Below are 70,926 nucleotides of genomic sequence, written 5' to 3' on the forward strand. Positions count from 1 at the left end.
TGGATTAGATTGAACTAGGCAAATTTCCTAGAAAAACAACTGATTATTTTTGCTGTAGAGTGTCATTGTTTTTATTTTTTCCTAGGTTGAGTTCCTAGTTTCAAATGACAAAGTATCGTGAACAACTCTTTTTTTTCATTTTAAAAAAATCTTACCTTTTAAAACTTTTGATATACGGTTTTTATATTGAAATTTTTTGAAACATAACTTATGACAATATAAAAATATCATTTTGTCTTTTCTTTTATCAGATTTATCATCACTCACAGCCCACCCACGAGGGTTGCTTCCATTGATTTCATCGGTCCAATTGCTACATGTCTAATGTGCGACCCTTGCATATAACAATAAAGATGTATACCTCTCTCATCTTTCCTTGTTATTGACAACGAGGGCATGCAGGCCATTTCATCTCTTTTCTCGCTTATGATCGACAATGTAAGGGGGCTTACGAGCGACAATAAAGCCCACCCCCCCCAATTCCCCCTTTACAATTGACGATAAGGGGTTGCAAGTGAGGGAAGAGGGTGAATTTACAAGCAGTGGTAGCTAGGGCTATGAGTAACAAGCCCTCGCACAAGGGATGCAAGTGACTATTCATGGTAAAGGTGGCATCCAACAGGGTGGAGGGCAATCATCAATAGGGGTAAAAGGGTCATTTGAAAAAAAGCTAATTTTGAATTTCTTTAATAAGTGCTTTGCGAGAAATTTTAAAAATTATACGATTTTTTCGAGAATTTGCCATTCTTCTTTCTTCCTTTTTCAAACATATTATATTGAACAAACCAAAATTTTAAACCAATCTATAAATAATAAAATAGCTCATAAAATAAATAATATTAATATATGTATATTATTAATAAAAATAAAAAAATTTAATCTATATTAATATATATTTTTGTACTAATATATATTTTATAAAAAATAAAATAATGATAACTTAATGACATAATTATAACCTTATAATTTTAACTTAAATTTATAAAAAATAAAAATAAAAAATTTAAGAGTTGAATTAATCGAAAAATAGGCCTTTAATTTCTTAAAAATAAAATTTATTAATCAATTAGGGCTTCACAAGATATTTTCATTTTTCGTAAGAATTTTCATTTTTTTATAATAATAACCGTGAGTTATAATGTTTTTGTATAGGACCAAAATTAACTTATCTCTTATCTTTTTCAAAAATTCTTATTTTTTTAAATAAAAAAATAACTTAAAAATTATTAAATGTTCTTTTTCAATTTTCAAGCTATTAAAATACGTATATTTAATTTATTTCAGACCTTTAAAATTATAAAATAATTAACTTATCATTTTATCTAATTTAAGGTGAATTTACCACAACTTGATTATTATTATAAAAGGTTTTATGAGGTTTTAATGGCACAAAAAAAGTTTTTAAAAACTTAAGTTACACTATTTTTTGGCTCAATACAAAAACAGTGTAACACATATCTCATATTTTTCAAAAATTCTCATTTTTTCTTAAAATCTTGTAAATAACTTACGAATGCCTAAATGACTATTTTTTAATTTTTAATCCATTAAATCAGGTATTTATTTTTTAATCATTTCAGCAATTTAAAATTTTGAAGTTTATGTATTTCTTATTTTACTCTATTTAAGGTGAATTTATTATAACTTTGGGACAAAAACTACTTGATTAATATTATAGAAGGTTTTATGAGATTTTAATGATACAGAAAGTTTTTGAAGACTTAATTTATATTGTTTTTGAATGGGGCATATTGGTTTTGGTTCTTATACAAAAAACAGTATAACTCAATCTAACATATTCCAAAAATTCTTAAATTTTCAGAAAATCTTAGAAACAACTTTTTATTTTTAATCCATTAAAATATATATTCTAAAATTATTTAAGCCTCTTAAAAATGTGAAATTATTACTTGCTATTTTTTAAATGAAATAAGTTATCAAGATGTTACGTCACACTCCATATTTAGTCTTGCGTGGAAGATCAATCATGTTAGTTGTGATTAGAGCATATCTATTATCATCAACTAATGGTAGTTTAAATTTATCGAATTAATGCATTAATTATCACATTGGTTGAAGATCCATTCAAAATCTTCCTACATCGGTTTTTCCTTTCCAGGAATTCTAATAATTTGTAGGGAGTTAATAGCTAATACCATTATACCAATTATTCCGTGAAAACGCAAAGGTGTCTCATAAATACTTGCCATTATAGACTCGCAATTCGATTCAAAGTCTACCACTCGGAGATAGGTCAAACACCTTCTTGTTTTAGCTGACATTGATTTAGGTTTCAAGGATCGATCTCAAACACTATCTTGTTCGATGTAGCCCTACAATCAGGCATGCCCTGATTGGATGGGTCAGATGCGTGCATGGCGGCCATATCCAGAGTTCGTCATCCGTGAAGAATACGCTTCTGAGGTGTATTGGATTCTAAATCCCGTCAATCTTTCCCAGAATATATACGAGGTTGCGCTGAAATCTCTCTCGTAAACAAACCGTGTTTCTCTCTCTGGTTTTCGTCCTCCTCCCATGCACCGTACCCATATCTTTCTCTCTCTCTATCCACCATCGTTTTTCTTCTCTTTCGTCTCCTTCGCTTCTGCCCCCGGTTTCTTCCAGGTCCGCCCTCTCTCTCTCTCTCTTCTCATATCTGTAATGTCGTCTTTCTGTGTTATAGATAATAGGGTAGTCTCTTTTATTCAAGTCTTCTTGGTTGCTAGAACATTTTCTCTTTGTTTGATCGTCGTAGCGTTTTAGATTCTGAATCGTTCTTGCATGGGCACCATGCATATGATTTGGTTTTCTCGTCTGCAAACTACTTTTATGATCGTTTGTTTGCTGCCGTATTTTGTTTCTTGTGATATGTCATGCATAGGCCTCAATGACAACTAAAACAAGAACGATGTTTCTTCATTTTTTCCTTGGTTTAGGTAGCTATCCCGTTTGAAGTGTCAAAGCCTTTTGATTCCTCAAGTCTCTGTTTCTTTCCTTTTTTCCTTGCTTTTCTGTTCTGGAGGATGTATATTGTCTCTTCGTAATTAATTGAGTGGCCATCTATATAACTTGTCTGGTTAAAAGAAATCCAACATCAATCTCTGTCGAAAGTAGAATATGACGAGATACCAAATTAAGAATCATGCGACTCCGACAGACCATGCACAAAAACGACACGGCTAATTATCCGTACATCAACAGGAGGCAGAGGTGATTTCTCAAAGAAGGGATCTTAGCAGATTTCTGTCCGGTTGAGGAGTACTGAGAGAGTGGTGGAGCTGCAACTAAGCACATTATATACGTCACACTCGCATCCGATTGCAGTGACAGTGGTGGAAGAAGATGGGGTTTTGGTCACTGTTCCTGGTGGCATCCGAGCCAAACCTGCAGTTCCTGCTCATCGGCACGCTGGGGGCTTATCTTGCGTCTAGCTACAGCAATGTACTCCTTGCCGGTGCTCGCCGAGACATGAACAAGGTAAACAAACAGACGCACACACGCATCATTCTAATTCGTTTGCATTCATCTTCGTGACGACCTAACCCATCTGTTCCTGTTTCGATAAATAGGTTGTGTTCGCGGTCTTCACCCCATCTCTAATGTTTGCTAGTCTAGCAAAGACCGTCACGTTTGAGCAAATCATATCTTGGTGGGTTGAAGTTGCTTTCCTTTCTGCAAAGCCTATGCTTGCAGTAATTTGACCTCATCATATTTTACCAAGCATTTGAGAACATAATTTGTCTGTCTTCTCAAGGTGGTTTATGCCTGTTAATATCGGGATTACGTTCCTCGTCGGTGGAATCCTGGGATGGATAGTAGTGAAGATCTTAAGGCCACCAAAGCATCTTGAGGGCCTTGTGATAGCTTCGACTTCTGCGGGTAATACTCCATATCAAGGATTTGCATATATTCATGTGCATCCTCCTGAGCTGGTCTGACGCATTGTCTCAACTCAAAATGCAGGTAACCTCGGCAATCTGCTGCTGATAATTATCCCGGCGATCTGCGAAGAGAATGGCAACCCCTTCGGAGACAAAAATATTTGCAACTCTCGTGGACTCTCCTATGTTTCTTTCTCCATGGCGGTAAACACTACAGCAGACTTGAGTTGTGTGAGGACTTCTAGCGATCTATCTGCTTCTTTGGAAACTTAGTGTTGCGAGTGTACCTTCATGCAGCTTGGGGGATTCTACATTTGGACAATAGCCTACGGTCTCATGAAGAACGCTGGTAAAGTATATCATGGGAGCCAATTAGGGAGCAATCTTGTCAAGGAAGATGGTGGTGGAGTCTCTACAGGTCAGGAGAGCATGCTTTCAGTATCAGTGCAACCAGTGGAAGAAGTTGGACAAAACCAAATTGTAAGTTCCAATCATAATGTCTGATAAGAAGAAGAGATATCTCACATAAGAAAGCATCTTAATTTTCTTTCTTTTGTTGAGGAAGAAAAGGATGACACAGTAAAGCTAATTTTCTTGTATGCAGGAAGTTCCACTGCTACATGATAAGGGAGTGAAGTTATGGGAGAAACTGACCGGAATTCTCCACGGTATTGTCGAGGAGTTGATGGCTCCACCAACTGTTGCAGCCGTATGATCCCATGAACAATATTTTTTGCAACTCCAGTAAAAAAATTGGACTGAAAGAGCAACTCTCACGCATCATATCTCTTAATTTGTATCAGATTATAGGATTCGCGGTTGGTGCAATTCCATGGCTGAAGTCGCTATTCATAGGAGCAAGTGCACCTCTCAGGGTTGTTCAAGGCTCCATCAAACTATTAGGGTGACTCCTATTTTGTTGCATCCGCTACTGTTCAAATACGAATCCTCTCTATGAACAGAAGTTACTGATACGATGACCTGACTGTTGCAGTGATGGCACAGTACCCTGCATTACTCTCATTCTCGGTGGAAACTTGACGCAGGGTAAAGTTCTACTTAGCTTTTGTGGTGTCTGTATCTTAATCACTTAGCTAAACATTTTGAAACATGTTCAGGATTTCACAAGTCGCGCATCAAGCGTAAGGTGATCTTAGCAATCGTTTGCGTTCGGTACATGATCCTTCCTGCGTTCGGGATCGGCGTGGTGAAAGCAGCATATGAATTAGGGTTCGTGCCGTACGATCCACTTTACCGATACGTGCTAATGATACAATTTACTGTTCCACCTGCCATGAATATAGGTAAGTTTTCTTCTCCTTCTCACCTAACTTGATCAAACACAGAGAATTGGAGCCGGGGAGTTCCCTGCTTCGGATCATTTTGAGTTCCTACTGGTAAACAAAGTGTTGTTCTTGAACAAATTTGATGTCTCATTTGGGTTCCGATGCAGCTACCATGGCTCAGTTGTTTGATGTTGGCCAAGACGAGTGCTCTGTCATCTTCCTGTGGACTTATGTGATCGCCACCGTCGCACTCACCGTTTGGTCAACAATCTTCATGTGGATCTTATCTTAGAAATTATCACCAAATTTATCTCACTCCAAGGCAGCGGAGGCAAATTCTATGCTCTCTGTTCCTCGAGAGAAACGAATTCAGGAAAATTCGAAGGTCCCATTCCTTTGCTGCATAGATAATTATAGGTTTCATGAGTTTTAGCCAGAAGGCTTTAGTTAGCAGAGGATGATGTCTACAAAGTGTTTGTTATCACTTTTTCTGTGTTAAAGCTTCATCCCATTATTATAGATTATTAGAGTTTTAGATCTTTTCACAGAATGATCGTTGAACATACGGGAGGCACCACATGATTACTATATGTTCTTTTATGTTTGCTTGTTAGTTCCTGCAAGCAACGCAGATCTTTAAGGTGAAGTGTTCTGTAATCAACCTGAGTTCAAGATGTATTATTATTATTCATGAATTTGGTTACACGGACCATAAAGAAGTGTGCTACTGTGACACCAAAATCCATTTTCTAAAATGTGTATAATAAATATTATACAAATATAGGTATTTTAAAAAGAGTATATAAGGATTGGGCAGAATATTTAAAAAGAGCAGCCTTAGAAAAAGATGCTTTCGAATACTATCAGGTATTTTACTTAGAAAATCCTTTAGGAATGCTTTCAAATACAATGGGGTATTTTACTTATAAAATCCTTTAGGATTCAACTTTTATCAAAGTTGCTCTCCTAATTTATTTTTAAGCTCCTTTTTTATCAACTTTATATGAAAATGCCCCTCTACCTTCCAACACCAAGTATCGTCGCCTTCGACGTCTATGTCACCCTCGATCGTCGTTGCCTTCGCCCATGATTGTCGTCGCCTGCCCCTTGTTCCTATCATGAGCGATGTTCAGCCTCCACCCTTCCCTTCGCCCTTCTCCTCCTCCATCGTCTTTGTACAGCATCGCTCGTGGGTGACAACCTTGGTCGAGGAGACGATTGTCGCTTCGCTAGCACCCTCGACCACCTTTGCTCTACCTACTAGCGAGAGCACCAATGACAAAGGCAATGGAGATATGATCACCTCCTCCTCGATGAAGAATATCATATCACTTACGAGCAACGCTACACAGAGGTGACCAAAGAGGAGGAGACGACGAAAAGAACATAAAAGGAGAACGAAAGAGGTAGGTCACCGCTCGCTCTCGATGGGTGCAAGGGACAACGATAACAATCATGGATTGAGACAATCATAATCGAGATCGACAACGACGAAGGAGATGAGATAAAGGCAAGAAAACAACTCAAATATAGAAGAAAAAAGGAGAAAAAAACCTTATTCATATCTACCAAGAGCTTGATGAACCAATCACGATGAAAAAGGCTTTTTTTATTAAGTTGAAAAAGGACCTCGTTAAGTTAAAAACTAATTAGGGGGAACCATTTAGCAAAAGTCCAATACCAAGGGCTTTTTATGTTAAATGCCAATACAATCTACAATCAGTTTTGGGTTTTCCTGGACTGCTCAACAATATAAAGGTATTCTTCTACAAAGACTGAACAAAAAAGGACTCGCAATCTAAGCATTTTAACTGCATCGAAGCCACTTTGTGCAAGCACTTCAGATTCATTTCAAGTGGTGGAGAAAACACGAAAGGTCATCACGACTGTGTCAGACGTGATATGTGAATGATCTTTGTACATCTACTGGTTTCCGTGATTACATAAACCATAATATGGAATAAACAAGATGCATATACCCCACAAATGGAAAAACATCATCAATTTTCCTTAACAGTGGAACACACAAACCTAAATAGGACTTTCAAGTTTCAACTTTCTACTAATCCAAAGACCCAATAATGCAGATAACCAACAGAGGACCATCTCACTATCAAGAATATAACTCATTCACGTACAAGCACCACCAGATCTACCAAATCCTAAAGACATAATCTGCTAAATTGTATTGAATGAATGGATATCTTCATGCTACTAGAGAAAATCATTCTTATCAAGTCTCACGATGCATGGATTTTTTACACTTTACAGAGCAAGCATTCAAGAAACTGATTGCTTAATCCACCTTTCCATTAAAATTGGCTTGCAACATCGGTCAACACCTTTCGGGCTAGGCGATATCAATAACTGGAGCAACTAGATGAATCTTCAGATATCAAAGTGCGTGTGCCTCCAAACTGATCCATTAAATATATTTAACTCAATTAGCCAGTGATAGCATTGTCCAGCTGAGTCCTGCTAACAAGGATGCCTTCTTCCCATATCTCAGTCCACCTATAAAGGGCAAACATCATAAAAGGTTAGCCCACTAAAAACCGTGAGACTAGGAAAGTGAAGATGACAAAAACAGGGATTCTCAAAATTTTAAGAGAAGCAAATTTTGTAACAGGAATTGCTTCTTATAAAATTTTCTGTAGGTAATGTGTCATTGCAGATTCAAGATCCAAAGAGATTCATATGACGTGAGATATTAGAAAAAATTTCCCATAAATATAGCTCTTTTTATATCATGATAAACAATGCATAGTTCACTTTGAATGTCCCATCTCTGATATTTCGCCAGACAAATTTTTAGCTTGTTTGGCGAAACTTTGAATACTCAGACCACTTTTACTCAACAGTATGGTTGTGGGATTCAACATTTTCAATCTCTTCCCAAAAACCAGTTATCATTTAGATGTGTTATAAAGAAATACTATTAAAGTAGGATGATGATTTGAAAGAGAAACCACAAAATGATACCATCACATGAAGTATGCTTCAAGTTTAAATGAGATCACGATATTTTTATCTTAAAAAAAAGATATACCATCCCAAAACTACATCTTACCTCTGAGTATGACAATGCAGATTTGTAGCTTAGACTTGCAACAGGTCTAAAGTCAATTGCATCTAGGAGAAAAGACTGTAATTACACATAATATTTTTATCATGAACCAGATAACCAAGTGAAGGGAACAAGTTATGGGTCCATAAGTTTGCATATGCAGTAACACTGCATAGGTCTTGCGTGATGCAGACATATGAACGTGGTCACATAAACTAATTTTTTAAACCATTATACTTCAATCTGGCATAAAATGCCATTCACTAGGAAGGATTAAATCTCAATGCTAAGGTCAAACAAGGATGCATTCCAACTTCAGTTGTACCAATTATTAAATGCCACAAAGATGGAGGCAAAAGAGTTCCACTCTGCCTGAATTTTCTTAACATTGTTTTTCCTCACTATGTCATATGGATAAACTTCAGTCCATGTCCAACATGTTTAAATGTGATAACCACAAAAATCATACAGTTTATATTAAGGAATTATAGTTTTCTGCGTATTGAAGTGAAGATTTCAATAATAGCTCAAGATATAGTTAGATCTGCAGGTTATGTAACATCTGAAAAAATAGCAGGGAAAAAGATATAAAACAAGCACAATTTTTTGACAGAAAATATAGGAATTACGATCAATTATACACACAGAAAAGCTTGCCCATCAGTTTTTATTGACCAATGAAACATAATAAATAAATAGGAGGTATGTACCTTAATCCATCAATATCAATGCACAGGCCTTGGTCATGGCGCCAACCATTTTTAAAATTGCCAAAATATATACTGCCACTCTTAGAATAAAATCTCCCTTCTCCGTTGGCCTTTCCCTTCCAAAAGTTCGCAAACCAACGGTCCCCACTATGAAAATAGAGCCAACCCTGCACGAGTATATAAAATTTTTCATGGAGGAAAACTATAGAGTCAATAATTTTCTATGTACTGAAAAAAAGAAACATTCCATAAAGGTACTATATTAAGACAGCAAAAAGTATCATATACAATTTGACCTGAAGAAGGTAGTTCTCTGATTGAGGTTTCCAACATTTTCATTGGATGTTTACTTAACATCATTTCGCTGTTTAATTTTACTTTCCGTTAACCCCTTAAAACAAAGCCTGTTTTTTTTTCCTTGTTTGATTTGAAAGCTGTAGCTGTCTTTTCCTTTGGTTTTTAATTTCTCTCTCGCACGCTCACACTCAATCTCAAATCAAGAGAAAGTCCCTATCCCATTCGCCTCCATCCACTGCTCACTACCGCTACCACCTACTCCTCTTCCTCCTCTCCTCATCCTCTTTAACTTCACCTCCTCCCTCTCCTTCATGCTTCTTGATATCAACGTATGCCGGCATACCATGTGCCGGTACCACTAGTACCTTACAAACCCATACCAGTGGACATCTGAAATATTAAACCATGCCTAGACGATCACTCTCATCAACCATGTTAGATGGATTCCAAGAATATTAGTCAATATAGAAGCACCCCTTTTCTTGATGTGCTAACAAAGTTTACAAAACCTTGTAAGCCATCACATTTCCTGACAGCAGTTGTGCTTAACAGTTTTATGCTGCAGACCTTTTGTTGCACACAATGTATCTTGAGTACTAGTGTAATAATCTATCTCTGTTTATGCATGTTTCTTTGATTAAATTTTTTATAACCTCTTAAAGCATAGTTGACTTTAATGTATCACAAAAGATAAAGAGTAAAAAAGTAGGCTACTGCATTTGCATGGTAGCTGCATATACATAATGTAGCATGTGAAGATTTTCATTGACCTAAATTGTCAAAGAAAAATGTTATGCAACCAGAACCAAAAATACTCGCGGACACCACTACAGTAAGTTAGATATGATCCCAACATGAGAGCATGCAAGCTCTTGACTCTGAAACACCAAAATTGTATTAAAAAAAACAAACTATAAGTCACTGGTTTAGGAAGGAGGCCACTTATTTGATAACCAATGGCTTGAAGAGCAACAATATGGTAAAGCAGAGAGGGATGAATTGTAAACTTCAGTTGCATCTGCCCTTGATCCAGTTCTTATAAGTTACAGCTATGAACGATAATGTTGTAAGCTCTGATGTTAAAAGTAACTCAAATACTTGATCAGTTAACATAAATGAAAGATAGGTTAATGTGCATGCAGCCTTTTGTTAGAAGAAACAAATACATTATACAACCATAATACATTTACAAGAATTACATACTTACAGTATTCTTCAGTTTCTTTACCATTGAGTCTAGACAAGACTCTTTCTTAGTATTAAATCAGTTTATAAGTTAAAAGCAAGGAACTAGTGGCTTTTTAGCATATGCAGAATATCTGTTAGCAAACATATAGTTTAAGAAGTGTCACAGAGTGGAAGATTCGCATTTAATAAAATGGTAATTTGATTACATGGATGCAATGTTCTTAATATTGCATGTGAAAATTAATTGAGCCTAAAGCAGGAGTTACCTAGAACTGAGAGGATAAGTGTATATACATTTTAGCAAGAAAGTGAACTTCTGCTTAAGTCAGTGAAATTATAGGAATCTTCTAGCAAGAAGTGTGATTATGTTCTCTTCGAGTAAGATAATCAAGGCATATATATGTTAAAACAAAACTCACTACATCTACAAGCACTTAGGGTAAACTGAGGATTTGGTGGATATTATCTGCAAGACAAATGGAACAAAAGATGAAACCTGTACCAAAATTTCATACCTTTCCATGCATAAGATCATCCCTCCATGATCCTTGGAACACATCTCCATTACTGTAATACAATGTACCTAGACCACACCTCTTTCCATTACGCCACATGCCATCGTAAAAGCTTCCATCTTTGAATGTTAGACGGCCCTAAATTATAAAGTTGACATGATAAATCAAATAATTCTGATTTAACACCACAAGCACAGAAACTCTACTTCACATAACTTGACAGGGCACACTTTAGCTCCTTAAGTTAAGTTACATTTTTCTATTCTTATCTAGAAGTATACCTTTCCTTCAGGAAGACCTCCCTGGCATCTTCCTCTGTAACTTCCTCCTTTATATTGAATTTCTATGACACGGGTCCAACTTTTTTCTGATTCTCTTTCTGCTTCCTGCAAAAGTTGCAAGTATAGATGTATTTAACAATAGTCAACACAGCTAAAAGGATCATGCTTTCAGCAAAAAGTCCACGAGCTCATGACAGAATCTCCATAATGTAATTGCTTATCTCAGACCAGAAATACTTATAAGCAGTTTGGTTCAAAAAAAATTATAAAAGTTATTCAATGATAACTTGCCAAACAACTATATTTTATATAAGATACATACTGATCAAGTGGTTAGACTTATCTGATTGAAGACTGTATCTAACAGAATAACCTCTTCAAATAAAATGGTAAAAAAATGATTAATTCCATTCTCTTGGTTATCACGTTGATGGTTAAAATTGAATTCTTTTATTCAGAAACCAAACAGGTTACTGTTTTCCACTTAATTATGGGTTAACTGCATTTCTTTCCTTGATGCTTGAATTGAATAGCCCCTCAAAGAACTCCTGAACTTCAGATATTTGCTAAAAATAAGGATCCAAAGGTCCATGAAATGTTTTCATATGTAATGTTGGTCATGATACAAACATTGGTTCAGGATCATTATAGAAATTAGCATAACAAAGATCATTATGGAAAAGTAAAACAACATTTACACTACACCAACCTGCAGGTACAAAGCTAAAAGACCAAATAGTAAAACAAACTATCATAAACTTAAAAAACATACCTTAAAGTGGCTGGAGTGAAATTTAGCCATGCACACAATGCAGCTCGGCAAGCGAATTATAATGTATAGCTACTCTAATGATGGAAAGAATGTGACCAACAACCAGAAACCAAGTGATGTGTTAAGACTGTTAGTTTCCCGACCTGATTGCTTCTTAAGAGTTTCATTCTTTCCAAATTTTTCTTAGCATCAAAAGGACTAATCACTTTGCGAAGCCAGGCAATCACCTAAAGCAAAGTTATAGGAAGATGGTGACCCAAATAAAGAATGTTCAGATGAACTGCCGTGATACTCAATCTTGCTCAGATGCATTGCATCTAAATTAGTTTCTAACACTTGTCCCTTTATTCTAACAAACCAACGGGTTTAAACCAAATTCTCAAGCAAGAATTGGACCAAAAATAGATATTACAATTTTTTTTTAACTAGATATTACAATAACTCAATGTAGTTGGCACAACTCGTTTTCACCGAGGGTGAGGCCTCATGCCCCTAGACACTCATGTAAGGTGTGTTGCAGTGCCTATACTTCCTGTACCCCCAGGAGATGAAATAATGGTGGGTGCATGCCTTAACGGCTTACGCACTATGCATCATGCATGCCTCACTATATTCGCTTCAATGGGCATATTTCCAAACCAAAAACCAATAGCACGCCACCCATAGTCTATAGCTCTTTCTCAACATCTCAGTTCTGTGTCATCCATCACCCTTACATCATCTTCTAAACAAATAGGTGAGCAAAGGTGACAACTCCCACATTGACTGAGAAGACAGGATCCTGGGAAACTGATGACATCAGCCAACTGAAAGCAAGCAAGTGCTTTTACCTTCTCTATATGGTCATTGTTAAGGTCAACTAGAAACCACATGGCTTGATGTGGCTGGTGGCATGGCATTAGTGTTATCCCATATCAAGGCCAGAATCTGCAGCTACACAGTGTGGCAACCTTGATTATCCTAAAGAGATAACTTAAGACACTCAACTGCCAAATATTGTCAAACTTGTCTTGAGGGTCAGATGTCAACCTTCTTTTAACAAATATACTGAAGTTCAAACAGATCCATGTAACAAAAATTTTCATTCAATATCACCAAAGCTTGACAACTCGTATTTTTACCTAATTTTCATTGCAGATGTTGAAGAACTACATGCTCCATATTGCAAACGCTTGATGGTAACCATGGACCTACATCACTTACAACTTTCACTGTAGATCTAGAAAGTCTAAATTGTATATATGAAAAAAAATATCCCAGAAATGGAGGATATCAAGCATAGGAATTACATAGGCAATAACTAATTTGGTCGATAATACTATTTTTTATCAGCTTATTCTATGCTATACAAGAAAATTGCATTTTACCAGCATTGATGCAGCACGGGCAGAAAGCAATCCGCCATTACGACATTCAATTGAATTTCCACCCTTTATCATTGTCACTGCTGAATTATAGATTCCTAGCACAGCCTCCAAACCTGTATCCATCACTGCACCTCTAGAAGCAACAGTTTGGCTATTCAAGGATTCTTTATTGCCGTCACAGTCATCCAAATTGTCTGGGATCCTTGGGTCATTATAATGATCAGGAAAAATCTCAGTTTGTTTTATACCAACAGGAAGACAAAAAGTTTCCATTTCATTTGCCTTGTTAGTTACATGTAAAGCACACTCTTTAGCCCATAGCTGTGCAATGTCGAATCCAGGACCAATATTCTGAATACTAGGATGGTCATCCTGAATACCTGGCTGTTCTGCATAGCACAATAAATCTAGTTCAATATTGTAAGCTTGTTAAAAGTTTAACAAAAAGATTCAACATTAATTGGAGAATTGTCTGAAGGAAAATATCTTTAATGAATCTGACATACCATTTTTAGTTTCATTACTGTTTTCGTGGACAAGTTCATGACTCCACTCTGAAGATTTAGCTTCACTTTCGACTTCAGAACTTGTTATTCTACAATAAGAAGACAACAAAAAAATATATATCTCCTCATTTTCCAGTACAATAGTATGAAAATGAATGAACAAAGAAATTCGATGAATTTGGAGTGTCACATACCCCGTAGATACATCATTTTGTATTTCTTGAGGGCACTGATTAAGATAATCAATAGCACACTTGGCTGAATCCAAATTTGAGATGGTCCCATTATCTGAGGGGCTCGAGGCATCCACCATGGGTTTAGAAGCACAAACTGCTACATCATTTTGTGGCTGGGAAAAGCCCCTCCCAATGAGTGACGAGAGAAACGGAAAATGCAGAGCCAGACTTGTCAAAAGGCCCTTCTTATGAGAAACAACATTCTGACTACTTCTGAGAAGAAAGGAAAAAGTATATATCTTAGAAAGGCATACGCAATGTCATTTTCAAACAACATTCTGACTACTTCTGAGAAGAAAGGAAAAAGTATATATCTTAGAAAGGCATACACAATGTCATTTTCAAACATGGATGATTTGCATAGAACTAATTGTGATGCCATCAGTAAATGAAACATGCAACAGATATTAAGTGAATCATGTTGATTGAGTACATCCAGAACCATTAACAAGATTCAAAATTTCAAACAAGCTTTTCTCATTTGCTCCTCTTCTGTTTTCTCAGTTTTGTAATAATCTAACAAATAAACTTCTCCGATGACTTGGTTTGGCTTTGAAAAATATCCATTAAATACTACCGATTACTCTAATGATGGTACCTGCTTCATTTTCTATGATTTTCTATAAATACATAAATAGTTGGAATTGCTGAGTGAAGATGTCTACAATGGGTTTGCATAAACCACAGAGTATACAACTAAAATTAAGTGAACGGGTTTGACAGGGAAACCCAACCTCTGGACTACACTTACATCTTGGTCATGGCAAACTGATGTCCTGCCAACCATATTGAGAAGTTCAAAACATTTCCTAATTACATCTGGAGCTGTGGGCACCCGAAGAAGAAGCCTGTCGAGAAGTTCAAACTATTTTCTAGTTACTTCTGGGGCTGTAAGCATCCAAAGATGATGCCCACCCACATTAGAAGTAAAATGACCTCGATGACTACTTTGTCTAACATTAGTAAATACAGCAAATCCTGACACACATACATGACCTTAGTAAATACAGCAAATCCTGACTGACATAGTATATCAACATTAGAAAGTCCTAATTGTCAAAGGCCTGCCTTAAACACATTATTGCATAAGGTTACTCGAGGCTAAGATTTAGATCCTTGCCCCAGGAGAAGCAATGATTCACTGAGGCACACCTCAGTTTTCCAATAGGTTGATGCCTAAAAACTTGATTTTTCTCAAGATGTAAATTGGAGATAAGATATTCCAGAAGGCCGTAAGCTTAAAATCTCCTAGGATATAAAAAAGAAAGTAACATATGGCAGATCTTGAATTTCCTAGGATATAAAAAAACAAGCATCTCCTCTTGACAAAAACACTTCTGACATAAATCAAAGATGTCGATGTCTACAAGGACTGATTGAAAAGATGCATAAACTTTCAAAACAACATCTATATGGAAATTTGGGAAACAAACGTCGACATTGTCAATTAACTTGAACAGACATGGATGCAGAATCATGTATATCTATATATAAATATTTGTGAATATCTGTATGTATAACTGTACACATATATGTACATCTTTTGGACTAAATAGTACTCTTTAAGTTGTATCAGACAGTTCCACTTCTAAACCTGAGTAAGTCTTTAAAAACAAGTGAAAGAAGTCACAGTTTCCATGATCACTTACCCAACAATCAAAAGCGTAGTAAGGACTAAATTTGATTCCAGATGAGGTTCTTGAACTGTAGAAATTATGATTTCACTTTTGGATTCTGCAATTTGACGGAAGGTAATAATAGAAGAACGTACATCACTTTCATTTACACCAGATGCACTTGCAAAGGTGAATATAATCGGGCCATTAAAATCCTGTCCATCAGCAAAACATGAAATGTCAATATTTAAGTTTCACCAGAATAGCATGCAGATATATAAGTATCATTACATGTATGGTGAGACAAACTCATGATGCAAACTCAATAAAATTAGAACTGACAACACTCCATTGTTCCTCTCCTTACAGGCTTACAGTTACTTGACAGTACTACATGGTAAGTTTCAAAGGTAGTTTCTATTGTTTGCAGCCAACACACAGGATAACCTATAAAAAAGTATATTTCATTAACTCCATTTTGACAGAATGGTCAACTAAAAAGTTATTATGTTGTATAACTTCTCACATAATACAATTCTTTGGTTCCATGTATATTAAAATAAGTTGCCACAAATTACTAAATCAGTGATCATATATGTCACTGTCTTCATCTTCGTCAAAGGGAAAATAGTTGCTAAAACATGATGCAACTCTTGAGAGATATGTCGTTTATAATGGCTTGTGCATAGAGCTAGCTTGAACCTGGATAAATTGAAACTGGTTGAACTGCTGCGTCTCTATAAGCATCAAATTTGCCATGGAGGGGAGGGGAGGAGGAGAAGTGACAACACAAGAGAGGAGGGAATGAAACGATGGAGGACGAGGGAAGGAGGAGAGGATATGATGCAGAAGGAGAGGAGGGAAGGAAGCAGCGACACAGGAGAAAAGGGAAGTAGGCAGCAGAGGAGAATGAGGACAAGAAGAAATCCAATGAGGGCTCTCAACGACAGCCACAAGCTGCGAGTGAGAGGCAGAGGATGCGGATGTAAGGAAGAGTGCATGATAGGATAAGTTAGGCTTTTATTTTTATTTTCAAAAGAAAAAAGAAACTAGCTGGACCTAGTCACCCGATATGCATAAAGATCAAGGTGCTTAATCAAATTACCATACACAAAAATCAGAGCCTGAGCTATACCTCATGAGAATATATTTAGCCTCACTAGAAATTGGAAAATCCCAATATGCAAGTACCAAAGATAATGAAAACAAAAGGTGCACAACAAGAATGAAAAAGAGAATGATAGAAGCAACAATAGACTATGGACATAGAAACTAACAGAATAAATCCAAAATAAGTTTGATGACAAGTGCTCCATATAAGCAATGATGATTACAATCACAAATGCAAAGCATGGTCATTATCCAAATATGATTTTGCTCATGCCAAAAATTCGAAAACAAATTCAAAATATCATTGGTCTTCACAAATTTCAGTTCAGGTTTGTGAGGAATTCTCATAGGATAAGAATGCTTTTGGGAGGGAACTATGGGTCATAACATTATCCTTTTGTGAGGCCAATGAAGCTTGACAACTCAACCATTGAACTGCCCTGTTCAAAGATCTTATGAATCTACATAATTAAATGATAACAAGAAGAATGATATTTCTATATGGAGAATTAAGGGTCAACCTAAGCTGGACAAGCCTATAACTTCCAATCTCTGCCTTTCCATTTAAAACTTTTAATTGTTGCCTTCTTATACACAATTACTACTGTGTTATATGTTTCAAAAAACAATTAAGAATTTGAAAGGAAACTTGTTCCATCTTTACATTTCAAATGACAACAAGGTATACATGATTGTGTTGAAAACAAATTTGATGAGTTATAAAGCTAATACATTTATTGGACCAAGTTGTACCGAAAGTTCTTGAATAGAAAAACTAGGATAAAGTTTATAACATTAGTTAGCCGATCTGACCCAGAGAAAATCGTAGTACCTTATTTACTTTCATGATTCCACTTATAAACTAGAAATAATCTCCTCTGGGTGCATTCAAATTAACTCTGCACAAAGTAGCAGGAAATAGCTTGGATCTTTGCCATCCGGAAGAGGATGTCAACCCCCAAATGAGGACAAATATAAGTGATAAACAGCAAGTTGTAAGGAAAATTATGATTCAAATAAGAATATACAAATAATGAACAGTCACAACTCACAAGTAAATCTAGTACCTTTATACTGCCACCAAGAAAAGGACAATGGACAATAGCCTGTTTAATTGATGATTTAATGTCATAGCCAGCTCCAAAACCAACTTTAGCTTCTCCATAGCTTTGTAAAATCTGTTAATAAGTGCTAAATAAAAATCATGGTATAAAAGTCATAAATATGAATAGATATGATAGATCACCAGATATCCTACTTTTTCTATTTCCATTGGTCCAAGTTCTTTCATCTGTCCATCTGGTGAATTCTGAAACTTCAGATGAGTCTCCTGGCAATAAAAAATGATAAGTAGTCTGGCGAAAAGATGCTAGAATTTGAGGATATGATTGCATGGAAGACAAAGAACTTACAGATATCATAATAGAAATTGTGCTTAAAGCCAAGAAGACAGCATTATTTGCAGTTTCCAGAGCTTCAGCAAGTGTTTCTACTTCTCTTTTCAGTAAAGAATCTGCTTCAACCACTGCAGTCGAGAAAAACAGAAGATATTACAAGCAACCACGTAGAGAGTAGCAAGGTGCTAGTGGAAATCACACAATCCCAGAACATTTGGTGCTAAAATAAGACAACACTTATTGCAATGTAGATTACATGTAAACTGAACAAAACATTCAATGGATAATAAATCAAGGTAATTTTTAATAAAGTCTTTTAAGTAGTAACCTAGAGAGCAAAAGAAGTTAAATTTACAACACAATGATCCATGCATACTCCATACTCAAAGACCAAATTCTATATATTTAAAATGTTTTGAATTTGATTCATGAATGATCTAATAATGGCACAATGTGGGAATGTCATATCTCCGACATTGTCAGCTGTCTATTTCTCATGCTATTCCGAACAAAGCTATCTTGATAACACTGCAACCTACCATTTATCGCAGCAAGTTAGCTTTCAAAAGAGATGCATTATACAATGCAGATCTTGAACAGTATAAACTATAAAGTATAAACCACGTTACATCACCTTATTTGTTGAATGCAAATTGCAAAATGATTATAGAGTGTCAATTTATTTCCTTGTTTAGCTACACATGAAGAACCCAAGCATCACCTGGAATTGATCAGAATCGACAACAATGGTGAGGTCCCTGCTTATTCTTGAGTCCCAGTATAACCCCGACCCAAAAAATCAGGCTCTTTGGAATTGGCCGTCAATCCTCTACCAGCCAATCTAATCTAGATCAGTAATACTTGAAAAGATAATCAAGCCAACATATATTTATCACTATCAAGTTGGCACTTTGCAACTATCAGATAAAAAAAGATCTGAAAGTTTCATCGCGTATGCCAATAGGCAAAATGCTTTTGAATACCTTCCTCATAAATAGTATAGTCAGCAAATATTTTAATGACAAACGATAAGCACAATTGGAACATTTTGACACAGCATTACCGCATATAACATGGCTTTGAAAGCTTAAAGGCCAAACATATTGGGAGTTTAAACAGAACAAGTTGACACCTGTTGATGACTGCCAAATAGGTCTAAATTTGTCTTTCCACTAATTCTGTATATTGGAACAATTAAAAAATGAACCCACTTATGACACAGCTAGCAAAGATATAGTCTACAATCACAAGTTTTAGCGAAAGGAAACAGTTCCATCATCTAAAACATCCAAGAGATCATTTAAGAAATATCTGAAGCCAAGTAAAACAATAACCTTACCAATATGAAAGTGCGAGCAATCTTTAAGTTGGATTTCCAATTTTTTTACCTGCACATCCATCCAGCATTAGGAATTAACAATGAAATGCAACTAGCTCATCAAAATTGCAAGGCTGAAACTGGTATATTATAATTTCACAAGCAAAAACAATAGAAAACTCGAGAATCTGACTATAAAAGTAGCAGCTCACAAGTTCTAAAAAATTTATTAACAAGACAAAAATTTTGATATGCAATAATGCACAGTTCTACACATCTAGAGATGTTTACCACTCTTAGTTTCACTAACAGTGATTCCAAAAAAGAGGTTGACAATGGACTGAACTAAATATAACCAACAACAACATTTAAAATCACTATTACATGATCTTAAGAGATGGTTGGACAATGTTATTCTTCTCGGATGAAATACGAGAATGCTGTAGTCCAACCTTCAAGTATCAGCATAATGCACTTTAAGCTAGTAATGTTGAAGTTCATATACATGATTGGTAATGGTTCTTATGTATGATTGTCATTTAATGGTTCATCATGCATTTTGCATTAATAGATTCACCTTCCAGAATGTTTCTAACAAATCTAGCTCTGTCTTTTTTGCATGTGTGGCAGAAACTAACGCCTGTAGATATTCATTATTTTTCATATTCTTGTTTCAATGTGACAATTTTTTAGAATGTATGGTGATTTTTTTTTTATATATTTCGATACCTCTTCCTGCCGTCTTTGTCCCTCAAAATTAAAGGGCTTCAATAAAATTGCAACAGCCAACCCGCCAGCTGACTTGACAACATTCAGAAGTTCTATAGCTGTAATATGATCCAAGCCATGTCCTGAACTGGCAACCTGCAACAAGAGCAGAGCATGAAATATTACAGGCAATTACTTGCTAATAAAATTCAAGATTAAATCACATCTACAACATCACTATCTAGGTCTCACATGCACTATAATATAGTTTGATCTGGGCTAGACTAGATATTGACGAGGACGTCAAGCTCTTAAGTTATGAGATTAAAATACCTTGGTTTAGTCTCATATCGGAATGGGCAAAGTTTTGGATTGACTTATATGAGTTTGATGAGTGTACAACCATTGACATGGACTTGAGCATTTTTGGCCAATAGGCTCAAGAAGTTAACGGTTCAATCATCCTATCAGGCCAAATCGTGACAAAACTAAATGTAATTTGTAGTTTCTTCTATGAGTAAGAAGGATAGTACTTGACTGTATAAACTCTTCAATTTTCATTAACTTTGAATGAAACTCTTGTTAATATATTCCTTTTATTGCCTTAGATAGACCAAGTTATAGAATAACTAAATGTATTTACTATTTAGACAAATGAGGTGGAAACTTCTTTGGAACATGCTCTACAATTAGTTGCCAATACATGTCTCAATAGGGGTAGGCCTCTGCTACTGAGTTGTGCAATCATGACTGTACCACCTCACATGCAGACAAATTCATGCCACCTTGTGCCCCTTCTATGTTGTGTGTACAAGTGTACATTTGCCAGCATAAGCCCTTCAATGAAGCATTCTTTCAATTTGGATGAACCAAAATAATTGAAAGAGTAACCAAATCATAGAAATTTCTCTTCATTTGTCACTAATCAAAGTGTCTCAACATCATGATCATATTCTAGAAGTGCTAAAGGAAGATGGAGGATGACAAAAACGGACATAAGGTGAGAAGTGTACAAACAAGAATGACAGCCGGGGGATGTTGATGCAGTGACAATAGAAACTCTACATTTCCTTGAACCATGCCTGAAATAGAATAAATGAATTACTTCATTTATACTCAAGATGGTAAGAGTAAGACAATTCAAGAATTATAAACATAATGGTGAAGACTACCTGTATGAATTACAAAAAAATACCACACAGAACCATCAGGACGAACATCAAAAGTCAACAGATAGATAAACAACATTTAATGGTTATAGTTATGGTGCATAAAGTAAGCAACAATGAATTTTAAGCTATAATACAAATGCTAATACCAAAAGATATTTTAATATGTTCTACTTGGGCACCAGTCCACATTGATTTTTGATCTAAGTATATGATGATGATGATGATGATGATAATAATAATAATAATAATAATAATAATAATAATAATAATTTAGCTTGGGTCACATAGCTTCCGTCAGGCCCTCAATCTTCTCTATTCTTTATATTTCTTTAATCTATTTCTCCCAGGTGTGAATGTCATTTTCTTGCTGATTATAGATTTATTTCCCTGACCTCAAGTATGTAACACATAGAGCTAACATAATATGGCATCAGAGGTTGCAAATCCAATTGGCATATCCATGACCAAACATAATATGGCATACCCTCTAGACCAATATCATGGCAATTTATGTCCAAATCCTAGACACATGTATCCAAATGCTTGAATAAGTGTGAATAGCAAGAAGTCATATGACAATTTCTTTTTGTTGATACTACAAGTACAACGACATATGATATCAAAATAATACTTAGATTGACCATTGGTATCATTCATATTAAGGTAGGCTTCACCTTATGTTTGACTACAAGGTTAAGAAAATCAAGATCTGGATGTGACTGAATGGACCTATATTTGGATCAGTCATTCCAGGTGAATCGCACCAAAGATCGATCACCCTTGGCCAATCTCCAAACAGATCCTGGCGTTGATGACTAGTCTATGCATTTTGACATGTAAATCCAAGCAAAGATGAAGTATGCTAACTTTACATAAAGCCATTTTTCTTAGTACATTTTTGTATGAAACACTTATTATCGCAGCTCTATGTACACATTGTATTTACTTACATATCTATGTAATTTAAGAGCATATTGCATGGGAGTAAACTACTCAACATCCTATTAGAAAGGTCCAACAAAGAAGCAGCATTGGGAACTTTATAATTGACAAATTGCATCTAAGTTTGATGCTAGTTACAAAAGCATGAAACTCTGAAACCTGTTCCATGACACCTTTGAAGTAATTGCACCTTAAAAGAATCTCTCATTTGTATAGTCCTACAACAAAATGGCACAAGACTACGTTAGAGAATGATCAAGATAATCTCTTAAACAATAAAGTTATTGTAGGTAAAAGAAAAAAAAGTGTCATTTATTCATAACTATAATAACAACATTAACAACAAAAAGCTGCAATGTCTCAATTATCTAGGGTCAAATACATATATTCTTTTTGCCATTTATCTCTTTATCATTATTCATAAGTTTTGGGCTAGTAATGCTAACATGATCTTTCATTTTTTTTCATTGCATTAAAAATTAATTAGACTATAATCTACAACAGTGTTTCAAATTTTGCCCAGACTTGTACGTACTGGACAACATCTATTGCTTCGAACTTGAACCAACAAGAGACAGGGTTTTCGTTCAGTCTGATAAGCTGGACAACTATAATGTACAATTATTACAATCAACATTTCAAATTTCACCCAGACCAGTATATACCAAGCGACATTTACCAATCCAAACTTGAACCGATACAAATCAAGACTTTTTGTCCAGTCCAGTAAGCTGATTATTGCTCGGTACCAACAAACCAAGTTTACCCCCCAGGTTTTGCCCCAGCGATAGCCAGTAGAAACCAGGCTTGCCACCCAGGTTTTGCCAATGACCGACCCTGGCCCACCCCTAGTTTAGGAACTTAAGAGACACCTGTTAGGGCTGAATGCCTTCTCTCCCTTCTCCTCCCACATTCCCTTATGCCATCTCTCAAACCCTCTCAATTCTCACCCAATCCCTCTCAAATATCACCCAATTTCCCTCCAAAACTCACTGAAATCTTCAAGGAGAAGCTCAATTTCTCAAGGGAGAGATGATTTCAACAAGGAATAGGCTCGGTTTTGAGATCCAAACCAGATTTCTCCAAGATTAGGTAAATCCAACACTATTTTTTCAATGTAATCATTCTATACTGGTTTGCAATTAGTTTTTAGGATTTACAGCATTTAGACGTATTTTTTGAGGTTCCAAACTCGATTTGCTTGATACTAGTGTTTAGGCCTTGGAGCTTGTACACAAAGATCAAGCATTGAACCATGTCAATTAAGGCCCGATCCACGAGTATCAAGTCAATAACCTCAAAAAATCATCTAAAATAATATGATGTAGGTCAGATTTTTATGGATATATCAGAGATCCAAAGAATCCAAATGGGTTTAATTAATTAGATTGAGCCACAATGAGGACCCCGACCCACCTCCATGGTGGGCCATAGTTTCAGGTATGTTTCAGTTTCTGGTATGTCATCATATTTTCTATCAAATATATCATGCTTATATACATGTATTTTTTAGATATAGTTTGCAATCCATACCCGAAACAAGTTTTGATTCATTCTTTACTATTTTCTAAACAAAAATATTGTATTCAATGATTTTTTACTGTATGTGACTAAAAGTCCAAAAAATTCCCTGATACATGGTCTTCTTTTTCGATAGTTTGGTATATACCAGACCCATACTGACCTACCTAAGGATTGTAATGTTCCTTTACCAAAATTTTAAACCACAATTATGATGCCATAACATACTTAAAGAATCAGCAACCAGACCACTACTGGAAAAGGCAAATGACACACGAGAATACCTTTGTGTACAATCCATGCTGGTCCATTACCTCACAACATGATGCTTATTGGCATAGTCTTACGATCTCTTACTTTCCATCAATAAAGGCACGGAATTAAGTAAATTTTAATACCACAAATAGCTAGCTCCAGCAGATGTAGAGTCGATCATCAGACAAAAAGCATGTATCTTGGTCTTTCTCCCAATAACCTCTTATATATTAAATATGAAGCTATGCAAGAAATTCACAACAATTACCATCAATGCACTATTAATGTCAAACTACAATCTCAAGGTAGAAAAGATGGAGCCAATTATAAGACAGCAACCGTCAGCACAGAGATCCACCAAGGGAACCATACCAGTCCCTCGAGAATGCGCCAACATATGACACATGTTTTCAACAAGCATTAATAAACAAATAACAATAACAATGATAATAATAACAATTTGTACACTAGTAGTTGTACTTTCCAGGTTTCTTGAAGCAAAGTGTTCTTTTTCTTTTCAGTTTTTCCAGGTTTCTTGAAACAAATCATGCTTTTTAGTTCTTTACTGTCTACATAGTGCAAAATTACAAAGAGAATAGATTAACAGACTTAGACGTCAGCCATCATTCTGCAATAAACAACAAAAATTACAAACTCCCAAGATTGCCTCAACCTTGGGCCACACTTTCTAGCTTTGTAGTCATTCAGCATTCCGAATTTTCAACAACCAGACCAAGTAAAGAGTTAAATGAAGGGAGAAATCTTTCCAGGTCGCTTACCAAAATCTGAGGCAAGAGGCGGAAACGGTGGGAGAATTCAAGCAGAAATCGATGACTGCATCCTTCCTACTTCCGATCCCTATCACCTCCACTGGTTCCGAACCCCGACTAGCATCGATACGTCCAACGTCCGACGACGTCGCCGCCGCACGGAGACGAAGGGCACGTTTCCGGCACCGCACACCTGAGAAATCGCGAAGAGCAGGGATCCCCGCACGAGAACCGCGCCGCCAACAGGATGTGCGAAATACCGCGAAGGAGGTCCCTGGAGCGACAGCTTCCATGGGGAGACTCGAGAGAGGGCTCCAAATCTTTGCTTTCCCTCGAGGGTGGGGAAGTGAGCCAGAGGACTGGCGTGGGGTTTCTCGGTCGAGGGCAGTGATAAGAAGACGAAGGCAATTGAGCCGGACCGGACCAAAGGGTCACATTTGATGGGCTCTCTCGGTGGGCCTCGTTTTAGCTCCACTTTGTTCCATTTTCAATTTTATGTTTATTTATTTATGTTAATGTCATAATGATTTTTATAAAAAGAGCGCTGTAGGTTTCTTTCATCATTTTTAAAAATTAATAAATATAAAATAAATTAGAAAATGGATGTCACGTAAAAAAATAATAATAATAAATTCTTTATTACATGAGATCAAAAAAAATTCTAAACTTAGTAGGAAAAAATTTTATCTTAGTCCAACAATACATTAATCTACTCGGCTTGCTTCTTTTTGTTGGTTTAATTAAATTAACGTCGATGAATAATTATCTTCGTTTCGTCTTCTCTCTTTTCTTCTTCATTTATGTTCATCTCTTTATTCTATCATCACTTAGAACCCTATAACCTTTTCCCATTCCTTTTATGTGCCTTTTGTGGAAGGAGTCGGTAGTTGCAGCTGTGTTGGCTGTCCAAGGCAGAGTCTGTGGGAGCAACTGTGACAAATCCTGATTCCTTTTCTGAGGAGTTTCGAGTATATCCTGTTCCTGGTTCTGATACTGTGGGTGACCGCTGGGCGCTGCGCAGTGCCACCGCAACGACATTCTCTTTTTGTTATCCAATGAAATCATATTATACCTATTAATCAGCCTCTCTTTCACATCACAATAACCTTTACATGCAGTAGTAAATCGCTGAAGCAGTACTACAGCAGACACAGTAAAATGGTATCACTACTCCTAATGGTGGATGCTCGTGGAAGTCCGTGAATCATACAGTTCCGATGATGACAGGCACGCTCAGGAGCCTTCGTATCGGAACAGATTCAAACACAAAAGTTTCTCGTCCTCACCTGTCTTCCTTTTCCATTTGTTTGACACACTAGGAAACGCCAATATCTGTTCTGAAACTGTGATTTGTTCTTGTGACTCGAAATAAGAGGCTGGTTCATGGTACAACTAAATCAGGTTTGCATATGCCTTGTCTTAATCAAGGATCAGAAAAGGCTTTTCCTGGTGATGGATAAAACAATGAGAGTCTAAAAGAGGCCTACTACAATCGCAGACATCAAGAAGAGTAGATGGTCAACATAGAATAGTACTTATTTACTCCACAAAGGTAGAAGAGAGGCTCGGGTCAATCTACTTTAGCTCCTTTGGAGTTATGGGAGACATGGGTTAATCAGTGGAGGAGGTGTTTGAGGTGGAGGAGATGATTGGTGTGAGAGGGGGAGATGATTGGCACGAGAGGAGGGGTGGCTTCTGTCACATGGGAATGGGCAGGGAGTGTCTTCAAGGGGGAAGGAGCAGGGAGGTCATTCGCAGCGGGAGGAGAGATGGTGGTGGCTTTTTGTATTTAATAGTTTAGTGGTGTTTGACTGGCATATTTGACCGAGGACACCCATCATTTGTTGTGGTTGCTGCGTTGTGTGTCAGGCCATTGCTGCTACTTCTGACTTCTGCTCAGACGTAGCAATGCGCCCTCTCTCTCTCTCTCTCTCTCTCTCCCTCTCATCTGTGCTAATCATCCATTCCCACGCAGTGACCGCATACCCATTTGAGAGGCTCGGTTGCTATCTCTTCCTCACTCTATATGTCCCAAAGGTAAGCACTCTGTCGCTCTCCCATAATGACCTCAGAGTTACTGCAAGTAACTCGATCGGTACCAAACGCATGCAAGTCTAAATTGCTATCCATTTCCGACAACTCTACTGCACCAAGTTGCCTTGGCTTCACTGCTGGAACTAGAGCTTGCACATGCAACTCATGCAGGATGATGTTGTTGCAGTCATAAACCTCAGCTATAAAACCCTTTAACGCATTAGAAAATGTTACACCATGCTGTAGATAAAGTGTCCGTGGCAGAAACTTTATGCTGTTGGATCCAAACACAGAAAGGAGACTTTGAGTGCAGAATCAATTTCCACTTACGAACTCTTCTCCCCCCGTATACGAAGACTCGCTCACTCCTCGGATCAAAGGATCGATGAAAAGAAAGAAATACTTTTGCTTCCCACTTCTTGAAGAAGATGGCTCTCTGAGCAAGGTGTTGTTACCATTTCTGCTAGTCTATAAGCTCCCTGCACTGGATCAAATTTAATGGAAACAAAGAAAGAAAAACGACAATATAAGAAGAAGAAAGCAACGCATGAGATGTTTCCACACCCATCTGTCGTAGTATCTGTAAACCTCAAATGTGATGGATGGGTAGCGATCTTGGGGTTTAACAAGCAGAAAGTTGAATGTAGAAAGAACACGTTGGATCAAGAATAATTCGTTTAATCATCAAAAACAGCATAGTGCTTCCTGTTTAACATGCTTTTTCAACTTTTACTGTGCAAAGGGAACAAAGCGGTAATGATTTATAACAGTCATCGCACTCTCACACCCCCCTTCCCCCGTACACACAACAATTCACGAGCCTGTTTCCTTCTGACTCGCCTTCAATCATTATCGAGAAAGAAGAAAAAGAAGCATAACCCGCCGTTACCGTTTCAATTCCCCGACTCACCCACCCGCCGTTACCGGGAGCGTCACGGCCGTTACCAGCACTACGTGTCGATACGAAGAAGGGTGTGGGGGGGATGCGACGAGGAGCGAAACGGTCATTTCAAACCTGACAGGGGCATTTCGGGAAGGAAAGGAATCGTGGGCGGGCGATGGGATCTCAGGGAACCGGTCAAACCCGGCCTTTGACCGCGGCACAGCCAATAGTGGCTCAGTGTGTCAGGTCCTTTTGTCCACCTCACCCCATCGGAGCAGACGCCGTCCTGTACCTGACTTCATAGCGCTGTGGGCCATGTGTCGTGGGACGCGGGTACATTAGAGTTAGGTACGATTAATGTACGCAACAGAACAAGGGAGAGCCGCACAACCCAATCAATGATCGGCTTTTCTTATGACGAAAATGCCCACGAGGGGAGAAGCCGACAAAACTAGCCGTCCCTTTCGCCCGTAGAAATCTCCAGGTGTCACTGTAATTGACCGTATGCACTAGGGGCAACGTTGTCCTCCGATCGAAAATAAAAAAGCCTGATCCCTCCGGCCCCACCGTCTTTGACCGCAATAGTCGTTCCTCCTCTTTCCCAAATCTCACATAGCAGCCCAAAAATAAATAAATAAAATAATTTAGAATCAGCAGAAATTGGGAGATTTTCTTGTGCACCACATGTGTGTACGTCGATGGTGGCCCACCATACGTACAAATCATGTCGCGGGTATCGTGCCACATCCCTAGAAACGAGAGAGAACGGAGGACAGGAAGGGTAATCTGTCGAAACAAATCAATAATCGCACCCAAAAAATTGATACCCGCTTGAAGGCCACTTATTTACAACCGAACCACCGACTCCGTGTTGGGCCAGATTGGGAGAGGAGACGGTCCGGTCCGGTCTGGTCTGGTGCGGTTCACCTGTGGTCGCCGTTGCGGTGGTCGGCGACAAGGGCGTGGATCGCGCCGGATAGGTTGTTGACGGCGGAGATGAGCCCGGCGAAGCCCTGGCGCCGCATCTCCGTCCGCTCCTCCTCCAGCCGCAGACGCCGCTCCTCCAGCTCCACCAGCTCCCGGTGGCGCTGCTCCCGCTTCTCCTCGCACGCGAGCAGGGTCCGCGCCAGCACCGTCGCGCTCCGCACCACGCTCGACCCTAACCGCCGCAGCCGGCGCCGCTTCGCCTCCGGCTCCGCCGCCCCCGTCTCCTCGTTCTCCTCCGACTCCGACGATTCCGACATCTCCACTGCACCAAGAACAACAAGCATAGACTAAAGAAACAGCGACGATCGAAGAAGAAGAATCCGATCTTTGACACGTAAAAGGTGAAAAAGGCGGCAACTTTAGGAAGATTAGTGATGATATTTGATCCACAGAGAGCTCAAAAGGAAGGCTTTTTAAAGTACATCAATGGATATTCTAGCACGTAAAACATATACAAGACTGTAGCTTTAGAACATATTTCATAGTTTTTAACTCCGAAAGATCAAACCGAAAGCTTGTTAATACTTTCCCTTACACTTTTTATAATCGAGATCTTTATGCAAGTGAACACCTTTTGGTTTTCATGATAAAAATACTGCATGGAAGAAAGGTGGGGGAGATGGGTTGTGAGTATCATATGGCACTGTAGTTAAATCTTTATATTAAAATGGAATCAGATCTATTCTGTCATGCCAAGGAAAGCTTATGCGTCAAAATAATATCATCTTTCTGATAGGAGGGTGTGTATTATAATTCAAGGGATATATAAAATATATCATACTATATTATTTCCTAGATATATTAAGATAGAATGAAGCAGCAGGCAAAAGAGCTAGAGACATCCGAAGGGAATGGGATGGAGGCGTATCACAGAAAGATTGCATCTTTACTGTCACAGACCACTAACCTTTTCGTTATCTTGGAAACTAGTCTGATTTTAACTTTTATAGCTTAGGACAATGATATAAGGCCCCAAAAATTTGTCTTTTTTTTTTTGCGTTGATTAAAAGAGTATTGTAGGGAGCAGAAGAGAGAGAAAGATTATTTCGGGCATTAAGGATCCAAGCGTACCGGAAACAGACGGCTGTGCTGGCGGTGGTGGGGGTGGTGGAGGAGGAGGAAGAGGAGGGGGAGGCGGAGGGTTGGCAGGCGGCTGCGGCAGCCGGGGGGGCGAGGGGGGTGGAGGGGGTGGACGGGAGGAGACCGGGGTGGCGTTGGCCCGGCGTGCGGCGCGGCGGCTTAGGACGTCGGTCAGGGCCTCAAAAACCTCGCCGGCGAGGTTCGTGGGGAGGTTGCGCTCCTTCCGCTCGTGCCGCTCCATGGCCCAGTAAGACGGTAGCTCCCCGCCGCCGGCGCGGGCCTCGTAGCCGCGCACCTTCTTGTAGTCGCGGAGGAGGTTGTCCCACTTGTCGTTGCACTGGTTCTGGCTCCGCAGACAGCCGTTGCGCCAGCAGTAGTTCTCGACCCACTTCCACCGTTGCTCCGCGGACCTGGGAACGGCCACGGGGCCGCCTCCCGCGGCGGCGGAGGGGGAGCAGTGCGCCAAGGAGGAGGAGGCCCCCGCGCGGCGTTCGTCGTCGAGGCGCTTGGCGGTGATGAGGATGAGGGTCTCGTGGAGCGTCCAGTTGCCCTTGCGGTAGCATCGGACGATGCCGCCGGCCGCGGAAGGGGAGGCGGGAGGCTGCGCATGCGGATGTGGCGGCGGTTGGTGGTGGTGGTGGAGGAGGGCTAAGGCGGAGGAGTGTTCGGCGGCTTCGGACATGGCTTTTTGGGCATTGGCTTCTGCTGCGGCTTTTCTTCTCCTCTCTCTTCTCTCTTTCTCTCTCTACGCTTTTCTTTTTTAGATTACAGAGAAAGGAAGAGAGAAGCGAAACGGATAGCGAGGCGGAGCGGGAGGAGGGGACGGAGTTAAGGCTTATAGTGGTCGGAGGACAGGTATAATGTCACCCTTTTTACGTGTAACCCCCTACCCAAACTATATATTCCCAAAAACGCCTTACGAAACCCCCCGTTGAACTTATATTGACAGAAGCACTCGTTATACTTTTTTCGTTTTACCCCCTACTAATTTGTTTATTCCCAAAAAAGCCATAACACCGGCACGGTCCAAATTAGCTATGTAACGTTTTATGTTCGACGTCGGGGGGGTTTTCCATACCGAAGATTATGAAGTGGGTAACGTCGTGGTGAGGTTTATTATCCGGTGGTGGAATTTAGGAGGGGGGGGGGTGTCGATAAGCTTCATGCGTTTTCTATTGTGGGTGTGGAGGGCCAGAAATCATAATCTCGTGACTAAAAATGCAAATGTAATCAGATGGAATTGATGTTGGGAAATAATTTAAACAGCCTAATATTCTGGTCCAAAACTCAGTACACTGATTGAGTTTGGGTCAGATTCACTATGTGGACCACAGCCTTACGGATTTAGATTTAGGTGCATGAAAGCGACAAATTTCGGATGTCGTCACCAACAAATTTAGTTTTCAGTGGGTTGACTTTCAACTGAAATCTTACATTTTTTTATCAATCCATAAGAGTGCTTTGGGTTGGGTTTATGAAATTTTAGTTTAACACACTTCTAGATCTTATGATAACATATTGAAGAAGCATATTAAGCGTGTTTTCACTTCAAGATCTTATGATCAGAACCATAGAAACCTTTCAAGCGCCATCTGATGAGTACAAGCAAAGAAACTAACCTCTGATCTTTTGCATCCGATATCATCTTCTTCATCTGCAACATCACAAAGTTTTGACAGCTTCTTGGTCGGAAAGTTTCTCTATGTCATAAGCAAGCATTCCCACGGCTGCAGCTTTGTGGAGAGTGAGAAGATAGCCACAGGGATAAGATATCTGAGCTGCTAAAACCCAACACTTGGTGTTTGGGCCAAGAAACAGTGTTAAAGCAAAAAACACAATTTATTTTCAGTGCCAACACCAAGATCAGAGATTACAGTACCCTCTCTTCTGGAAGACGAAGCTCATCCAACTCTATCGGGAACAGTAACAATAGCAGCCATCAGTTTGCTACCCTGAGCATGATGAATGGACGAGAGAAAGTAGTGAATATGAAAAGGTCGAAGCCTGAATTTTGATCATTCATATGGTCTCAGCAGCATCTACAGATGAAATAAATGGGGCATTTTTGGACCTTGTTCATTGAAAATAAGTGGCAGATTAAGTAACCTTAAAGGACTGTATTAAGCAGATGAGGAACTTAAATTGTACGAGTATGCTATATACTTGGCTACCAAACTTAAAATTGTTTGTTTCTTACAGGCACACATTTCTTTGCAACCAAAATTATTCTTTGACAAAATGGGGAGAGAAGGTAAAGAAGTTCACATTAAAAATGGTTTTATGAAACATTTTGGCACCAAGCTAGAAAAAGGATATAAGAAACATGATTCCAACAGAATGACCTGAAGAAGAAGCAGAAGAAGAAGAAGAAGAAAGCATTGCACACATGATCAGATGCTGAGTTCTCTAATGTAAAACAAACAAAACATTCTATTTCTCAAAAGACAAATCAAAGAAGCATTAGAAAAAAAAATGAATGGGCAGCTGAAATTCCTAAAATCCCATTTCCAGGAGAGATTACAAGTCTTGAATACAAGATATTTAGAAAAGAGAGAGCAGCAGCTACTTAACAAGGAAGAAATCACCATCAGAGTTTAATAGGAAACTTTTTGCATATATACATATATATGCTGCCAAAATGAGAATTCATTGACACTTATAAGCTCTGTGCTGCCACTAAAATGTTCTGAAAATTATACTACAGTGGATATTAATATGCTTGCCCCCAAGAGGAGGAAAAGAAGAGCATATGCAGACCTGGGTGCTGAAGGCTTGTTCATGCCTCTTCTTCTTCCTTTTCACCATAGGAAGAATAGGAAAAAGCATGGAAACTAAACAGAACATTTACTTTAGCATAGTACAGGTTGTAAAAGTGTGCTAGTAGACCCTATATTATGCCAAAATCTCCCTCATAATTGTGTAACCACATGATACTAAAATTCCAGCAAGCCATTTGTTTATTATTATCTTTTGGCCTTTTTTCTTACAACATAATTATTTTAGTTTCTTAGAAAAGAAAAAAAAGAATAGAAAAACAGTCTGTGTTACTGCAAACAGCCAAAAAGATAAGACATCTAGGTGGCTGTTTGATATCCTTTTCCTTGAAAGAAGATTCAAGGCTTTAATCAATCGAGGCACATCCTACTTCCACCACAAATTGATAAGACTCACATGGTCTTACCGCTTTCAGCCGCAACAGTGCCTTGAGAACACCTCAAAAGGCCATTTGCAGATGATCAGCTACTATAAGAGATGGTTGTCGCCATCAAGTTGTCGTAGTTGGAGTGGCGTTACGAAGGTATAGTCACTGGAGACTCATGAGCTACTTGTGAGATAGAAAGACTCCCATCGATGTATTTGATTCCTGCAGTCTATAAATAAAACAACTATTTATATAACATAAATCGACTTTCACAATACCCACATCTTTTACTAAGTGGATTGATACGTTCGAGTCACATCTGTAAAATAAATAAATAAATAAATAAATAAATAAAAAGATTTATTTGCAGTCTTCATTACCCTGTAAATGTTTGATATAGACACTGCACGTAAGTACTCCCTGTATTCTGGAAACCCATGGGCGGTTTGTGGGTGCAGGATGGGGAGGAAGACGATCGGGTACAGACAGACAGAGCGGCGAAGAGCTTATCCGTGTTCCCCTGTCCCGGCAGTACAAAAGAAGGATCACGAAAGCTGGTTTGTGGATAACGCCGAATCTAAAACCCAATAAAGTCTCGTGAAAACCCACCAATGCTTATCCTCAATGCACCTGCTCCCTTTTTATAGCCTGCTCTCGCCCTACAATTAAGACTCAGCTTTCTTCCCGTCTCTGCGCAACGACTGCTGCTGTTGCGGTTCATGTCAGAATCATATGAAGCTGAGGATTATAGGCTTGGAATGAATCGGTGGAAGATCTTAGAGGGTGCTGCTCTTGCAGGGTTAACGCATGGTAGGGTGGAGGGAAGCCTTGAGGTATAAAGCAGGAAAGTCGAGAGGCATCATAGTCGAGAATGGATGCTTCTTTGATCCCGCAAGGCAGCCATGGGACCATGGTTGAGGAGGAGGAGGAGGAGGAGGAGCTAAGGTCTGTGTCTTCGTCGTCGGAGAGTTTCTCGAGCAACTCGAACGCTTCTTCCTCGTCCTCGGACTCCATGGACGACGCCACCTCTTCTGCGTCGCCCTCGTCGCCTGCAACTGAGAAAGACCAACATGATCGCGAGCCGCTGAATGAGATGTCTTCGCTGTTAGCTCATCTTCCGTTGAAGTAAGCATATATCCTCAAGTACACTTCCATGATTCAATCTGTCGAGTGCTTTCGGCCTCATGCTTACGTGCCTTCCATCCATGTTTGGGGATGTACATGTTGTATGAGATTCTCATCTGCTTACATCTTGTTGTATGAACAGGAGAGGGCTGTCGAGGTATTACCAGGGGAGCTCTCAGACGTTCACATCTTTGTCCGATGTGAAGTGCTTGGAGGATCTTGCCAAGCCTGAGAGACCACACAGGAAGAAGATGAAGTCTTGCAGGAGTTATGTTTGGGGATTGGACAATCAGAAACCACTGTTTCCCAAACAGTGTTCCAAGACCATCACAAAGAAGGCTTCCAAGAGTTCATTGTCTTGTATTGGTGGAAGGAGGCACAACTTTGTCAGTGGCAGGCCTGCTGTCCCTCCACACAGATCTAGCAACTTCTCCGGCCAATCCCTTTTGCTTGCCTAATCGAATGGTTGTACAGTTTAATACTGATCAGAAAATTTTTCATCTTTTCCTCAGAAAATTAGAGAAGATGTCTCTCTCTGTCAAATATACATCAAAGAATATCCAACAGATTGATGAGAAATTAACCAAAATAAAGCTAAATTTTCTGGCAAAACTTCATCTTTCACTTCAGAAGAAATTGGGAAAAAAATTTGTTAGTTGATACATAGGTTGAACACAAGTTTTGCACTGGGCTGCTCATACTCCAAATTAGATTTATATTCTGCTGAATGTTGATGGTAGATTTTGAGTGCTTTTAATCTTGAAGGACAAGTTGTTGGTTCTCTTCCCCTTTTTTTTTCCTCTTTTTTTTTTTTGTGTCTGAGACAATAAGGCATTTTACATCAATTAGGTCAAACCCAAAATGGAATATTCATTCTTGTCATTTGCAAAAATAAAAATGTGGATAAGTATTTAGTAATAGGATTTCCATCTTACTTAACAAGACAACTATTTCATGACCTCTTATTGGCTATTAAAGATCTTGCTCATGCTTGATAGTATGATCACTCAATTTTTTCTCTGATTGCGACTTCCCCTAAATTACTTCTCCAAATTTGAGCACTCTCTATTTGCAAAAGAGAAAAAAAAGTGGGTAATAAATGTCACTTTGGCCTTTGCAACTAATAGAAACAAGAAGAAAGAGAAAGTTGGGAATATCACTCAAAATTGGCAAAGAAAAAATAATGTTGATCATCACACTTTAGCATTAACCAAGCTCAGAAAGCTTTATAGCAAGAACTGCCAAGCACACTCAAAACATAACAATGAGCAGTGCAGCAATGAGTCAGATCTCTGGAGGTACTCAAGGCAGCCCCCTCCAGTCCACTGCATCACAGCACCAACTGTAGCATTTCAGCCATATCTCACACCACCAAATCCAGTACAAAGACTTGCAAACTTGCTTCCACCATGATTGCTCCACTGCACAATGCAGAGATGAGGAATACAGGAAATTGATTGTGTTGATTCTCTTCACATGTGGTATGTTTCTTCAGCTACACACCCTGAGAGTAAAATTTAAGTGAGCTGCACTTTCCCCAGAGAATTTAAAGACTGAGTTGAGATCCATTTCTTTGTCTGATGGCCAGAGTGAAATATATTAGAATCGTCGTCCCCAAGCATGACCTGCCAATTAAGACCAGAGAAAGATATAATCAAGCATTATCGTTTTAGGAGACATCTGAGTGTAACTTAACTACAAGTAAATAAAACAAAGCAAGGAAGCATCGAAATGCAAATGGTGAACTGTCAGGATTCAAATGAGTAAACAGGTACCAAGTGCTGATAGACCTCGAGCAATTGGATCCAATCAATAATTGGATGTTTTCCATGTTTAGCCATTTAAGGCACATCAGCCTATAACAGCTTCAATATATTTGCAGGGTCCATTGCCAAGGAATGCTCATTTAATTGGGGAAGGGACCACGGGTACATGACATAGCAGTAATGATTGCCAACCTTATTACGAATTTTTCCTACATTTGAATTTTTGGTAGGTAAAGTAGTTAAGGAGTCCAGGTGACCTTAGTAAAATGAACGATCCAGTTACAAGTAATTGATGCCACAAACCAATTCACAGTAACGTTTGCTTCTGCATTCGTAGAAAATGAAATTGCGTCAGTAAACAATGAAGTATTATTATCACTGAAGACTGAAATGCTTATTTGCTGTGTTAGAAGTATCCTGATGGAAACTAATCCATAGGACAGGGTTGTGGTCAACCAGGTCAGACTGGACTGTAAAACAAAATTGATGTTTGTGCAGGTTGAAGCATCGTCTAATTGTTTGGCAACAAGTTTGTCACAGGCTAGTACTTAAGGTTTATATGTTAATACTATTACTGAAAATTTTCATTTTACAGAAATTACTTGTCTAACAAATAAGCATAAAGCATCAAATTCGTCTTGTAGATGAATAAGAAAATGGTCATGAGAATCATTATGAAAAGTTGAAGAGGAAAATTCGAAAATATCTGATAACAAATGGAGTTGCACAACTTAGTATGATAACATGAGTTTTATAGAATTCAAATGGTCGGTCATGCTGTTTCCGTAGTAAATGTTTATCAAGGCACTTACATGGTGGCAAAGACAAGAAGAACTCTGTGTGGATGGATGACAGATAGACGATTTAATCTTTTGTGCCCTTCTCCAGAATCCAGAAGCATGGGAGCATTTGCTGCAGATTGCGCTGTTGTGAGAGATTTGTTTGTCAGCAGGGACTGCTTCAGCTGCTCCAGCTGAGAAGGTGCAGCTGCCAAGAAAAAGGCATTCAAGTTAAAAGTCAGGTGGAGTTACTACAATTTGAGAGTCTCATGCCATTATGAGAACATTGGCAGATAGTGAACCTTAATTTTTAACAGCACAAACAAGGTCAAGTTTCATTCTCAATATCCAGTGTGTCGCAACGTGACACACTTGTTGTAGAAAGTTCATTTTCTACGATGTACACACAATTATAAGTTACAGAGTTAACAATGTACAACACAATGTTATGCGCCTTTTATTGAGGAAATTAGTTGTCATAGAAAGTTCATTTTCAAAAATAGGTTGATACTGCTACCTGGTTCTGGCTGATGCACAAGTCAGTTTTGTGTAGTTAACATAGGAAGCTTTTGAGATGGAATATTAAACCAAACCAGTTTTTAGTGTTAATTACATATGCTACATACTTTCCAAAAATTCAAGAGGGTCATGGAAAACAGGATTATGTACAGCACATACCTTTGGCCACAAGCCTTTTGGTTTCATCATCTGCTTCTTGCTCATCACTAGTCCGTTTCTCCATGCGGTTTGATCCCTTACGAGAAAGTGCCTTCTGTAAATCATCGAAGATTTATAAAGCTAACAAATCTAGCAACTATTTTGTATATACATATTCCATGATATTTATATATACAGCAAAGAAGGACAAAGTTGAAAATTGTAGTACACACAGTCATCTTTGGACTCCCAGTGTAGCATTTCTCAGGTGGCTGTGTAAGATTGTCAATGTCCAAAACCACATATCCCCCTTTATCCATGGTGGTGACCTGGCATTGCAGAGAAGTGGATGGAAATCATAAGGTGCTAAAAAATGAGACAAACAATATCACATGAAGGCACCAAAAGAACTTCAAGAACACCAAAACAAGGTGGCGGATCACGTTCCATTAAACAGATGTTAACTAATTAAAATCTTGATTTAAACCATGTAACCAAACTCACTTTTACTACTGCAACAAATATCACCATATACAAGCTTTGTAAGAGTTTCCTAGTTCTGCTGTTTACTTTTTTCCAACAAGTATTCCAATCTAACAGTAATAATCTTCCATTTCCACTTTCTTTCTTTTTTTACATTCAAGCTGACTGCATCAGTGTGAGAGTGGTGGTGTCATTACCAGACAATTGCAATCACTAATTTGCTATTACATTCTCCTCTTTATGACTTCCGATCTGTTTATATTTCTCTTGACCTTATTCTTGATCAGTAAACTTATTCTGCCATCCCCTGCATTGTAGCAGTTAATAGTTAGTGTCATTCCCACTTGCAGTCTTAATGTTTGAGAAGTCATCAGCATCAAAGAAACCAAAATTTTATACTAATAATGTTCAGTGACTTGTGTTAAAGACTTAAAGTCACTTCCATCTTGAGAAATCACTTCAAGTAGCTTCTAATTCCAAGTCGGCTGCCACCAAAGGGCCTCTCACTGCTGTACAATTTTAGATAACAGAGAGCTTGGCAATGCACATAGTAACCTCAACTGCATCATCACAACGCTCCAAACAGTGATGTTCTAATAGGTCAGACCTAGCAAATTATTTATTAGGACATGCAAAAAGATGTATCCCTTTGAAACGGAATCTAACAATATCTTTTTGGTCCCACAGAAAATGGAGCTTATCAAAGAACAAAGTAGACCTATAATTAATTGCATGTGGATCTGAATCGTATATAGCCCACCCCCATTTTTTTTGCCATAAAATAACATATCTGTATGCAAGCATTTTCACAGGAGCAACATGATATAAATGTGGAAAAGACCAAACGGAAATTTTCATTCGAATCCAATATCTGTAGATATTGAATGCTAGTGATAGAAAATGATGAGGCAAAAAAAAGGAAAGAAATATTTTTTTGAACAAAAATTCAAAAAGCCAAAATTTCAAGAAGCAATGAAGAACGAAGAGGAACCACCGCTCTTGCTAATATACTCATCTGAGGTTTCTGTCTCTCAATTAGCACTATGGTGTTCCTGAAGAAGCATCTAAACCTATAAAATTGCCCCTTTTTGACATCTCTTACGTTTGATCCTCAACTGAAAACAAATGGAGTCAATGAAGGGAAGAGAAGCCGCCCTTTTACATACAAAATGCATACTTTGATGCGTTCAAGGACAGAAAAATGAAGAAAAAGAAGAGAGATGAAGACTACAAATGTATGAAGAGCTAGAAAAGGAACATGGTCACAGAATAATGCAAGAACTAGATGTCTACTAAACCAATGTACTACTACATAGAAGCAGAAGCCTCAGAACGAAACGCACATGGAGTAAGATTTTCTCTTCGTTTCCTTATCATACTCGAATAGTAGAGCTATCCAATGTGGATGAGAACTGTACCTCTTTTCTCAACAGGAAACTGGAAGCGAAGCAAAAGCAGAGAAGGCACAATGGAGAGGAAACAGCTGTTGGAAACGAATACGATGGCTTCTTTTTTCCTTCTTCCCTTTTGCAAATGTCGATCCTACCATCGATTTGTGGGCATAACTACTCTCGAGATGGGGTAAGAGGGCAAGAGCACCAGGCTTTAACAGCCACCTTGGCCTCAGAAAAAGAGAAAAGTGCAGCAGCTGCTGCTGCAACACCACCACCACCACCACCACAGGAGAGAGGGTCTCTCGGAACCGAGGAGGCACTGCAGGAAAATGTCTCCCATTTTATAAGGTCCTGCCACAAATGGCTCCCATGCCATGTCCATCTCTCCCTTTGTCAGCAAAAAAATGCCATTTTTAACTGCGTGACAGCCAGCAAAAGAATGCCTGTGAGTTACGGAGAGAAAGGTGTGCGCAAGCATTAGTTTAACCTGGATCCCACCTACACTTACTGGATCTCACCACGTGTGCTGTTCTTCTACTTGCTGGGGAGTTCAACCTCCGCAAAGCCCGGGTTGTAATGATCGCCCTGATGAATTCGGATCATACTCTACTCCCGACGATCCTGTTAAGTAGGTGGATCGAATCTCTCCTGTATCTCGTTGTCTCTTCTGGCCTCCGAGATCCCATCACTCTTGCGAGTTTGCAGAATGATTCAGCCAATCTAAATTATACGGTTCATTCTTGCACGAAGAGTTGATGTTAGTATCCAACACTTGCATGAAAACGCAGCTGGTGATCACCACAGAAAGCGTTATGGGACTCTCCATTCTCGTGTTCGAAAGTTCAAGCTATTAAGTGTCAGATGCATCAAACGCATGCTCACAAGAACCTGCACAGCTGCGCGGGAAATTGCACAAAGAACAGAAGAAACATGGAGTGATGTCATGTCCATGGAAGGCTCCCAAGAATAGTACATCAATGATTCGTTGCCCGCTCACGGGACTCGAAATCGTACCCCAAGCAGTCTCCCATGAATACAAAATGGCGTGGAAGCCATGTCGGTCAGGATTATAAGTGCAATTTAATGCGTCTTTTCAGCGTCTGCCAGCAAAGGCAATCCACTTCCCTACCCGCTACTCTCGTCAGCTTAGACTCAAGCTCGTACCAACCAGATTTGTTTACTTTCTTCGGTCGCTTCCTCACGTATGCATCTCTCGATGAACAGAGCAGCAGATGAAACCGGAAGGTTCAGAGAATGAAGAAGCAGAACTTGGGATGTCTCCGACTTTAATTATCGACTGGCGGTCGAACTCTCTCGGCTTCACAATCACACGATTAAGATAGACTCTTCCGAGTTCTCTCTGCCCTCCATCTTCGTCTCCATTTCCCTGCGGGAGTCAAGCGGTGATCTCGAATGTAAATTTCCTCCCATGGCCATCACGGACTCACGCTGTGGTGAACTGTTGTTTCAGGAAGATTTGAATCAACCTTGGTGGTTCCAAGCTCATCAAACGCTCGACTCTCTCCACAATCAACGCCATGGGTCAGGCACATGCGCGTTTTGACGTATCTCGATGATGATGATGATGATGATGATGTGAGGATGGAGCGGGCAGAATTGGGTAATGAATCTTCGGACTTCTGGCACGCAGAGTAGTTGGTGGTGGTTAGTGGACCTCAGGGGTTTATTAATAAATATAATCTTAAAAATCTAATTTAAAAGTGGATTAGAAAAGATTCGATGATTAGATAATCATTGCCTACAACATTATATTTGATGTTAAAAATATATCCTGAATGATTCATATTTAAGATATTGTTTTCTTTCATAGTCGATCAAATATTTTGGGATGTTCGACAAGTTTGGTGAGTATAATTCTAATTCGATTCAGAACCGTGAAATCAAATATTTTGGGATGTTTGATGTGGCTTGTGGTAGGCATGGAGCAACCATGTCAACAAGAGCGTCGAGCACAAGGTGATGACCAACGGAGCCATGGAGAGGTGTTCGGTGGCAAATAATCAATCCCGTAACCATCTTAATTAGTCTGACATGAATTCAAATTAACTTAAAATGAATGTATTATTATTAATTTTAATTTAGTCATTTTGATTAACAATTTAGGCTCAATAAAATTACTAAAATAATTATCTCATCAAAGTGATCAATGTAGGAATCCACTTGATTATGATGTGATCTCAGATGGAAAGTGGGCATTAGCATTTAGGGTGGAGAGACCCCGTGCACCATGCCAGCTTTGGTCCGATTTATCTTGTTCTTTTTCTCTCCTTCATATTTTATTTGGTGTTTGCTACGACAGAGTACGTTATAGATTTGATTATATTCTAATTATAGTTATCGATTAATTGAAAAAAATTCACTTATTGATAAGATTCATTACGAGATGAGTGTGACAAAAGGAACTTTTCTAATTATCATTTTAGACCTTTATTTTTAATTATAAAAAGACAACTTCTTATGGATGAATCATCAAATTTTATAATTATAAATATATTTTTAATTTTTTTAATTAATATTTTATTATAATCATACGAAGGATAGAAAAAGAGGAGAAAACGATATAATTCTCCTTATAGATCAATATCATTGCTTCGTTCGAAGTGAATGACGGTGTATTTGTATATTAGAATAAAAATATTATGAATGACATCGAAAGGAATACATTCATAATATTTTATTTATAAATATTTAATTTTAATTTTTGATATTAAATTTTTTATATAATAATATAATTATAGTTTTAATGATAACAATTGGTATACAAAATTTTTTGAAATCAAAATACATTAGATCATAAAAGTATATCTAATTTATTTTATTTTTAGATCTGTTTCTTAATGTTCTTGGCTGATCGACAGGCTGTTGAGGGCAGATGACTGGTGAGACGGTTGCTGCGTACAGTAGCCGAGCAGCTGAAGTGCTACGACAATGCCATTTCATGCGGCTGTTGCCACCGTCGGTGGTAGCTACTTTAGTGGCGTCGCTCCTACCTACAACGGTAAGATTTGGTCGCAGGCGGCGCTACACATCGTCGGGTGCGCTGGCACGAAGAAATAGCGGACGACAGGAGGGCAGCGGCTGTGTAGGTAGTTGCCGGCCGTAGAGAGGATCCTACCTTCGGTGAGGGTGAAGCAGGTTGCAACATGGTGATGGCCATTTTCCAAGGTAGGGTGGAGGCCGCCAGTGAGCGATCACGTGGTCGTAGATGGTGGCCTGCTGCAGAGGGATTGCGACGGCGACTCACAGTGGAGGCATCGCATTGGCGGGGCTGTATCATAACACGCCCCGGACGGTGGACGCACTGTAGGATGGTTCCACGGACGATAGCATAGGCGGCGACGGGCGTCAATGCATGGCGACCACGTGACGGAGGTTCCGCGGTGAGGAAGGCCATGGGGTGTCCACGGCAAGGTGTCGCCTGCCGATCCAATGAAAAGTGGCCGCCGTGAGGTTACCACACGGTGTTTGCTGACCGAGGCCGGCGCCGCGCAAGCACTGAAGGAGCTACACACGCAGGTTGCGCCGGAGGAGCCGCGCAGGTTGGTGGAGGCGTCGCGTGGTGCTGTAGTGGATGCAGATAGTCGGTGGGTCATTAGCTGCCAAGGATCGTGCGCGGTGGAGAAGCCACAGATCGCGGAGGTGCCATGCACGGGCAAGATTTAGTGCTGATTTAGTCAAGATTCAATTTTTAACCAAAATTGTCCGAGCCTTATGATTTAGGCTTTTAGATTCTTGACCTATGAATTTTGACCTGATCAATCCTGATTTTGACTTAATTTGGGGAAGTCCAAGTTTTAACCTCGATTATGGTCTAATCTGAATTCGAATTTGATCCATTTTTACCTTGATCAATCTTAAACTTTGACCAGACTTGAATTTTGATTATAGCTTAGCTGATTTTGATCGTAGCTTGATTTAGACTTAATTTGATTAGAATTTAATTGTTGATCAATTTTGATCTCGATCAACTTTTATTTTTATTGAATCCTAATTTTGATTGAATATGATTTATGTCAACTCTAATTTTGAAGGACCTAATTAGGTTGATATTTTGCTCAAATCTATAAACTCAATTTCGATAGCCCAATTCTAGACTTACCCATTTAAATAGGGTTGATTGGTTTAATTTAGGGTTCATACGAATTTTTTTAAAAAATATATATTATAATTTTTTTATTATTTTCTCATATGAAATATTGGCAATTTTTTATTTACTCGTGGTAATTAAATTTTAATTATTATTATTAGATATTTATGTGATTATTCATATGTATATTAAAAAATAAAATATTATTTAGTTTTACATAAAGGAATGATTTATGTTTTATAATAATTATAATCATTATATAAGTTTTTTTTCATGCTGATGAATATTCAAGAATTATTATGATTATTATTTTTTATTATTAAATTATTTTATATGTATTATATTAAAAAATTAATAAATATTAATTATAATTTATTTCTTAAGTTTTATTTGACTTATAACAAAAATTGTCCGAGCCTTATGATTTAGGCTTTTAGATTCTTGACCTATGAATTTTGACCTGATCAATCCTGATTTTGACTTAATTTGGGGAAGTCCAATTTTTAACCTCGATTATGGCCTAATCTGATTTCAAGTTCCATCAATTTTTACCTTGATTAATCTTAAACTTTGACCAGACTTGAATTTTGACTATAGCTTAGCTGATTTTGATGTAGCTTGATTTAGACTTAATTTGATTATAATTTAATTTTTGATCAATTTTGTTCTCGATCAATTTTTATTTTTATCGTATCCTAATTTTGACTGAATATGACTTTAGTCAACTGACCTAATTAGAGTGATGTTATGCTCAAATCCATAAACCCAATTTGGATAGTCCAATTCAAGACTTGCCTATTTAAATAGGGTTGATTGGTTTAATTTAGGGTTCATATGAAGTTTTTTAAATAACATATAAATTATGATTTTTTATAATTTTCTCATATGAAATATTGGTAATTTTTATTTACTTGTGGTGATTAAATTTTAATTATTACTTTTAGATATTTATGTGATTATTCATATGTATATTAAAAAATAATAAAATATTATTTAGTTTTTACATAAAGGAATGATTTATGTTTTATAATAATTATAATCATTATATAAGTTTTTCTTCATGCTGATTAATATTCAAGAATTATTATAGTTATTGTTTTATTATTATTAAATGATATATATATATATATTAAATAAATAAATAAATAAATATTATTTATAAATTATTTATTAAATTCTATTTAACTTGTAACTATCAAAGTAGCCTAAGATGATAAACTTATAGAATGTGAATTATAATAAATATTTTATTATTTATATAATATTTAAGATATATTTTATATTCTTATATTACTCTTGTAGCTACCAATGTATTATATATATATATATATATATATATATATATATATATATATATATATATATATATATATATATACTTGAGCATATATAATTTACACTATTAAAACTATTAAAATTTCTATGAAATAATTGAAAAAAGTCTATTTATGCTTATCTTTATGACAATTACTAATAATATTTAGATTTAATTACATAATATAATTTATATACTAAAATTTGTTAATAAGTCATTGATTAACACCTTAATGAAAAAATTGATCATACATTGATATTACAATATTCAAAAAATTCTTGAATATATCCTTATTATAATTGATAAAACTATAAAACTCAAGAATGTTACACATAGCAAGCCCTTCTCGTGTGGTTCATTTTTAGTTTTCTTTCTTCTTAGTTTGTCTTATTTAAAAGTTATTATAATATAAATAAAGAATAACTACAATTTAAATGAGCTGACTGGCATATGAAAAAAAGTCTCATTATATTTTAATTACTACTTGAAGAATATATAATAATAATAAAAATTAAAGCATAATTTAGCAAGTAAATAATATAAATCAATTGAGTTTATAAAGACTATACAAACTCATTAAAAAAAATCTTTATAGTAAAATGCTACCTTTGTAGTAAGAAAGGTAATATGAAAAAGGATTATAAGATTTGTTATAAAAAAAAATGATATAAGTTGACGTTTATATGTTTTGAATTAAATATTATATAAGTCTCTTTGAATATTCGATAGATTATACTTGATGCTTTTGACTCATGTTACTAATAATGGAAAGAATTTTGTTTTAACCTTAAAAAGTCAAACAAATATTAAAGATTCATCATTACATCAAATAATTTTAAGTGATAGTTATAGTTACTTATTATCAACATTTAAAGATGATTCATTTGATAAATTTTGAGAATTCATGCTATGTTCCTATAATTCTAGAAATTTAGTTTATTTATTAAGAATTATTATGATATTATCTTTCTTTTGCTGATGATAAACTCAGTATAGTTTATGATTTAATAAAAGTTGATTATGAAATTTTGTATATTTTATGATTATGAAATCTTGAGTTTATAATGATTCTAAAGTCAAATATTTGGATATATATACTTAGATATGTGGGTCATTCTCTTTTTTCAATTATATATATATATATATATATATATATATATAATTAATCATCTTTATAGATGACTTGTTAAAATATGACTATATATATCTAATTTAATATCTTAGGCTTATGACACATCTTATGTATATATAAATAAAGTTGAGAGATATAGAAATATTAAAATTTATTAGATTTAATAAGAATAGTAAATTTATGGATGAGGATCATAATTTTGATCTCTTTGCTATATACATATATAATAGTGAATTAATAGGAACAATAATCTTGAAACATAATAATGGGAATATATCCTTTATCATTTTCTATTCAAGAAATTATTGTTTCATCACTATGAATTGATGAGGGTAAATAATAAACTAATATTGATAAACTCCTATGATGTTGATGTGATTGTTAATAATCTTTAAAATGACCTCAATCAATAGCTTTAAGAAGATCTCAAAGAGAAAAAGAGATATATCATTTTTTATAATTATGTGATATATCTATAAAAATCAGATTATAACAGAGGAATTAAAAGAAACATTTTATCATTTTCACAAGCCATGAAAAATAATGATTGTGAAAGGTAATACAATGTAATAAAAGAAGAGTTAATATTAATGGACTAAAGTAGAATTTGAAAAGTCATCAAATTATCTAATAATTATAAAAGGTAATGACGAATGATATAAAGTCAGATTTGAAATCAAAGATTTTACTCATAACGAAGGTATCGATCATAATAAGATATTTTTTTTTAATTTTTAAATAAACTCGTTAGGAATTGTCAAGACATTGGTAGCTACTTATAATTTTAGGTTATATCATATAAATATGAAAAATTAATTTTTTTTAATGGGGATATAGATGAACAAATTTACATGAAATAACCAAAAGGATTCACAGAGAAGAAAAGGAAAATTTGACTTGTATTTGGACGATGGTATATAAAGTTTCATAATATTATTACTTCCTACGAATTTAGACAAAAATTAAATAAAAATATTTTTTTTAAATGTAAAATCTATTATATGCTTAAGCCTATGCTAAATCATATATCAGTTTTACAATAAGGAATGATGGTTAGATATCAAAGTGTCCTATAAGCCAATCACTTGAGTGATGACACGTGTGACTTGACACATAGTCTTTTTTCCTATTATTATTATTAATTAATATTTTATCACTTTATATTGCCTATTGTATAAATATATTGTGATGTCTATGGATTTGTGTAATGAGAATCAGATCGTGAAGAAAGTAATGAGACTGATTCACCTTTAAACACAGATCCTAAATAATCCAAATCATAAGTTACTCAAGAGGGACATCGAGATAACCAAACAGACTAGTGTATTGTATATCTATCCATATGATGGATGCAGCTGGTCCTATAGCTGCTCGTGTGGGGATACTCAGGATACAGTGCAGGTGCTCATTGGAGAATGAGTTCACTGATTGATCCACTTACGGAATGCTGGATGGTTGATGATGCCTTATTGTCAGACAACTATTCCGTCGTCCTAGTAGTGTATTTGATCTTTAGACTTGAGACACAAAGAATGTCTTGTATAAGTACTACACTCTTTGATGCTAAACTTACAAGTTTGGAGATTCCAAATCTAACACAACTGATTATTGGAAGTGGTAGCTAACCTTACGATGATTATTGAGTGTCGATAAAGGATCATCTGCTCTCGATATCATAAGAGGAATATTCATGTATTCTTGCTGAGATAAATCCCTAGCTAGGGTCATTCGGATTGAAAGAGAGAGTTCTCCGAGAGAATCCAATTAGAGTAAGACTCGAGTAAAAACTATATGGGCCTGACAGTACCATGCCCGGTATATGATCTTTGGGGTATTAGATGGATGAGAGATTATAGATAAATAGTAACTGAGGACAGATAGGTCCAAAAGATTGGATTTCTCTATATCGTTTGGGGACTGTGGCATAGTGGACTAGTATGTCTACAATCGATGAGTCGAGTGAATTATTATGAAGATAATAATTCACTAAGCCAGAAGGAGTTCTGATAGGTATGACTCACGGCCAACTTGATATTGGGTCTAGAGGGTTACACACATATAATAGGTGTTGCGACGAGTAGAGGTTCGGATATGAGATATCCACCGGACCTCCTATCTTATTGGATATCTAATAAGCCACTGAATTATTGGATCTTATGGATGAGATTAAATAAATTAACAAGGGACCTTTATAAATAGGAGGGAACCAAATACTCATACACTAGAGGTTTGCTAGGTTATCACCTCCTATTCTCCTCCTCAGATAATAGGCCTGGAGATTTGAGGAGCGTCGTTGCAGCCCTGGTGTGTAGATCATTGTTCAAGAGGAGGACGCTTGACCTCCTTCATCATCTCTTATAGATCTACAAGGATTCAGGGATATACGATCTCCTTATGTAACACAACTATTGGTTTTTAGTTTTGCAGATTTTGTGCATAAATCTTCGCATGATGACGAACATATTTTTAAAAAATTTGAGGATTTTATTTTTCTATTCTTCTACTACGCATGTGATATCGCCCATATATTTCCCTATAATGGTATTAGAGCTAGGTGCGATATATTGATTTTGAATTTGGTGTGTTATGTTTTAGAGAAGCTTTTGATGTCAAAATCGTTGACACAATAGCGAGAAAGGGCAGCAATTGTTGTTACCCTTGCTGTCATTTATGAGCGTGTAGTCTCCTGCAATGACAGTCGCAAGGGCAGCGGCCATAGGCAGGCGACACAACGTAGGTGCAAGCGTAGCAACTGTTGCTCAGTGCATGCGCTATGCTTGTAGCAGCAAGCTGAGGACCTGCTTGCATTAAGCTTGCGACCCGTGGGCGCAGCCTACGAGTAGCCCGTCCGCAAGGGTGATTCAACGCCCGTAAGCAAGGCGACGCTAACGGGCACTACACCCGTAGGGGCAGCGCCCGCTAGCAAGGGCTACCACCGACATGGTGGCAATGACCACAACAAGCAAAGGCAGGGGAGGGAATTAGGTTTTTGGACAAAAGATAGTTTTGCCCTTAAAATTTCAGAAATTTCGAGTTCTATCCTTTTTTTTGTCCAAATTATGAAAATACCTCTCTTAATTAAAAAAACTTCCTAAATGTCCCTAATTTTATAAAATATTAATTAATTAAAAAGTTTAATTAATTATTATTATTATTATCTATTAGCCTTACATAATGATATTTACATGTGATCTATGATGTGGACCGATGATCATGAACCGTGTGATGTGCGTGTACTTGTAATTATTATTGGGGCTTGTGAGCCTCCATTTTATTTCTCGTTTATTAGTGGGCCGACGTGCCTATGATTAAGTTGTAATCACACGAGGAGGCGCAACGGGAGTGTGAAAGCGATAGTAGGACCCACGAGGTCGAGACGGACGATCGCGATACATAGATTTTGATGTGAGTGATTAGGCCCACTAGCTCGGGCCTTATCTCATTAGGTTGTAGTCCATGATCATCCGGTATGATTGCTCATGTGATATGTGATATGTGATTGCTTATACATATACTAGATATGTATATATATATATATATATATATGTATATATATATATATATATGTATATATATATATATATATGTATATATATATATATATATGTATATATATATGTATATATATATATGTATATATATATATATATATGTATATATATATATGTATATATATATATATACATATATATATATATATATATATATATATATATATATATATATATTTGTATGTGATGTAGATATATATTAAATATGTATGTGTATGATATGTCATACAAGGAGACCAAATCAAAATCCCTTTTCTCGATAATATTAAGTCGGTAAATGTGAGGCAATTAGATTGACCCACATGATATTCCATCATTATAGGTAAGGATCGATTCTCGATGTAGATTGAGTTGGTCGAGTCCCTTGAGGCTCACCTATATCGTGATTCGCTATCTTGCCTACGACATAGAGATGTCACCGGTGACTTAGAACATGATATGCTTGGTCGAGTCCCTCGAAGGTACATCATCGAATTAGACTCATATTGTAACGATGGTGTTGATTTAACCAAACATCATGGTTAGTCGAGTCCCTCAAGACCATGGTGGTTCAGAGGTCGAATAGGACGAGAATCACAAGGTGTTATGATCAGTAAGAGTTGCCTACCTTTTGGGTTTAGTGTGATTGGTCGAGTCCCTCAAGGTTACACTAAAACGCTGATTGGATCCCGATCCCCACTAAAAGTCTACCGGAGACTTCTGTTTCACATGCTGAGGGTGTTGTATGACTCGCCAAAAAAATAATGAGAGTAGATTAAAATAGAAGTTCATATCTTATTTATTTATTTATTTACAAAATATACATGCTATTTATTTCTATTGCATCTTTAATTTCAGAAAAATATCATTTTCAAATCTCTTACGTGGCATACTTGATGTCAACCGCATCATTAGTCCGAATTATATAGATTGGCTCCGCAACTTCAGAAAATCACGTACATCTTTGATACAATGATGCCTACACCCAATGAAGGGGCAAGCGACGATCAGATCACTCGCTACGTGAAGTGCATAGATGACTCCACTCTTGCTCAGTGTTACATGTTATGCTTCATGACTCTTGAGTTACAAAGATAACACGAAAAAATAGATGCTAGATCCTTTTTTTCATATGTCCGTAAATTGTTTGAGGAACAAAGAAGGACTCTGTGATATGAAATATCCAAGAGCCTCTTCCACGCTAGGATGATTGAGGGGATACCGGTTTAGAACCATGTTCTAAAGATGATTGAGTGGATAGAAAAACTCACAGGTCTAAGATTGGTCCTAGAGGATAACCGGATCTTGTGCTTCAGTCCCTACCAAATTCTTTTTCACAGTTCATAATGAATTTTAATATAAATAAGCTTCAGGTGACTCTCCCTAAGCTCCTCAATATGTTGAGAGAGACAGAGAGCACTATCAAGAAAGAGAAGCCAATACTCTCTACTGGTGAGACCGGAAAGAAAAGGAAGGCAGAAAAATCCCTTAAGAAGGGTAAGGGCAAGGGCATACCAGGTATAACAAAGCTTGCTAAGAAAGACCCAGCAAAGGACAAATGCCAATGTTTCCACTTTGGCAAAGATGAGCATTGGAATTGGATACCTAACAGAGATGGTGAAATAGAAGTTTGGAGAAGCTTCAGGTACATCCATGATCAATCTCCATTTATCAGACTCTTATGATACTACGTAGGTATTGGATACCATAGTATAAATTGAGGTCATTAATCAAGCTTTATGATTATGATATTTAAAGAATATGTTCTCATGATTGGACTCGTGAGTAACCCATAAATAATATGGTGATACATGTTTGAGTAAATATTATAATTAATATTTTTATTTACATAATTAATATTATTTGTTTATGTTATTCTATTTATATATATATTATAAATGATTATGATAATATAATTATCTTAAAAAGATAAATTATATAGATCGCTGTATTATGAAAGATTAACAGTGTTATGATACATAAAAGGAAGTATGACATTGATGATATACAATAATTATGACTTACATTAGTAGTCGAACTTAATATAATATTATTATATTTATTAAACTTGTTCACCTATTTTAAAATTTTTGGCCATGTGTAAAATACTTTTAAAAACTTTTAGAATATAATTAAGTAAAATTATTTTTAAATAAAATTTTATTTTTATTTATTTTTATTTTTATTTTTTTATATCTTATCATTTAATGGGCTTAGATCAAGTGACCCTATTTAATTAAGTAGTATATATTATAGATTTGATTAAATTTTGATTACGATTATCGATTAATTGAAAAAAAATCCATTTATTATAAGATTACTTATGAGATGATGTTGATGAAAGTAAACTTTTAATTATAATCTTATACCTTTTACTCTCGCTTATATAATGATAGAACGATGGTATATTTATAGACAAAAAGAGTAGAGAAAACAAGCCTAATTCTTTTTATAGATCAATATCGTAGCTTTCCTTATATCAAACCATACTACGTTTGTAGATTAGAAGAAAAATATCTTGAATGACTTTGAGAGATGCATAATCATAATCTTTGATAAATGATTATTTGATTTTATTTTTTAATATTAATTTTTTTTATATAACAATGTAATTATAATTTTTATATTAACAATGATTAGTAATTTAAGCTTAATAAAATTAACATGATAATTATCTCATCAAATCGATCAACGCATGAACCCACTTCTGTGATTGAAGATGAAAAGTGGCCATTATTAGCCTTTAGGGTGGAGAGTCCCTGTGCACCGTGCGGGATTTGGTCTGACGTATCCTTCTATTTGTTCTCTGGTCTCCTGCTGCTTTTGTTCTCTTCTTCCTCTTTTAACTTTCTTGTAGTTCCTTGGAGCCGTGTCGGTGTTTGCTGCAGCGGAGCTGGAGATCAAGAAATCCATGTTTTAGCTCGGGTTGCTTATACCTCGAAACAACTGTGGATCCCCGAAAAGAATGAACCAGACTTAGCTTTTACGCCCATGCTAGTGACGCTTCATCAGAATATAATAACTCAGCCATGGACGCTACCAGCACACCAGACACAGAAAAGCCCACGCTGCCTTTTGCCGTGGCGCAAAACCGCCTCTCTCTCTCTCTCTCTCTCTCTCTCTCTCTCATCCCCTGGGAACAAAGTGAAAGCGTGCTGCTCTGCCAGTCTACACCTTCAGTCTCAATCACTGTTCTGGCACTCATTGGCCGGCGGTTGATCTCACAAGCAAACAAAAAGATCACCAGAAGTGTTGATCAAAGGCGTGGTTTGCTGTGCTTGAATCCCGGTTTAGGTAGATCTGACGTTGAGTTAAAAGAGATGTTTCCATTTTCTTTGAGGCGGAACGGTTGTCCTCCCAACGCACAAGTTTGACCGGGTTCCTTGGAAGCTGTCTGTGTGTAATCCTGCAAAGAGACAACAGATTAGGGGATGCAATAGGCAGCACTGTTAAACAACAGTTCTTCTTAATTTAATTATTCTGGGATTAAAAATAAGAGAAAAGATTAAATATTGCATTGAATAGAGATTTTTCATGAGAAGGTACATGAACTTCCGAGTAGGTGCATGACGTTTATAGATAGGATTCATGATCTCGAGAGTCTGAAGAAAACTTGTCTTTGTAAAAGCACTTTGTTTGTAGAAAGGTTAGGTGAATCAATGTGGAGCCAATAGCGAGTTGACAGAGTCAGATGAATTCAAGTTTAAGTATTAGATTTATTATATTATTATTGTTACATAAAATAATTAGTCACTCTATCAAATATATATATCATATAATTTTTAAATAATTTTCTTGAAGAAGTATTTATAGAATTGTTTTTGGAATATATTAAAAATGAGAATGAAGAAATTTTTTATATGGCCTAAATCAAATACCTAAATAGTGGAATTTTAAAATAGATATTTATTTTAAGTAAAATTATTGTATTTAATGCTCTTATGAGAGTATAAAGAAAAGAAGATATATTACTTATTTCTGTGTAGGTAGATTTCCAGTAAATCGTGTGATAATCGACATTAGACTCGTGTCTTATTTTTTTCGTATTCAAATAAAATATTAAAGATATTTTTCTTCTAAAAAAGTATATATAAATAAAATTATAAAATATTAAGATGGGAGTTTGTAGTACCATTAAAACACCCATAGGATGTGGTATGTATGACAAGATTATATGATAAGGCAATTGATCGTATATACTTCAATAAAAAAAATTAGATATTTGACATATAAGTTGATTTAAGAAAGAACTTTTAAGCCATTAATACCGTAACTCATGAATTTCTATATTCGTATTCCAATAGTATGTTGTTAGCTATTGAAAAAGTGAAGTATAGAAATTTAGAAAATCTAAAAATTCAATTAGCTTTACCTATTTCTTGATAGATAGAATCTTCAACTTGTATTTGAAAAAAATAATATATTGCGACATACATGTAAGGTGGAATATATGACAATATCTTTATATCCATATTATGTTATATGGTTTCGAAAGCTCAATCAAGAAATTATACAATAAAATAATAAAAGTTTATAATGATAATAAAAAATAATAACATTAGCTAAAAAATTAATTTGTTATCATAAAAACAAATACATTGACGTTTATTTTCATTTTTTATAGGTAAAACATGACAATGATATATAGGTAATCACTATATGACAATATGTGGTCGATATATTGAACGTCAAATAGCGTTGGTTGCTCGTGCGCAACTCATGATGATCAAATTAGAATACTCATAATCACTATGTGGTGATAAGTGATCGACTAGTTAATCATCCGAACCTTATTGATATAGTCAATTAGTGTGAGTATTGGGTGTGGCGATCGTTATGCCATAACTCAGCTCGAAACACCACATGTCTCTCTCCAACCCTGTAAAATTCCCCTAAGGATACTTTAAAACACAATTCATTTTTAACATTAATCGATTAGTTCAACCAATTTGAACCCCTAAATTAATATGATCGTTAAATTGGTATTTGTCGAAAACACTCCCGACTTAGTTTTCACATATTCGACATTGTACGAATCATGATTTCAACTGAGATTAACTTGAAATATATATTAATTAGATCTGAATCATCATTCTAATTTACACAATCAGAACCTTTACTAATAGTTTTAGTAAGGATCATATCAAATATCAAATTATAGATATATTCAATAAGTCCCTCAAGTCAAAATTATTTTTAAATTAAATAATTTGCTTGGGGTGTAGGATGAGAATAAATTAAATTTAATAGATGTTAAGTAATAATATTAATTTAATTCCTCTTAATTCAAAGTATGTTTGATAATACGAAAAGGTGTATAAAAATCAAACAACCGTATTAAGTAGGCATTTCAGAAAGAGTTACATGAACCTTTGGACAGATGCATGACGTTCAATGTGACATTTCATTAGATGCTCTCGATCCGTATAAATATAAATAGATAGGGATTAATGGCATTGAGAGTCCGAGAAAAATTTGTCTTGAGAGAGAAAATACATAAGAGATTCGTTTGTGTCCACCAAAGTTTCCCGCTCTCTTCCTCTCACTCTCTTTTCTCTCTCAACAGTTTTGTTTCATGGAGCGCAGCGTCGACGAAATGAGCAATGAGTTCGACGAGGTGTTGGCGGCAGCCGCGGACGTGATACAGGCGAGGGAAGCATCGTTCGGCCTGCGGACGGCGGCGACGGATGCGGCGCTCGAGAAGTTTAGGCAGCGGTGGGGACTCTTCAAGTTGTCATGCGACCGGGCGGAGGACGTGGTCGACTCGGCGAGGAGGAGTATCATGGCAGAGCGTCTGATGGACGCGGCCTCCGGGATGGCACCGGGGCAACCGGAAACAGCGGGGTTGCAGCATCTCAACGTGCCCCGCTTTGAGCGGGCGCTCCACAAGGTCAACTCCGTCGCCGCGGACCTCGGACGTGCATCGGCTGCCATGGCCGCCGCCTCCTCATCCGGCCCCTCCGCTGCGACACCTTCCGTAGACAAGGCGGATTGAGGTATATCTGCTCCGCTTGAGATGACGCTGTGACGAGTTCGGAACGCTGCCTATGAGCTGTGCAATTACCTTATGTACAGTGAAAACAAGTAATTCGATACCCAGTGCTACCTTCTCCTTTCTATTCACATTTCTAGCGACATATATCATCACCTACAGATGAGCTGATTCAATTTCACAGTGTAATGCAACATGATTTAGTTTGAGCAGGTGATCTTACGATTCAAACAGACGAGAGTAACCAACCAAGTCTCTATCCTTTGATCCCTGTTCACTCGACATGAAACTCGATGCTTTTACAGAATTATTACTTCTCCGTCTCACAGGTTCGTCGATAAGAGAAGCGACGGTACATGACAAAGCATCACTCTCGGTGGTTGCTCAATCCATTTTTAAGCTTCAATTTCATTTCTCCCTTCCCATCAGATTCCGCTGAAGAAGACAAGATGATATATATATATATTAGACACGTGATGGTGGAAGCGAAGCTGAAAGCAATTTATTAGACACGTGTTGTTGATCATATAGGTGACCAAAATTTATTTTTGTGCCATTCATAAAACGTTATAATTTAAGAATTTTATCGCAGATGCCCCAATTCAATATATGTTCTATTTTTTAATTTGAATTAATTGGAATTCTAGAACGGCTCAAAATAATATAATTTTAAAATCTCATATCTATTAATACTATTAAAAATACAGAAATTTTAAAAAATTAAAAGATTGGCTTCAAACAAGTGATACAAAATTATAAGATAACAAAATAAAATAACTATATATTAAAGTGATTTAAAATAATATCTAACGATCGTGACAAAACATTTGCGTTCGATCGGAGTCCGATACCTTTGCAGCCTTGGTACCGACGTAACGGTGGCGATGCTGTTGACCAGCGGGATGCGGTGGTGGTTGTAGTTGCCCTTGAACTCGATGAAGGTACCTCGATTCTCTCCTCGCTGTACCAAGAAGAATCCGCCACCAGTTCTCTTCCCCTCGCATGGCGCAGCTCCAGCCGCCCATTCTCTTCCTTCCACACCGCCCACTTCTTCCTCTCCCCCGCCCCAAGTCGCCCCTCAAAATATCTCCTCCTCCTGTCGTCCTACTATTCACTAGCTCGCTCGCTCCTTGCTCGCGATGGCGATTCCCTCGTTGACTGATCGGAATCCCACGGGCCTTGTGGCTTGAATCCCGTCAATTTTCCCAGTTCGAATGGTCGATGGTCGAGTCCTGGCTGCGGTTCTTGCCTGGAATCGATGTTCCATGTCGACCCCGATGTGAATCGCGCTGCCCGTCATCGGATCGGGTTCAGCGCGGCGTGCCCTCTTTCTTGGCATGTCGGTGCCGCAGGATTCCTTCGGAGTAGCGACTCAGATAGGCGATGCTAGCGGAGGCGGAAATCGGCATCGGCTTGGTCGTAGAATTGGTAAAAGATTGCGTTTTGGGATTCTCTCGAATGAGCTTCGATTTAGGTGCGCGGCATCTACGCCACCGGGGAAGAGTGGTAACCCCAACTTGCCCGTTGATTTGGTTAACTCTGCTAGGGGAACTGTCATCAAACAGATTTCGGGCAAGCTGGACAACAAGGATCCGAAACACTTGGCGTCCAGCTTTACGAACTACAGGGACGATCCTTTGGTGGATAAGCTGAGGACGCAGCTTGGCGTGATTCGTTCCATCCCTTCTCCGCCCATAAATAGGAATATCGCAGGCTTCTTCGTGCTCTTTTTCCTCGTTGGAGTGGCTTTCGACAAGGTTTGGAATTTAAGGAAGAGGGAGAAGTCGGCCCGGGACGTCGACAATGGCACGTGGCCACAGGCACCAACGAGCCTCTCTATATTTCTTGAGAAGGACCTTCGGAGGAAAGAGTCGGTCGAATGGGTAAACATGGTCTTGGGGAAGCTTTGGAAGGTCTATAGGTCCAGAATCGAGGATTGGGTTATTGGGTTGCTCCAGCCGGTAATAGATAACCTCAAAAAGCCTGATTATGTGCAGAGAGTTGAGATTAAGCAGTTTTCCATTGGGGATGAGCCACTATCTGTCAGGAGCGTTGAAAGGAGAACTTCTCGTGGTGTTAATGACTTGCAGTAAGTTCTTCCTATCTCAATTCTAAGTAAAGCTTGTTGCTCGTTATGGGCTTGTGGTTTTAACTTATTGTATGATTGGTTTTTTGTTGCCTTGTATCTATGGTGAGATTGCTTCTTTATGGTATCCACTTATAGGGGTAAAACTGCATATATTCATTCTTCTCAGATTCCACATTTGCAGCCTTAAAAAAGTTTGATGTTCTGTAACGTTTTTTTTAGCATCAGTAAACCTTCTAAATGGAACTTTATGCTTACTAGCCTTACACTAATCTGATTGATAAGCTAAATGTTCAGTGTTAATTTTTTTTTTTCTATTACATCCTGTAAACTCCTCATCTTTTGCTTTGGAAATCACTAAGGAACTGATGTCTGAAAGAGATAGATTGGATTTTAAATTTTTGGTTTTCTAGCTAGATTTATCAGCGACTGATTTTACATGGTGATGGCCACTTTGGTTGGACATGTTGGGTTTCTATATTACCATCTTTATATTTTATTTTTATGATTTTGAAGTTGCATGTTCTGAGTCAAAAAAAAAAAAAAACAAGGATTTAAGCTTCAAAGCAACATAAGAAAGTAACATATGGCATATATCATGGAGTTTCTCTACTCTCTAACCTGTCTTGCCTTTTTTATGCTTTTCTAGAGTGAGTTAGTCAGGATCATATGTTCTCATTCATTGGCTCATGCTTCTTTTGCCATGTTCTAAATTCTGATATATGAACTAGATTATGAAACATAAACTTTTGGAAGGTTCAACTTCCAATTTGGTTCATTCCATAGTCATATCAGCATAGCACATCATAGAATACCATATTTCATTTCATACATATAGAACAAAATATTAGCATCTTTTGATACATTTTTTTTAACATCAGGTATCAGATTGGCATTCGTTACACTGGTGGTGCTCAGATGTTGCTGTCCCTATCATTAAATTTTGGCATTATTCCCATTGTTGTACCTGTTGGGATCCGTGATTTTGATATAGATGGAGAGCTTTGGGTAAAGTTACGGTTAATACCCACTGGACCATGGATAGGGGCTGTGTCATGGGCTTTTGTGTCTCTTCCAAAAATTAAGTTTGAGCTCTCACCATTCAGTCTGTTCAATCTAATGGGTAGGTTCTTTATTCATATATCATAAACCCTAGGTCTCAACTCTCAATTTGTGATCTTCTATTTTGTTGTGTGTCTTTTTTATAAAGGATACACCTCAATAGTCCAATTCACATCATAAAAGTGTGAAATGTAATATGCAAAGTTTTGTTGGCGTGTTCTTATCTCAATGAGCATTTTAGGCATCAAGTTGCTTACACCACCTAGTTTTGTACACATCAGCTATTTGTCTATATAACAACTTATTTGACTTCTACTGACATTTACTTAAATGTCTTGTGCATGTGACGATTAATCTGGAGTCAGCAATTCCTGTTCTCTCAATGTAAGGATATCCTTCATTTGTAACTTTTTAAAATTTTCAATTCTGTCCACTGTTTATTTGCTGTTTCTTTCTTTTCTGATTCTAAGTCTTCTTATTGTACGTGTTGATGTACTTGTCAACATGATTCGACAATCCACATCATTGTCCTGTTTTGCTGAAACTTTGCCTGTGTAAAGTTGGCTAATTGTTTTTTTTCACTTACAGTTTGAGTTGCATTGCATTCTCATTTTATGCAAACCAATATCGTCCACGATCTTCTGCTACGCCACCTTGTTCTTTTCAGTATTACTTAGCAAGAGAATTTTCTTAGACATTGACTTCGCATCATTTTTCCAAATATAGTGGTCAGAATTGATGTCAAGCAGTCAAAAGTTTCAGATTTATAGTTCATCTTAGACTGGATGATTTATGGTAACTAAATGTACTTGATACAAGATTCTATTTTTCTTCATATTGTATGTTTGTTTTAATTTTTTTAACAAGCAAAAACTTGTTTAGATAGTACTTTATGAAGGTGTATGACTAATTTTGTAGCTTTGTGCATGTTGTTTCTTTTATATGTAAATGTGATTGGTTTCCAAATTTAGTAAATCTTGTAAGAATGCCTTCAGTTTTTAAGTTTTTAACCTTTAGATTAAGTGTCACCAATACATATGCATACCATGGTTTTATGAATTTTCCTGAAATGGAGTCACCACTTCTTTTTAGGTTTCTTACAAGGCTTCTAACAGAAGATTTGCCTCGACTCTTTGTGCTTCCAAAAAAGATCGTTCTTGATTTCCAGAAGGGGAAAGCACTTGGTCCTGTTTCACATGATTTTAAAGTTGAAGCAGTGCAGGAGAGAAGTAAAGATTTTGTTGGAGAACTGTCAGTCACTCTTGTGGATGCTCGAAAACTTGCTTATCCCAAAATTGGTATCAATTTTTGCCTTTACAGTTTCTTTATATATGTATCTTGGCAATACCTAGGATACCTTGGCCTTCTATGAACATCTCCATTTGGCTGGATACTAGAATTGGAACTTGGTTAAGCTGCATTGTCTTCTTTGAAGTTGACCTGTTGCTTGTTCCCAATTCTTGTTGTTGCCCCATATTTATTTGTTTACTTCAAATAAAGTTTTTGCTGTGCCTTTTATGCTTACAATTACTTATATCAATTTGTTTTAAGCCTGAAGAGATGGTATGCCTGGGCAGGGAAGACAGATCCATATGTTGTTTTAACTCTTGGTGATCAAGTATTTCAGAGTAAGAAAAATAGCCAGACAACAGTCACTGGACCTCCTGGAGAACCAATTTGGAACCAAGTGAGATCTTCTACTGTAGTTTTTGTTTTTGCTTGTCACGTGGTCTCTATCTACTTATTCGGTAGTATATATTCTGTAAACAGGATTTTGATCTGTTTGTTGTAAATCCTGGAAAGCAGAAGCTGTACATCCAAGTAAAAGACTCCTTTGGTTTCGCAGATTTCACAGTTGGCACAGCAGAGGTAGATTAATATTGCTGGTCTATTTAACTTTCATGAGTTCTTGTACCCTGACATGCTATTTGTACAATGCACTAGAAAGATTCTGCTAGTTCATAAACCTGCTGCTGGATCTTGATAGGTGTGGAAGTTGACTTGTGATTTGTCCTATAAACTTGGGACCATTCCCTTCTAAGTCAAAGGGCTAGTTTTAGAAGTTCTGAACGGGTTCTCTTCCTTCTGCTTTAGCATGCTTAGTATATAATATGAGCGAGTTGGATTGAACTTTTAGTTTGTATGTTCTTGGTTACCTAATCAGATCATGGAGATTGAAAATGTCATGTAATGATCTCTTACATTCTATAAATGCTATATTTATTGCTATATATGATCAAGTAGATTTTGTTGATGTATAATTTTGTTCAATAATTCATGTGTAGTTATAATTTGGTATGCTAAATGCCAAAACCATGGTGATTGAGCTTCAACATAAACCTTGTAAATTTATGGCCTTGGTCATTTGTGTGCAATCTCGTTGTATATACATACATATATATAAATATATATATATATATATATATACACACACACACACACATATATATATACATATACACATACATATACATACATATATATATATATATATATATATATATATATATATATATATATATATATATATATATATATATATATATATATATATATATATATATATATATATATATATATATATATATATATATATATATATATAACGTTTCCAAAAGAAGAATGGTGAGACATGTTGTAATACCCTATTTTAGTCCCAGAAGTTGATAAAGATTTGAATTGATTTATAAGGGCCGTCAATGGTTCGAATTCAATAAGTTAATGAGTTAATTATTCCATTGGATGTTTTGAGAAGAAGTCACCATTGGACTAGGCATCACATGCATTATTTAATGGGAGAGATTGTAACACCCAATTTAGTCTCATGTCATGACATTTGTAGAAAAGGATTAATATTGGGATAGAAATCTATGTGATTGTATTGGTATGCCAAGTGTAGAAAAGGATTAATATTGAGATAGAAATCTATGTGGTTGTATTGGTATGCCAAGTTCTTGTACAAACATTTCTTTCCTACACTAACAATGTTTTGTTCATGAAGTCAGTAAATGATCTAGTAATGCAGCAAAATATGGAGGTATTCCCAGGAGTATAAGAAATCTTGTATTTGGTGATCCGAAGCCAGCATAGCTTGAGGATAATAAATGACAAAAGAGTAGCATATAAAAAGGGTGATCCAGTGCATGAGGCTCCTAGCATTATGGAGTCTGGTCAATGTACTTATCTCATAGTTTCAAACATTGGTTTGTTCGGAAGCACAGAAGTAGACATCCTATAGTTTTATTTGTTATTGTAATTTATTTGGATTATTCACCCCTGAAAGTGACTTCGCTATGAAGTTCTGCCACCATGGGACAAATCAGTAAGACTAGGTTTTGTTTGCTTCCCCTGAAAGTGACTTTTCTATCGTTTTTAACTAGGTCGAGCTAGAGTCCCTACAAGATACAGTGCCTGCAGACAGAGTAGTTGCTTTACGTGGTGGATGGAGTCTATTCAGAAATAAATCATCTGGAGAAGTATTACTTCGACTCACATATAAAGCTTATGTTGAGGATGAAGAAGATGATCTGTTGGAAACAGAGTTTGTGGATGATCATGCACCTGATGATATCTCAGACTATGACCAACCAAATGGAACATTTGAGCAAAGTGGTTATCCTAGTGGAAAAGAAAGAGAAGCTTTTATGGATGTCCTGGCGGCTTTGATTGTGAGTGAGGAATTCCAAGGAATAGTGACATCTGAAACAGAAAATTCAGAAGTTACTGGTGAATCTAGAAATGTGACATCCCCAGTATCAACTACAATAGGTCTTACTGATGAGACGTCTACTATTGATTCAAACAAAAGTTCCAGTAGTTCTGATGGTATGCAACTTCTTTCATCTTTTTGTCTAGATAAATTCTAATATTTTTGTTCTTGTCAGTTTCCTGAATTTGGGATTTTGTAGATTTAGAACTAGTATGGCTTGCTGTGGTAACGGTTACAGTGGTTCTGATTGCTCGTACCATGGGTGATTCAAGCTTGTTCAATCCATAGCATTTGCAGGTATATATGGATGTCCTTAGTGTATTTGAAATAAGCAGCTCTTAGTAATTTTACATGATATGCTTGCATATTTGATGTCTAAATTATCTGTTCATTTTTTTTGGTTTATATATGAAACAAACGTCTCTATGATCAATCCAAAAGTTGTCTTTAACTCACACAAACTTACACTCTTTTGTGGCACATAGAACTTTGTACTTGCTGAAAGAGTTTACCAAAAATATCTAGTTGGTTGTTGAACTTCTGGTGATCCTGTAAGACATGGGATGAGAATACTATCCCATATTGGTGAGGCATTCATATTGGAACTAAATGATTCCTGATCTTCCAACATCCATTGTTTTAGATGGTAAGAGTGTCATTCTCTTTTAGATAGCAGTATAGGGTCTAATCTCCATCTTACACAAGCTGTTACCTGCCTTCATGATGGATGACACCTGTGTCGGTTGTGGGGCTGAATAGAATTAATGAATGACGTGCCTATTTGTGGTCTATGATGCCTTGCTTCCCTTGTGACTTATGCTACAGGATGCAGTCTCCCTTCTGAAAAAAGAAGAGGGTAGTCGGTTTAGAGATTCTAGGCCTAGCGATACAGAAACCAGTCAGATTGTTGTATTTCAAATTCTTCCACCGGTAAGGTACGTATGTACTTGCATCTTGTTTCTACCTTTTTATTTTGCATCCTATTTCCACCTATTATTTAATAACAAGTTAAACAGTAATGCTTGTCCATTTCAAATTGCACTGGAGTTGTCAGATTGTTGATGCCCATCATCTGCTTCTCTCTACAATTTCTTTCCATACTCATAGATGAACATGCAATTTGCTTGATATTTTGCACCGCACCCTCCTGTGTGATGGTCCAAATTTTGTTAAACATGCATGATCTGATGACAAGCTCTGTTGTTATCTGCAGGCTCCATTCTGTACATGCTCCAGGGCAGAGTGGAATCAACTAAATGATTATTGTTCAAAATTCTTCTTCTCATGTAAAATTAGCTCACTACAGTAAAAATGCTTTTGCAACCATTTCTGGGGTTCAATTCACATCTCTAATTCTCAGATCTTTCGTCCATTGTCCACTTAACTTAGGAATGTTCCGTTTATGTCCGTCCATTAGGGATGGTAATCTCAGTGGGCTGTATCTACAGGAACAATGCTCTGTCAAAGACCTCCAAACCGTATGAAATCTGAAGGAAAAATGAAGACCACAAAGACTCTTTGAGGCGGAACTTGGTCTTGAGACATGGCTTGGTTTCGTGATGAACATGCAAGTTGTTGTCATATATGCCACTAAGCAGGGGGAAGTCGTTGACCCAATGTACAGTTGCAGTCGTTGGTATTGGTGGGTTAGAGATGCTTCAGTGGGATTTGTGTAAAAGCTACAATACTTCCCTGCTTTTGTTTTTGTTAATATCAGTGCGAATCATATTGTTGGCTATCATCACTTAAACAAGTTGGCTAATATGTTGTTGTGAATCTTCATGCACTGGTGTAACGCCCTCAGCACTATAGGTTTTCATATAAAAAATATAAGGTCAAAACTAGAACAAAATACTTTTTATAGTATAATTATTGTATAGATTAATTCATAATAATCAACCCACAAGACATTAATAACGTGATTCAATCCATCCATATGATATTCATTAAATTCAACAACTTCTTAAGAGTCATAATATTTCTATCCAAATAATATATATACACAGTCATCTCAATGTATAGCGATCTTAATAGAATAATTATATAATTCAATCATTAATAGATTCTATCATGCTTTTACTATGCATTCTAAAAAATTTTATCAGCTTTTCAAACTCGATTTGATATTCTTAATCTAAGAAATCTATCTTTCATTTGCTTTTGAACACTCCTAGAAAAATACTTTTGAAATATATATATATATATATATATATATATATATATATATATATATATATATATATATATATATATATATATATATATATATCAACTAGTTAGTTCATGCTTATAAAATTTATCCATTTCAAATCATAACTTAACTTGCTAATAATACCTTTTAGATGTAAAATATATTTAAATACCTTTATGATGAAAGCATAAACATTATAGTCCAAAGATTATCATTAATGTTTCATAAATAAATAGAAAATATAGCTAAGGTGAACATGTTTGATCAAGAACAAATTAGTTTCTAAACAAATACCTAACCCTTATTGGTAAAGTCTTGATCATAACCAACCAAGCAAGTGTCATGTCACCTAAAATAATATATCAATTACATGTCACCTAAATAATATATCCTTTTTGCATGTCTTTTCAAAACAATTATAATAATATATTATTTTTTCTAATTCTTTCAAATATAAATACTAAACAAACATGTTTATATAAATTTTGATAGGATAACTTAAAAATACTTATAAAACAATAACAATAGTTCAAATCATATGTTTTTTCAAACTATCAATATTTATATTTTTATAATATTTTTGAATAATAAATTAATTTCTAAATTATGTAAATCATATGAATTTACAAATATCAAACACATTATTAGTATTTCTGAAAATAGATTAGACGGAGTCATACTTACCCTGATTGTATATCTTTGATATAACATATTTTGTTCTTTTTTCTTTATTCTTTCAATATCATCATTTTTCTCTTTTTTATTTCTTTTATAATATATCTAAAATCATTACGATACATCAATTAATAATCCAAAACATAAATCTAATTAATGTGAATATAAAAAATTTAAAATCATACATAATATAATTTTTTGAACTTATCAAAATCAATTTGATATCAAAACCAAACAACCTCCATAATTTTTCTTTTATTTTCTTCCATTTTCTTTGTTTTCTCTTTCTTTCTTTCTTTCCTGAAGCCCTCTCCTCTCCTCTCGTTTCTTTTCTTTTCTTTCTTTCCTTTATTCCTTTCTCTCCTTCCCGAAGATCTCTCTCTCTGTTTCCTCACCCTTTTCCTTCTTTTCTCTCCTTCTCTTCCTTTTCTTCGTCCCATCTTCTTTTTCCTCTCTCTCTCTCTCTCTCGAGCACTGCTTGTCATTTTTTTCCCTTTTTCTTTCTTATTTTCATTATCGAATTCAAAATGATTTGATACAGCAACAATAATTATCTGAAATGTAAACAGTTACAAGTTTTACAGGTTAGATTCATGAATAGCTCCGGAATCAAAATAAAAGTTGATTATAATTACTAATTCATACGAAAAATATTTATGGGAGGATTAGGTCACATCAACATTAGTTGAAACCAGCATTTCTAAAAATATTTTGAGAACGTTGCGGCAAGGAATATTTCGCTTGTAATATAGAATACTTTTCATGGTTAATTCACTATAAAAAATGATATTTTGGGCATGATAAATAATTATTATTCATTAAAATTACTTTACTCTGATTGGTTATTGACTTCAGCAGGGATCACATCGCATAACTCATTCAATCTTGATCTTCATACAAACAAGTCTGATCGTGGAGCACTCATCCGAGTCTATATCGACTCACCCTCTTAAGTGAACATTCGAGCCACCCCATCGATCAATTTTTTTATGTATGCAAATTGAAATCGAATAAAGCTGATACAAGCATCATTGATATTGTCCATATTACTAATATAGCTGGAAGCATAGTTTACTATTATATATGATTTATTTTTTTAAATATATCTAATTATATATTATTTTATTTTTTATATGCTTTTATCATATAAGTTATATATATTTTTATTGTCTATGGCATATTATAAAGATTATGTTATAAGATTTTATTTTTGATTTTTTTCTAATATATAGATGTACATTTCAGTCAAATGTTGACTCCAAATAAGCTCACATTGTTGTACATAAAACTCATGTCATGCTTATTTTGCCGGCGGTTCAGACGTGCGTCCAATCCAAACCAGTCCTCGATGAAACTTGGCAGCCCAATCATTGGTCGATCACTTTCCGGCTCCTGTCGGGCACGCGATGCCTGGATGACACGTGTCTCAATCGTCCACGTGTCTCACAGGCGGCCCCTCGTGCTTGCGCACACCCCTTATCACAGCCGTCGGATCTGCGAGTAACCAATCTCGACCGCCCGATTTGTCAGCTCAGCCGGGTCCCGCGCCCACCTGTTTTCCTTTCCTATAATTACTACCACCCTTCTCCTTCTCTTCCACTCCGAGATGGTTTGTAGAGGCTATCGGGAGAGAAGTATTTCGCAGAAGAAAGATAGAAGAGAGAGAGAGAGAGAGAGAGAGAGAGAGAGAGAATAAAAGAGAAATCGAAAAAAAATTATTAGTTGAAGGCTTACCATAACAGAGAGAGAAAAAATATATATGGTGAGCCTTCAACTAATATATATATTTTTCGATTTCTCTTTTAATCTCACTAATAATTTTTTTCGATTTCACTTTAAATTTTTATGGTAAGTCTTCAACTAAAAAAAATTTATCTCACTCTCGTATTTGACATCCGCGCTTCATTTTTCGATTATAATATATGGTGTGATAGAGGAGCAATCTATTTTTATAGACCTAAACCACAAAATTATGACTAAGCTCTTATTTCAACTCAAATTTTTAATTTAATTTTAATTAAATTTATATTATAATATTTAACATCTTTTTTTTATTTAATTTTTTTAAACTAAAGGTAATCTTCACATGGATAGTTTTCAAAGATTTTATAAAAAATACTGTAACTTAATCTTCACTTTTATAATATTTCATTTCGATCATTTTGTTCTTCACTTGATGTCTTACTTACTCATGATTATCTCTCAGACAAAGTCGATAATTAAAATATTTATAAAAATTAAGATTTGAAAAGAAAAAAGATTTAAAAAACTCTGTTACTCGGAAGTCTTATAGTCTTTAACAGCACCTCACCCTCTCTCTTAGCTTGGTGTGTGATGAATAGGGCACAATCTTCTATTTATAGACCTAAACCACAGTCATAACCCTATTGAAATAAACACTCATCCTTCGATTCAAACTTCTAACTTAATTCCAATCAAATGTAAATTATAATCTCTTTAGGCATTAATTTTATGTTTTTTTTTCGTTTGTCTTTCGAATGGTTTGTCTCTCTTCTTTCACTTGTGGGGTTACAATGATGGGTTGTTTCGTTTCTTATTTAATTTTATATTTTAATCTATGATATAATCGATTATTTGACTTTATAATTTGATCTTTCAATTTATGGACTTTATAATTAGGATTGAGATGGATTATGTTGCTTAATTAAACTAATGTTGATGAGAGGGTTTATTGCAGGATATCATGCCGACAAAAGTTGATCAACATATTAGGATCTTTTTATTTTTTAAGTTTTGAATAATATTTTATTAAATTTATCTAATTCAATAAGAGTTGGATAAAGATTTATTTGAGATTTATTTATTTATTAGGAGTCCAAATCCTAATAGACTCAAATGGTGAAACTCATGTCGATCATCTCGAAGTGATCATCTTTTTTCTTTCTTCTATTTTACGATAAAATTCTAGAATCTTATCATGCTGCTAATAGACGATGTGGCCTTGTCGATCCCTACAGTCTTGTTTGAAAATGATATTGTAGCTATAGCCCATTGCGAATCACTCGGTAATCCTTTCTCTTTACGCTTGTTTAATAATATATGATTTGGGATGGATGGATGGATGGTGCATCGAGTTTCGTGCTTACGATTGATCCAGTTACTTAAGGTCGTCTCATTCATTCTCTTGGCTTTTATGTTTTCATTGTTATCTCGAGAACAAGTTCTATGACAAAGCTTATAATTAAAAGAGATGTGAAGTTCTAACATTATACCATGAAGCTCTTGGAAATCGTACATCTTTTTTGTTGAATTCCATTCGGATGGTACGATCGACAGAAGGGAAATTGCCGGAAAAGTTTCTCGAGAACACGCCGCGGATTAGGGCTCAAAAGTCGTCCCAATTTCGTGCTTACTTCCTGCCATGTTCTTGACAGGAAGATGGGTTAAATGATTTATATCGTCCTTCCGCCTTCTTCGGGTCAGCCAAAGCTAACACAGCCAGCCGGCCTGCCGGAGAAGGTGGAGAGGACTACTCGGTAAGCAATCCCCAAGACGCGATCCGCGCCGTCCATCACGGGATCGATGGCCCAGATTTACGTTAAACAGCCGCGATTTCGTCGCCGCATTCCTCTATTTAAACCGGGGAATTGCCGTACATCCATGCGAACCTTCGTCTTCCATTAGTTCCATGCGTACGTCGGAGGAGACGTTGCGAGATTCTGGACGTGCTTTCCACAGGCTTTCTTGAACCGTGAACTCGTGCAGGCTTCACTGGTCTCTCTCCTCTTCTCAGTCTTCGGTGCAAGCCCGAGGAAGAAGTTTGTTGATGGTTCAAGAAAGTCTTTGGAAAACACGACAGATCTTACAGACGATCGTTTCGGTGGCTTTTTCGAGCGGTCTATATTCGTTGGAAGATCAAGTCTGCATGCAACAATCTCTTCAGGCTCTCGTGATCCTGCGAAGTAGAACTTCTCTTTTCCGCACCTTCAAATTCGATGAAAAGCTGTGGAAGAAACTAGTGGGAGTATCAAACATGAAGGATCTTGGCGGCTTTGTTAGGTAGTTTATGCATTGTAGGAGTTCTTATTGGAAAAAGGGGTTACATAGCAAGATTCTGGACATGCTTTCTTGAATTGTTGACATTTCAATCTCTTTCTTGCTCTGGTCAAGAACCATAAAACATCTATTCGTCCTACCTTTTCATTTCATCATATTCAAGTGATGCGTAAACTGTTGATTAGGCTTCGTGGAAGCAATCAGTAGAGCTTAAGAAGCAGCCTCAATGTAACTCCAAATAAGATGGTAGAAAATGTTATTTAGCTACATGGAGATGACTCCAGCACTGTATATTGTAGTATATATATGAGAAGCATGTTCTATACAAGAACAGAGCACAACTAAAATTTGGAGGATTCTTATCCTTTGCCTCCTATAGATCACCATCTTCTGTTTAATCTCGTCTGCAATTGTTCTTTAATGTCAGATACTCTGCTATTTACTGGATCAAATCTGCTACGGAGACAGGGATTCGATGAATGAATCCACCTTCAGGTTGATGCTCCTCGACAAAAACTTCATGCATATGGGTGGCTTCACTTTAGCAAGAGCAAGAAAAGACTGCGGAAGAGACCATATTCCGTCACCGCAGATCAAACCCGAAGCCACGGCTGGCGCGAATGCGTCTGCCTTGGCCTTGTTGATCCTTTCCCAGACGAACAAGATCAAGCTGCCCACGCACATATCTATGGCGAAGTAAGATCCCAAGTAGAACGGTATCGCCATGGCCATGGGGAGCGGTATCCACCTGCCCACCTTCTTCCCGGTCACGTCCCTCAGCAGGTTGATGAGAATAGCAGCAGCAAAGAAGACAAAACAGAGGGTGAGGCAGTTCTTCGGCAACGATGAGAAGCCTTCCACCCCAAGTATGGCCATGTTACGATAAACAAGGGCATTAGGTGCTGGGTACTCCGATCCGGGGATGCCGATGTCGTCGAACGCCTTCAGGAACAACCAGAAGACGGATGGGGCGATGACGCAGCCCATGGCAGTGCCGATTACTTGGCTGATGAACATGGACCTCGGTGAGGCCAGAGTCAGATACCCTGTCTTAAAGTCCTGCATCAGGTCCGAGGCCGTGGAGACGATGTTCATCATGACGCCACAAGCAGCGAGGCCGGCAAGAACGCCGCCGTGGGCGGCGCCAGCCCACCCGCCGATGGCGAAGATTGCAAGCTTCCCGTAGGTCGACGCAAGGGACCAGTCGGTGAGGCCAGCGCCGTAGGCGTTGCAGAACGCCAGCGCCGGTGCGAACACGTAGGCCACCAACACATAGTACCACCGCAGCTGGGGAAAGATGTGGGGCAGCGTTGCGGTCGAGACAGCAGCGAGGAGGAGATAGCCTCCGTAGGCGATTGGTTTTGGGATTTGGTCTTGAAGGAAGAGCTCGGTGCGGCGCTTGTCGTCGAAGGAGACGGCCGATGTGTCAATGGCGAAGGTGTGCGTTCTTGCAGATCTTCTGCTTCTGATCTGTGACGCGAAGGCGGCTGTGCTCTTGCCCATGACCTTGACGAAGTTGTAGAGGCCATCTCCAAGGATCAAGGCGATTGCTATGAACACCTGCAACATGCTTATGCTTACTCAAAAAGATCAAAGTCGATCAATGAGCGGGGAAGATGCTTATTACCCTGTAACCTTGGAGCCCATCAAGACTGCCCAACGCGTCTGCCGGGTACCAATCGCCTTTCTTGTTGCCTATCAGAGGCCACATGATTCCCCATGAGAGAATGCCTCCCAAGAGCACAGATATGTTCACGATGTATGGGCAAATCATCCCGACCCCAACGTAAGTAGCCGAAAAATCAAAGTAGAACCTGCAATCCTTTACGTATCAGATAAATGTCATACAGGTTTTGAAGGTTTT

General features: G+C 37.0%; 7 protein-coding genes across 20 annotated transcripts in view; 3 read left to right on the forward strand and 4 right to left on the reverse strand.

Moving 5' to 3' along the window:
* The first annotated feature begins 3,342 nt into the window (after window positions 1-3,342).
* LOC135631525 (protein PIN-LIKES 7-like) lies at window positions 3,343-5,459 on the forward strand. The gene is made up of 10 exons (XM_065139262.1): window positions 3,343-3,477; window positions 3,570-3,649; window positions 3,755-3,879; window positions 3,964-4,085; window positions 4,179-4,361; window positions 4,486-4,590; window positions 4,685-4,785; window positions 4,876-4,928; window positions 5,000-5,185; window positions 5,335-5,459. Exons 1-10 carry the CDS (start codon window positions 3,343-3,345, stop codon window positions 5,457-5,459), a joined length of 1,215 nt encoding a protein of 404 aa, XP_064995334.1.
* Window positions 5,460-7,123: 1,664 nt separating this feature from the next.
* LOC135630661 (protein ACCUMULATION AND REPLICATION OF CHLOROPLASTS 3, chloroplastic-like) lies at window positions 7,124-25,301 on the reverse strand. Of its 2 annotated transcripts, XM_065137767.1 has the most exons (16): window positions 24,925-25,301; window positions 22,529-22,587; window positions 21,273-21,337; window positions 20,277-20,411; window positions 19,569-19,617; window positions 18,245-18,357; window positions 18,091-18,162; window positions 17,900-18,010; window positions 15,756-15,937; window positions 14,065-14,319; window positions 13,871-13,959; window positions 13,365-13,753; window positions 11,226-11,330; window positions 10,945-11,082; window positions 8,945-9,111; window positions 7,124-7,681 (listed from the first exon to the last, which is right to left on the reverse strand). In XM_065137767.1, exons 1-16 carry the CDS (start codon window positions 25,206-25,208, stop codon window positions 7,612-7,614), a joined length of 2,283 nt encoding a protein of 760 aa, XP_064993839.1. In that variant the 5' UTR covers window positions 25,209-25,301; the 3' UTR covers window positions 7,124-7,611. The 2 variants fall into 2 exon arrangements, with proteins under 2 accessions (XP_064993839.1, XP_064993840.1); XM_065137768.1 differs by lacking the exons at window positions 7,124-7,681; window positions 8,945-9,111; window positions 10,945-11,082 and adding an exon at window positions 13,119-13,187.
* Window positions 25,302-28,498: 3,197 nt separating this feature from the next.
* Window positions 28,499-30,766, reverse strand: LOC103971304 (trihelix transcription factor ASR3-like). Its single transcript, XM_018820170.2, has 2 exons — window positions 29,891-30,766; window positions 28,499-29,081 (listed from the first exon to the last, which is right to left on the reverse strand). Exons 1-2 carry the CDS (start codon window positions 30,579-30,581, stop codon window positions 28,756-28,758), a joined length of 1,017 nt encoding a protein of 338 aa, XP_018675715.2. The 5' UTR covers window positions 30,582-30,766; the 3' UTR covers window positions 28,499-28,755.
* Window positions 30,767-33,680: 2,914 nt separating this feature from the next.
* LOC103971310 (protein OXIDATIVE STRESS 3) lies at window positions 33,681-34,682 on the forward strand. Its single transcript, XM_009385304.3, has 2 exons — window positions 33,681-34,166; window positions 34,309-34,682. Exons 1-2 carry the CDS (start codon window positions 33,913-33,915, stop codon window positions 34,622-34,624), a joined length of 570 nt encoding a protein of 189 aa, XP_009383579.2. The 5' UTR covers window positions 33,681-33,912; the 3' UTR covers window positions 34,625-34,682.
* Window positions 34,683-35,303: 621 nt separating this feature from the next.
* On the reverse strand, window positions 35,304-39,612 carry LOC103971321 (uncharacterized). Of its 3 annotated transcripts, XM_009385323.3 has the most exons (6): window positions 39,270-39,612; window positions 38,049-38,158; window positions 37,602-37,697; window positions 37,390-37,483; window positions 36,745-36,919; window positions 35,304-35,791 (listed from the first exon to the last, which is right to left on the reverse strand). In XM_009385323.3, the coding sequence occupies exons 3-6, from the start codon at window positions 37,686-37,688 to the stop codon at window positions 35,713-35,715; spliced, it is 435 nt and encodes a 144-aa protein (XP_009383598.2). In that variant the 5' UTR covers window positions 37,689-37,697; window positions 38,049-38,158; window positions 39,270-39,612; the 3' UTR covers window positions 35,304-35,712. The 3 variants fall into 3 exon arrangements, with proteins under 3 accessions (XP_009383598.2, XP_009383592.2, XP_018677421.2); XM_009385317.3 differs by lacking the exon at window positions 38,049-38,158 and having other exon boundaries at window positions 39,270-39,611; XM_018821876.2 differs by lacking the exons at window positions 38,049-38,158; window positions 39,270-39,612 and adding an exon at window positions 37,873-37,914.
* Window positions 39,613-56,148: 16,536 nt separating this feature from the next.
* Window positions 56,149-63,923, forward strand: LOC103971336 (tricalbin-3). Of its 11 annotated transcripts, none has more exons than XR_670685.3 (10): window positions 56,149-57,411; window positions 58,290-58,531; window positions 58,836-58,854; window positions 59,563-59,768; window positions 60,048-60,157; window positions 60,241-60,339; window positions 61,851-62,295; window positions 62,379-62,476; window positions 63,005-63,114; window positions 63,393-63,923. XR_670685.3 is itself a non-coding variant. In XM_065139978.1 (9 exons), the coding sequence occupies exons 1-8, from the start codon at window positions 56,660-56,662 to the stop codon at window positions 62,465-62,467; spliced, it is 1,962 nt and encodes a 653-aa protein (XP_064996050.1). In that variant the 5' UTR covers window positions 56,149-56,659; the 3' UTR covers window positions 62,468-62,476; window positions 63,005-63,923. The 11 variants fall into 11 exon arrangements, 7 of the variants coding, with proteins under 7 accessions (XP_064996050.1, XP_009383618.2, XP_009383630.2 ...); XR_001976920.2 differs by having other exon boundaries at window positions 63,005-63,109; XR_670686.3 differs by having other exon boundaries at window positions 63,005-63,109; window positions 63,628-63,923.
* Window positions 63,924-69,042: 5,119 nt separating this feature from the next.
* The window catches only part of LOC103971367 (probable metal-nicotianamine transporter YSL12), a 3,320-nt gene continuing 1,436 nt past the window's right edge, over window positions 69,043-70,926 (reverse strand). Inside the window, exons 6-7 of the mRNA XM_065138820.1 lie at window positions 70,690-70,876; window positions 69,043-70,622 (exon numbers count right to left, since the gene is read on the reverse strand). Of these exons, the coding sequence (XP_064994892.1) occupies window positions 69,519-70,622; window positions 70,690-70,876 (1,291 nt within the window). The 3' untranslated portion in view covers window positions 69,043-69,518. The remainder of the gene's footprint in view (window positions 70,623-70,689; window positions 70,877-70,926) is intronic.

The sequence above is a fragment of the Musa acuminata genome, chromosome BXJ3-2 (assembly GCF_036884655.1).
Source record: "Musa acuminata AAA Group cultivar baxijiao chromosome BXJ3-2, Cavendish_Baxijiao_AAA, whole genome shotgun sequence".
NCBI classification, from domain to species: domain Eukaryota; kingdom Viridiplantae; phylum Streptophyta; class Magnoliopsida; order Zingiberales; family Musaceae; genus Musa; species Musa acuminata.

Coding starts and splice junctions, on each gene's coding strand:
- LOC103971310 (XM_009385304.3), top strand. CDS start 33,913: ATGGATGCTTCTTTGATCCCGCAAGGCAGCCATGGGACCATGGTTGAG. Junction 34,167..34,308: donor TTAGCTCATCTTCCGTTGAA/GTAAGCATATAT, acceptor TTGTATGAACAG/GAGAGGGCTGTCGAGGTATT.
- LOC135630661 (XM_065137767.1), bottom strand. CDS start 25,208: ATGGAAGCTGTCGCTCCAGGGACCTCCTTCGCGGTATTTCGCACATCC. Junction 18,163..18,244: donor CAATTTCTATTATGATATCT/GTAAGTTCTTTG, acceptor TTTTATTGCCAG/GAGACTCATCTGAAGTTTCA. Junction 15,938..17,899: donor TTCTTGGTGGCAGTATAAAG/GTACTAGATTTA, acceptor GCTGATGGACAG/GATTTTAATGGCCCGATTAT.
- LOC103971304 (XM_018820170.2), bottom strand. CDS start 30,581: ATGTCCGAAGCCGCCGAACACTCCTCCGCCTTAGCCCTCCTCCACCAC. Junction 29,082..29,890: donor AGCACAGCCGTCTGTTTCCG/GTACGCTTGGAT, acceptor TTCTTGGTGCAG/TGGAGATGTCGGAATCGTCG.
- LOC135631525 (XM_065139262.1), top strand. CDS start 3,343: ATGGGGTTTTGGTCACTGTTCCTGGTGGCATCCGAGCCAAACCTGCAG. Junction 4,929..4,999: donor CGGTGGAAACTTGACGCAGG/GTAAAGTTCTAC, acceptor AAACATGTTCAG/GATTTCACAAGTCGCGCATC. Junction 5,186..5,334: donor TCCACCTGCCATGAATATAG/GTAAGTTTTCTT, acceptor GTTCCGATGCAG/CTACCATGGCTCAGTTGTTT.
- LOC103971336 (XM_065139977.1), top strand. CDS start 56,660: ATGTCGGTGCCGCAGGATTCCTTCGGAGTAGCGACTCAGATAGGCGAT. Junction 59,769..60,047: donor ACTTGCTTATCCCAAAATTG/GTATCAATTTTT, acceptor ATGCCTGGGCAG/GGAAGACAGATCCATATGTT. Junction 62,296..62,378: donor AAGTTCCAGTAGTTCTGATG/GTATGCAACTTC, acceptor GGGATTTTGTAG/ATTTAGAACTAGTATGGCTT.
- LOC103971321 (XM_018821876.2), bottom strand. CDS start 37,899: ATGGTGATATTTGTTGCAGTAGTAAAA. Junction 36,920..37,389: donor CAAAAGGCTTGTGGCCAAAG/GTATGTGCTGTA, acceptor TTTTCTTGGCAG/CTGCACCTTCTCAGCTGGAG. Junction 35,792..36,744: donor CTTCTTGTCTTTGCCACCAT/GTAAGTGCCTTG, acceptor CTTAATTGGCAG/GTCATGCTTGGGGACGACGA.